This window comes from Neoarius graeffei, chromosome 10, assembly GCF_027579695.1.
Source record: "Neoarius graeffei isolate fNeoGra1 chromosome 10, fNeoGra1.pri, whole genome shotgun sequence".
Taxonomy (NCBI): Eukaryota; Metazoa; Chordata; class Actinopteri; order Siluriformes; family Ariidae; genus Neoarius; species Neoarius graeffei.
Window position 1 is genome coordinate 48,389,279 of NC_083578.1, and position 72,089 is coordinate 48,461,367.

The 72,089-nt window shown below is 43.6% G+C and overlaps 1 protein-coding gene across 1 annotated transcript; it reads left to right on the forward strand.

Annotated features, from left to right (window-relative positions):
• Window positions 1-797: 797 nt before the first annotated feature.
• avp (arginine vasopressin) lies at window positions 798-49,828 on the forward strand. The gene is made up of 3 exons (XM_060932718.1): window positions 798-917; window positions 43,503-43,707; window positions 49,695-49,828. The coding sequence occupies exons 1-3, from the start codon at window positions 798-800 to the stop codon at window positions 49,826-49,828; spliced, it is 459 nt and encodes a 152-aa protein (XP_060788701.1).
• Window positions 49,829-72,089: the final 22,261 nt, after the last annotated feature.

Here is a 72,089-nt window from a genome sequence, read left to right on the forward strand (position 1 = left end):
TCTCTTTATATGCTGTTTGTAATTTAGTTTCTCTCAGCCATAGTGACACAGTAGTTTTGTGTTTAATTTCTGTTTCTATGCCTCCACTTCTCTGCCTCTTAAAGGCAAAAAGACAAAATGAAAGCTGATGATGGCACAGGTGTTCTTATTTCATTTCCAGATTAATTCACAATTGCAACTGTATTATTCCTACAGTGTAGCGTCTTTTGTGTCCCCAGTATCGCTCACTGTATTTCTAATGAACAATGTTGGACAATATCAATTCCACCAAAAGTCTCCTTAAAACAATTAACATTTTGTGTTAAATATAATTCTGTAGCATGAAATATATTTGAGGACACTATCATTAAATTATTTTGACAAAGGCCATTCATACAACCAAACCTAAACAAGAAAGACTTTTGAATAGGCTACCTGAACATGTCATGTTTATGATAAAACAAGAAAGACTTGATTTTCTGTTATTTTTCTCTGACCAATTGCACCAAATACCAGGTGCAACTTTGACCTTAATGCATAACAAAAATCTAGGCATGTTTTTTTTTTTAATATATAAATATATGGTATTAGTTTGTGCTCTCACATGCAGTCACACTATTTAAATCTATGAGCTAATAATATGCCTGACATAACACAGCCTGCTGAGTGATAAACAGCATTTATAGAGACCGTGGGTGGGAATACATTGTGTTCTGATGTGTGGAGAATAAAAGCACTGGTCCTGATAAAAGAGTTGGTCATAAACACAACTTGGTGTGAAAATAGCACAGAGAGTCATCAGGTGATATCAGGCAGACATGCTCAGCTCTTCACTAGTGGTGCACATGCTGTGCCTGCTGTCGCTCTCCTACGCATGCTACATCCAGAACTGCCCACGCGGGGGAAAACGTGCCTCCACTGACCCAGCTATCAGACAGGCAAGTAGCACTGAGCACATTCATTAAGCCTGCGATGTTCACTCTGACGCCCATATGCAAATCCTATTGGAATAACATCACCCATTTTTGCAATCTCAGTATACTTGACTATACTTATCAGACATCTAGTATTGCCTAGTAATTTGTTTGCTTGTTTGTGTGATTACACTTTCCAAACAGGGGTACAAAAAGCAGAGCAAGAAGACAATGAATATAGCCTAGACTACATAACCTTAGGATGCAACGCATTGTGTGTGTAATGTATAAAACATGATGGGCCATGTGTGATAGGGAGCATCATACCACAGACAGTGCATCTATAATACTGGAGAAAAGTTGGATCAGCATTTGATGATCTGCGTGCCAGACATTCAGCAAAAAGTTTGACTGCACAGAAATTTCAAACAACTAAATAGCATCGGGCCAACTGTTATGCTGACGTATTTGATGATATGACATGATTGCCCTAAAAACAGCATTGAGCCAAGGGTTTAGGCTACGAGGGTGAAGGAACATTTGGGACTTAAAGCCCTCTCTTCAGTGGCAATCCAGAAGTCACCAATTTTCCCTAATAATGCAGCCACACTGAGTATTTAAAGGTGCTGACTGCAAAGTTGAATTCTGAGCAAAATGTTCTATGGCTATAGCTGTTGGAGTTTTGAGATATTGCAATGCTGCACACACCATGCATCCTATGTGTTACAGTTTCGCCAAGATAAAATGCGTCCTGCATTTTATGATTCTGAAAATTGCCGAAGCAAGCGATCAGCAATATCATGTGACCACTGTGGGGCATTTGACCTACTTTTAACTAAAACAAGTCTGCATGGGCAAACATGGTGGACTCCGTGCTCCCTTAAGCTAAACGCCAGCAGAAAAAAGGAAAGCCTGCCTAGTGAATGTAGCTGCAAGATAGAACAAGGTAATATGACATCATTTTTCTGGACAGTTACAGTGGTGCTTGAAAGTTTGTGAACCCTTTAGAATTTTCTATATTTCTGCATAAATATGACCTAAAACATCATCAGATTTTCACATAAGTCTTAAAAGTAGATGAAGAGAACCCAGTTAAACAAATGAGACAAAAATATTATACTTGGTCATTTATTTATTGAGGGAAATGATCCAATATTGCATATCTGTGAGTGGCAAAAGTATTTGAACCTCCAGGATTAGCAGTTAATTTGAAGGTGAAATTAGAGTCAAGTGTTTTCAATCAGGTGTGAGTGGGCACCCTGTTTTATTTAAAGAACAGGGATCTATCAAAGTCTGATCTTCACAACATGTGTTTGTGGAAGTGTATCATGGCATGAACAAAGGAGATTTCTGAGGACCTCAGAAAAAGCGTTGTTGATGCTCATCAGGCTGGAAAAGGTTACAAATCCATCTCTAAAGAGTTTGGACTCCAAAAATCCACAGTCAGACAGATTGTGCACAAATGGAGGAAATTCAAGACCACTGTTACCCTCTCCAGGAGTGGTTGACCAACAAAGATCACTCCAAGAGCAAGGCATGTAATAGTCAGCGAGGTCACAAAGGACCTCAGGGTAATTTCTAAGCAACTGAAGGCCTCTCTCACATTGGTTAATGTTAATGTTAATGAGTCCACCATCAACATGAGTACACCAAACAACAATGGTGTGCATGGCAGGGTTGCAAGAAGAAAGCCACTGCTCTCCAAAAAGAACATTGCTGCTCATCTGCAGTTTGCTAAAGATCATGTGGACAAGTCAGAAGGCTATTGGAAAAATGTTTTGTGGACGGATGAGACCAAAATAGAACTTTTTGGTTTCAGCATTATGTTTGGAGAAAGGAAAACACTGCATTCCAGCATAAGAACCTTATCCCGTCTGTGAAACATGGTGGTGGTAGTATGGGTCTGTTTTGCTGCATCTGGGCCAGGATGGCTTGCCATCATTGATGGAACAATGAATTCTGAATTATACCAGCGAATTCTAAAGGAAAATGTCAGGACATTTTCTGAACCGAATCTCAAGAGAAGGTGGGTCATGCAGCAAGACAACAACCCTAAGCACACAAGTCGTTCTACCAAAGAATGGTTAAAGAAGAATAAAGTTAATGTTTTGGAATGACCAAGTCAAAGTCCTGACCTTAATCCAGTCAAAATGTTGTGGAAGGACCTGAAGCGAGCAGCTCATGTGAGGAAACCCACCAACATCCCAGAGCTGAAGCTGTTCTTTATGGAGGAATGGGCTAAAATTCCTCCAAGCTGGTGTGCAGGACTGATCAACAGTTACCGGAAATGTTAAGTTACAGTTATTGCTGCACAAGGGGTTTACACCAGATACTGAAAGCAAAGGTTCACATACTTTTGCCACTCACAGATATGTAATATTGGATCATTTTCCTCAATAAATAAATGACCAAGTATTATATTTTTGTCTCCTTTGTTTAACTCATCTCATCTCATTATTTCTAGCCACTTTATCCTTCTACAGGGTCGCAGGCAAGCTGGAGCCTATCCCAGCTGACTACGGGCGAAAGGCGGGGTACACCCTTGTAGGTGTAATTAATGATTTTGTATATTTAAGATTGGATAAGTGATCAATTTTTAATAATTACATGAAATCAGTCTCATTAAATTTGAAGGTTAATAGTTAAAATGAATCAATCCTATTGAATCGTTTAATTTGACTCATTTGAATTGAATCATACCATAGAATCAGTCTCATTGAATTGGTTGAAGTGAATCATTCAAATGAATCATCCAGTGAGTCATTCGGTGAATCACTCAGTGAATCATTCAGTGAATCAAGTGAATCATTTAGTGAATCAAGTGAATCATTTAGTGAATCGTTTAAAGAATCAATTGAAGAATCGTTCGAAATTTGATAATTCAAATTTATCACTTACCAAACTGCATCTAATTATTCATACACCTTAAGAGTTCTTTTGCGATGTGGGTGACTTCAAAAGTATTTAGAACAGCAGATAGACACCACACAATTTCAATAATAATGGAGTTTATTATAAAAAGATAATAAAAATTTTAATAAAACGAAAAGGAAAAATTGAACAATTTAATAGCAGCAGAATTGAAATCTTCTGTAAACAGAGTGTGTGTGTGTGGGGGGGGGTGTATAAGCAGTTTTAGCTTGTGAGCTATGTGAGGCACAGGAATTTGTCATCTGCAATCTTGGTATGTGTGTGTGCATGTGTGTGTGCGTGTGTGTCCGTGCCAGGACGAGCCAGAGTGTCTTATCTGCAATCTTGGAGGAGGGGAATCCTCAGGATTTAGTGAGCACGCGTTTTCTCAGTAACAAAGAAATTCCACACTCATAACATTATCAAACCCCCTGAAATCTTAATAAGGTCAAAATGTGTGTTAAGGAGATTGAGGATATTAGTAAAAGAATAAGAGAGAGAGAGACATGCACAACTTATGGATTAACCAATTTTAAATCAATAAACCAAATAATAGAGAATCAACAATAATATAGTGTGAACACTTATTCCTGAATATAACTTCACACTTAGTGAATTAATTACTGACTAGACTAATATTATTTTGCCCAGTGCCAGCCTTACTGCAAAAGTCTCGTCTTCTGTCTGAAAGCAGAGTCTCTTCCGTGGAAATGGCAGGCACCGTCTCACTGGAGAAGTAGATCTTGGAGAGGAAGAGAGAGAGGTTGCTTTGAAGATCTTCGTGGATGATGACGAAAGTCTTTTCAGCAGTGCTGCGCGCGGATTTAAGAAGAGAAAAGGGGGGGCCAGCCACTTTTCTAAGCAAAAATAAAATTGCTTTCACTTGCCGTTGTGTACGCCTTTAAAAGAAAATAATACTTGCAAAAAACGGTTTAATAACTCGCTTGAGTTGATGATCGCGTGTTTCCGATATCTACTTTGATCAGGAGCAGATTAAAGAAGGAAACGCGCTGTTTAGACGTCTGATGATGAGTGTCTCTTGTTAGGTCCGTTCCGCTCGGGATCAGACAGAGACAAAGGAAAACGCGGTCTTCCAAGTCTCTTATGTGAAACCTGAGGAATGATGTACGTGATCCCGCCCAGGCGTGACGTAGTCAACGCGGAAGTTGGCTGGGAGTTGTAGTTCTTAGACACAAGATGGCGGCATGATACCTACACCCTGGACAAGTCGCCAGGTCATCACAGGGCTGACACATAGACACAGACAACCATTCACACTCACATTTACACCTACAGTCAATTTAGAGTCACCAGTTAACCTAACCTGCATGCCTTTGGACTGTGGGGGAAACCGGAGCACCTGGAGGAAACCCACGCGGACATGGGGAAAACATGCAAACTCCACACAGAAAGGCCTTCATCGGCCATGGGGCTCGAACCCAGACCTTCTTGCTGTGAGGCGACAGCGCTAACCACTACACCACCATGCCGCCCCCTTTGTTTAACTGGGCTCTCTTTATCTACTTTTAGGACTTGTGTGAAAATCTGATGATGTTTTAGGTCATATTTATGCAGAAGTATAGAAAATTCTAAAGGGTTCACAAACTTTCAAGCACCACTGTAACTAAATCATTTTAGCTAGTGCTTAACTATCTTAGCTTTAGAATGCATGGGCTCAACTCCATGGTTGGAGTATGGAGTTATGGGACCTTTCACGTGATGTCATCGTAACTGCGGATTTGTTTATCTGGCCAAGCTTTGTGTTTGACAACAACTGGCACAAGTGTATGTGAGTGATTGTAAGTCCAATTCAGTAAACATCTACAGACAAACTTGTAGTAGTAACATCTAAAAGAACAATGCCAGAGACCTGTAGTGCTTTTGTATATAATAACAGATATTGAGATAAGCCTGGTTTAACTTTTCACCACTTCATGGTGAACCCAGAAAGACAAGAAAAATGGTGAGCTACAGTTAAACAGGAAGACTAAATGCCAACAAAACATTTCTGTGTGTATGGAGAACATTTTATATCAGGTTAGCATGAAAGTTCTCATCTCATTATCTTTAGCCTCTTTATCCTGTTCTACAGGGTCGCAAGCAAGCTGGAGCCTATCCCAGCTGACTACGGGCGAAAGGCAGGGTACACCCTGGACAAGTCGCCAGGTCATCACAGAGCTGACACAGACAGAGACAACCATTCACACTCACATTCACACCTACGGTCAATTTAGAGTCACCAGTTAACCTAACCTGCATGTCTTTGGACTGTGGGGGAAACCAGAGCACCCAGAGGAAACCCACGTGGACACGGGGAGAACATCCAAACTCCGCACAGAAAGTTCCTCACCAGCCATGGGGCTCGAACCCGGACCTTCTTGCTGTGAGGCGACAGTGCTAACCACTACACCACCATGATGCCCGCATGAAAGTTCTGTGCAGCGTTAAAATGTATATCTGGATGTGGGCTAATATTTTATTAGACCTAATGCTTGGCTCGACTAGTAGCATGTTTGTTCCGTACTGATAATATAAATTTGGCTAAACGCCATAAAGTATGCTAAATCTATGCCCTGGCTTGTTTATTACTTTTAGATATCCATGTTTGAGCTTACCTTTATCATAATAAGTTAATTTTCTTTATTGGGAATTTCTCATAACATTCCAGCATGCACAAACCCTGCCTCAAAATATTGGTCGGCATCTGTACTTTTGTATGCCTTTACTAAATCGTTCAGGATGTCACAGTGTCCCAAATCCAGTAGCTGGTTTGCCATATACTTTTCAAGTGGAATAAATACATTTGTTGGTAAATTAAGAAGAAGAAGCCTTTATTTTTGTCACATGTACACTCAAACATAGTGAAATTCCTCCTCTGCATTTAAACCATCTGAAGCTTTGAACGCACACATGCACACAGACAGAGAGAGTGAGAGAGAGAGAAAGAGAGAGAGAGTGTGCAGTGAGCAGAACACATAAATACAATTTTTGGGTAAATTATATGGCTCTGTGATACCTGCATGTTTCAGAATTTGGATGTAATGCAATCTGCTGGTATAATCTAAATTTTTAATCGGTACAATGTTTTCCATATGTCGCCATCTGGGTGTGAGGCAGTTCCATAGTTATGCTAATTAGTTAAAGCTCCTTGGGTTCCCAAAAAAAAAAAAAAGCTTCTCACATTTGGCTATTTCCATAGGCCCATACTATTTACTTCAAGAGGTAGGAAAACAGTCCCAAAATGGAGAAAAGTGACTCTCAGCACATCAGAATGATCACATCTAATCCACATCATATTGTTCTTGTGAGACATAGAAAAATGCCATGCACAATAAAAAAAAAATTGAACATTTCAGATGACTTTGCAGTCAGCACCTTTAAGTTACATTAAACCAGTACCAGATGGGAAAAAAGATTGGGGCAACCATGGCCTAAAGGTTAGAAAAGCAAATGGGGGACCAAAAGGTCACTGGTTTGATTACCTGGACCAGCAGAAAAAATATGTGGGTGGAGGGAATGAACAGTGCTTTCCCCTGCCTCTACATCCATGGCTGAAGTTCCCTTGAGCAAGGCACAGCCCTGGGAGGTAGTCCAACTGCCTATGGCTCTGGGCAGTGCTCGTGTGTGTGTGTGTGTGCGTGTGTGTCCCTGTCCATCCACTGACCTAGATGGGTTAAAGCAGAACCTAATTTCCCCTTGGGGATTAATAAAAGATATAAAAAAGCCTGCCCGGTAGCCAAGGACAAACAATAGATATAGCCCCTTTTACATGCAAAACTCATATTTTCATTCCTACTCAGTCTTCTACAATGGAAAAGTAACGGATCTCATGTATTCCCCGACTATATTTAACGGAATGCTATGGAACATGAACCTCTGCAAGACATGGATGTGTTGTATAATTCATGAGGCAGTAAGTCCATTGTTGTGAAAAGCCAAACTGAGGCATGAGCTGATTAGCAACATGGCACCAGTTGAGCTGCATCATGTTTCTGTTGAGAGAGTTCTCTTCCTGTTTCTGAACATTATTTTGTTCAAGCAAAGGCTATTTGTAACATTTTTGCTTATATTGGCCAATATTTTCTTTACTTGCTGTTTTGAGGTTGTCACTGTTACTTGACATGAGTAGTTCCATTGCAATATCACCACATCACCATTTATGTCACTTGCAGCAACATCACAACCAGTCAGAACACATTATTCTGATAGTTCTGATTCTCACTGGAGCCATGAGAAAGACTACTGTAAAGGTTACTAGATCACCAGAGAATAGATTAATGTTCCAACTTTACTATTTTGCTCCCATTCCTACATAACACCATTATAGCATAATGGCAAAAATATATGGTTTTCAGTGTATGTGAATGGGATATATGTGCCCACTTCCCCAGCATTGAACATTTTAGAGAAGCAGTTTGTGCATCCCCTCAGCTGACTGCACAGCAATGACATTGCTAAGACAGCATGTTCAGCTGAAAGATTTAAACCCTGATTCAGAGACATTTCTGACTTAAGTGCCTAATCATAAAAGTCTCAAGTGTCTGATTGTAAAAGTGTCTAATTGTAAATATCACTCAATAATGCCTTTTTCTAGGCATGTAGACAACCTGGCATGAGGCATAGTTCCACTGAAAACACTGACCCTGGAAATGAAGTACTAAAAACTCTCCCATTCCTTATGTTAAAGCTAACAGATATTATCCATGCCATGCAGCCACAAGACTAGTTCTTGTCAGTAGATCTGCATGATGCAAATTTTCATGTGCCCATCAGCACAGATACCTTCTGGGATTCCGTCACCAAGGCAGCACGAGTTCTTATGGCACACTCTGCATTGCTTGAAAACTACTCAGGTGGGCCTGCCCATGCGAACAACCCATTTACAGGAGGGGGCAATGGTGAAACAGACATGCTGTCAAGATGTGTATATGGAGAATGGTGTTTGACTCAAAAGTGGTGTTCCATATCTGCGAAAACCTCAGTCAGCTGTGGTTCTCCCTGCCAGAGCTAGACAGTCCACTAGGTCACCTTGCACTGGCCTGTGACAGACATCACTGTCGACAATGTACATTATCACTGATTCTGCCCACGCTGCACAGAATTCAACAATCAGACCTGATTGTGGCTCAAAAGGCCTTGACTTCCACTGCTGCTCTCACTAGTGGATGGTTTGGCAGCTTCCTCCCTGAAGATTTTTTTCCAAATAGATGTAATGATTTGGCACTCTTAGCCAGCTTAAATTCACCTATGTGTTTGGCACTTGGAGTGAAGAACAGGTGGGGTGGACTCGAACATATGGATCCAATGTACTGCCCAGTTTCCAAAACAGCAGAAAGCCCCAATCTATATCAATGGATTACATGGCAGGCCTGAATGTTGTTAGGTGTTGGCCTTTGGGGCTTAAGCCCCAAGTGTTTTAATGGCAGCCCCAAATGATTTTTTCTATCTCAGGTTTATTAAATCAAGGTAGTTTCCTTTACTCCTATCATTACTAAAAGTTCACACCACAGTACCTGCAGTATCTGTCAGGCCCCTCCCCCAAGACTCCTCCATGCTAGGCATGAAGGCAGTGAAGAGAGAAACCATTGACCATGGACATATGTGCTTTCTTCAGAAAGCAGAGTAAAAAGGAGGCAGAGGATGTTGTCTCCACTTTGACATATTTCAGGTTAGTGAAGGGTAGGGGCAAGCCGGGACTGTTACAATTTTATGAAAAATTTTGTTAATTTGAAAATATTCAACTAAGTTATGCAGCTAGGTAGTTATTAATTTGATTATTATAATTCTTTAACATTACGTATGTCCTAGGTTAAGCTGATATATTCTGAGAGAGAGAGAGAGAGAGAGAGAGAGAAGAAAGTGAAATGGATAAGAGTGGAGAGAAAGGAGCGCAAAGACTTAAAGACAGATTAAGAAAGAAATGATTAGGATACAGATACAGCAACAAAAATAGGAGATGATGAGAAGAGCAACACAAAGGGGAGAGACATGGCAACACAGTTTATATAGGAGGCTAAAGAACAACAGGATCAAACAGAGGAGCAAGGTGAGGACAGAGAAGACAGTTAAAGTCAGACAAGTGAGCACAGAACACTATCCAAATGCATCACCAATAGAAGTAATTAACATGTTTTTTTAAATATGAAATACTGACTGAGGGGCGGCATGGTGGTGTAGTGGTTAGCACTGTCACCTCACAGCAAGAAGGTTCTGGGTTCGAGCCCAGTGGCCGGCGAGGGCCTTTCTGTGTGGAGTTTGCATGCTCTCCCCATGTCTGCGTGGGTTTCCTCTGGGTGCTCCGGTTTCCCCCAAAGTCCAAAGACATGCAGGTTAGGTTAATTGGTGGTTCTAAATTGACTGTAGGTGCGAATGTGAGTGTGAATGGTTGTTTGTCTGTGTGTGTCAGCCCTGCGATAACCTGGCAACTTGTCCAGGGTGTACCCCGCCTCTCGCCCATAGGCAGCTGGGATAGGCTCCAGCTTGCCTGCGACCCTGTAGAACAGGATAAGCAGCTACAGATAATGGATGGATGGAAATACTGACTGATACCATGTATTCATCCATGTGTGTGCATCCATGTGAGGTTTATTTGGTATGTATAAAATGTTATGTTACTTACTTTTTACACTTTTTACTCCCAGAGATGATAGAGATGTGGATCATAGAGATGAAGGTAGAGCACAAACATACACTGCCTGGCCAAAAAAAAAAATCGCCATTTGGATTTAAATAAGCAAATACATACACACCTTTGATTGGAAACTTACTGCAGTGATTAATGTGTCTCAGCTGGTAACAATTCTTTTAACCCTAACTGATGCAGTGAGTAGCTTCTCATTTCTTAAACAAACATATCGGAAGACGTATCCCATGCTCATGGAAAAGATCTTACTGTGTTTCAGAAGTGTCAAAATATTGACCTACATCAAGCAAAGAAAACAGTGAAGAAGATTGCTGAAATGACTGGAATTGGGTTAAGAACTGTCCAATGCATTATTAAAACCTGGAAGTATAGTGGTGAACCATCAACTTCACAGAAGAAATGTGATCAGGAAAAAAAAAATAAAATTAAGGCTCAGAGGGTGAAAGAGTGGTTCAGGAAGCATGAGGAATCATTTTCACACACAAATTGGCCACCGCAGAGTCTTGACCTGAACCCCATTGAGAATCTTTGGAATGTGCTGGAGAAGACTTTACACAGTGTTTCGACTCTCCCGTCATCAAGACAAGATCTTGGTGAAAAAGTAATACAACTCTGGACTGAAATAAATGCTGTGACATTGTATAAGTTTATCAAAACAATGCTATGGAAAATGCATGCTGTAATCAAAGCTGAAGGCGGTCCAAACAAATATTAGAGTACGCAATTTTTTTTTTTTTTTGTCACGGCAGTGTATTCATCTTTCATACCAAAGCCCAGGGTTGGACCTGGGGACTTTAACCAATGTTTAACCCTTCTTTTGTCAATTCAAACCAAGTCAGTCAACACGGGTTAACCCCTGGTCATGACAGATAGGATCTGGGTCAGAACCCAAGAGAGATGCAAAACAATTAACTCACATGAGGGAAATGGGTGAAGATCTCTCTCTCTCTCTCGCTCACACACACACACACACACACACTCCGTGTCCAGATCTCACGTGCTCTTTTCCTTTTGGCTACATCGTCTCTGTGCCTATCCTAAGTGGGGCTTTCTCTGCACTGGCTTTAGCTGGTACACCATATCTGGCACAGATTTAAGGGGGGCGCACACACACCAGTCCAAATATATATATATATTAGTTTTAGTATTTGCAGAAACCGAGCTCTGTCCGCCATTTTTTTATGTAATTAATAAGGTTTTTAAAAATAAACAAAATAAATCATTAAGTGGGATTGAGCTGAAGAGTTTATGGTATAAATTTATATTTAATAGTAAGTCCTATAGCTTAGGTTTTTTGGCTCATGGCACAAATGCAGTGAAAAGCAAGCCTGGCGAGTCCTGTTGGATTCTAACAGGGCGTGGGAACTTTGTGCATCGACATAATAACATACTGTATTTCTGGACTGCACTGTAGACTACATGTAAAGGGTATGCATCATCCTTTTAAGTTTATGGAATCATTAACATGCATGTTCGCAAGCCAAAATGATAAGATGCTGTAGCAGGCTCACTGCGTACACACACGTCGCCTGTCCGGATACTGCTTGTATTCATTAATAGGATATCCCTGTACTTACCATACCCTATGTATGTTCATGGCACATGTGCCATTTTGGGGGTGAGCCTCACTTTGATTTTTACGACAGTGGCTGGATAGGTCTGTAAGAGATGTTGATTTTTGCAGCAGCTCTGAAGAAAATCTGCTTGAAATCCCCTGAGTCTTGGGAACTAAAACTTATTATAGGACTTGTTCACATGCAACTCACACAGTCATTGTATAGTTATCTCAGTTTATTAAACTCAGATTGCACTTACTGATTTTGTATTATATACATGCAAATCTTGCAGTCTTTGTATTTGCAGGCTTTATAGTTATCTTGATATTAAGCTCTGGCTTAAATATAGACTGCTTTTCAGATTTTTGAAGTGTAGGTCATAAAAAGAATTTTCGCTGAAAACCCCATTATTTTTGTTTAGTGGACCGAAAGCCACTGAATTCGAATCACAGACTTCCAATTTTATGAGGTTTTTTTTTTTTAAAGAACAATTAATGAATTTAGGGTCACGTGGCCCTAAATTCTCTGTTATTTTTTTCCTGCTTCACCATGACCCAATTCAAGATACTATATCATGCATCATTTGGTGGGCTTTCCCCATTTGCGCAAGGCATTATGGAATACAAATTTGAAACAGGAGAGAAAAATGGAGGACGTGAATGAAACGTGAAAGACCAACTACAGTAGCGGAAAGTGAGAAGAAAAGATGTTATGTTGTGAAGGAAAGGAAACGCAGGACCAAACTAATAAATATTGGCAGTCAGTGAGCACCTCGGTGTGATCAGCTGTTCGTTTAGTGACAAGATGATGTAACTGTCAGTGCACGGTCAAGGTAAACCAGCGCATGCACACATGGACTTTCTCTGTCTGCTTCACTGTGTAAAACGAGCAATTTCATGCACATTATTTGTGAGGGAATCCCTCAAATTAAATAATTTCCCAGCCACAGAATGGCCTGATATTTTGTGAGTGTGGCAGCGGGGACGAGGAACAGAAGGGGAGAGAGAAAGAGAAAAGAGGGGAAAAGAGGAGACATGCTGTCTTGCCGTCGGAACAGCCGCCATATGGTCCTCCGCTAGCACAATGGCCTGATCCAGCAACGCCGGGCGATGGCACTGGACCCACTCCACTGTTCCTTCCTTGCTCTTTTTGAGCAGGCAGCAGAGGCATGGGGTTGGCCGGTGGAACAGCGCGCAGCGCGCCTCCTCCCCCTGCTAACGGGCGAGGCGCAGCTGGCCTCGCTACAGCTCCCCACTGACAGCCGGCTGGTCTACGTCGACCTCCGCAGGGCCGTCCTCCAACGTGTGGGGCGCACCCTGGAGCAGCAATGGCAGCACTTCCGCACGCTGCGCCTGGAGGAAGTCGGCCGGCCGGCCGTTCGCGTTTGGCCAGCAACTCCGGGACGCCTACCGGTGCTGGCTGAGAGCCGACAACCGTGACACCGAGGGAATCGTCGACCTGGTGGCTCTGGAACAATTCATCGCCCGACTTCCAGAAGGAACAGCGGAGTGGGTCCAGTGCCATCGCCCGGCATCACTGGATCAGGCCATCATGCTGGCGGAGGACCATATGGTGGCTGTTCCAATGGCAGGGCAGCATGTCTCCTCTTATCCCCTCTTTTCTCTCTCTCTCTCTCCCCTTCTGTTCCTCATCCCCGCTGCCACAGTGAGATATACGTATCCAGTATTTCTGTAATATCACAATGACCGAATTTCAGAGGGAAATAAATTTCACCGATTTTATGAAATCAAAAGGCCGTTTTGCTTTAAGTGGCCACATACATTACCTCAGTTTACCTGGGTATATTCACTGTCTTATATTTACATTGAATGTCCTGAACAGGAGCTCAGATTACAGTTACTAAAATAGTAATAATTTATTGATATCAGGTGTTTTGTGGTCAGTGTACTACACTGTAGTGTGTCATGTAGTAATGCATTATATGCCAATGTAACTTTCATAATTACCCTATGTAAGTTGTAATTATGTTCTACACTGTGGAAATGGTTTAAGGTGGGTGGAGCACAGAAGCACGGCAGGCCAGAACTGAGTTCTCACTAACTCTTATTTCGCTTTTCAGCTTTGCAACCATTCACTCTCCCAGCCACACGCATGCACACCAGTGTTCAGGTTGGGGAGAGCTCCCTTCCTCTGTTCTCCCTCTCCTCTTATAGGGCGCGGTCACTGGGGAAGACACACAAACACAGGTTAACTCACATCAGGTGCAGTGATTCTACCACTTACCTTCCCTGACTCCGCCCTCCATTCACAGACTGACGCTTTACCACACCCCCGCTGCCACATACCCCTACCACACGACTCAGGCCGGGGAGCCATTTGGCCTGCAGCTGACTCCCCCCCCCCTTGACGGGAGAGGAAATCTGCCATGACCATCTGCGCCCCCAGCCTGTGGACCACCTCGAACTTAAACGGCTGGAATGCCAGATACCAACGGGTGAGCCGCACATTGGCATCCTTCATGCGGTGGAGCCACTGCAGGGGCACGTGGTCCGAACAGAGGGTGAAAGGGCGCCCCATCAGGTAGTAGCAGAGGGCGAGGACTGCCCACTTGATGGCAAGGCATTCCTTTTCTATTGTGCTGTACCTGCCCTCGTGCACCGACAGCTTCCGGCTGATGTACAGCACTGGACGGTCCTCCCCCTCCCGGGACAGAACAGCCACCAGCCCTCTGTCCGACACATCCGTCTGCAAAACAAAGGGGAGAGAAAAGTCAGGGGAGTGCAACAGTGGCCCCCCACACAGTGCAGCCTTTACCTCAGAGAAAGCCCGCTGACATTGCTCCGTCCACTGGACCAGATCTGGTGCCCCCTTTTTAGTGAGATCAGTCAGCAGGCTGGTGACGTCCGAATAATTAGGTATAAACCTACAATAGTAGCCAGCCAGCCCCAGGAACTGTCTCACCCTATTTTTGGTCTTGGGCCTCGGGCAGGCCGCAATCGCTGCTGTCTTATTGATTTGGGGATGCACCTGCCTATTGCCCAAGTGGAAGCCCAGATACCGTACTTCCACCCGCCCAATCGCACACTTCTTCGAGTTGGCTGTGAGACCCGCTCGCCTCAGCGACCAAAGGACGGCCCCTTAGGTTTTCTAAGTGCCGCAGCCAGTCATTACTATAAATAATGATGTCATCCAAGTATGTGGCCGTGTAAGTGGCATGGGGGCAGAGGACTCTATCCATAAGCCGCTGGAACATAGCAGGCACCCCAAACAACCCAAAAGGAAGTGTGAGAAACTGGTGTAAGCCAAACGGTGTGGAAAAGGCCATTTTCTCTCAGGATAGCGGAGTCAAGGGGATCTGCCAATATCCCTTTTTCAAATCCAGTGTCGAATAAAAACAAGCCATGCCTAGTCGATCGTGCCTTGTCAATACAAAGCATTGGGTACGCATCGAATTTAGACACCACGTTGACTTTTCTATAGTCCACACAGAACCGGACCAACCCATAGGCCTTGGGAACCAAGACCACCGGGCTGCTCCAGTCATTGTGGGACTCCTCGACAATGCCCATTTCGAGCATGGCCTTGAGTTCTTCCCGAACCACTGTTTTTTTGGTGTTCGGGCAGTCTGTAAGGGCGGCTGCGCACTACTACCCCTGGGGGCGTCACAATGTGGTGTTCTATGAGGTGGGTGCGGCTGGGCAGGGGCGAGAAAATGTCAGAAAATTCTGTCTGCAACTGGGCAACCTCCGTGAGTTGGGTCGGGGAGAGGTGGTCTCCACAGGGGACCAGAGTGATGGGCAATGTCAATTTTCCTTTTTGAACCTCCGGCCCCAGCTCCGCCTTCTCTGGAACCACCAACACCAATGCCATGGGGACCTCCTCGTTCCAAAGTTTTAACGGATTGAGGTGGTAAATTTGTAATGCCCCACCCTTGTCCATTTGCTTCACCTCATAGTTGACATCCCCAACTCGCCGTGTGACCTCAAAGGGTCCTTGCTACCTGGCGATCAATTTGGAGCTCGACGTGGGCAACAACATACGTACTTTATCTCCCGGTGTGAATTCCCTAAGGCATACAGACGGACTTAACGTTCTTGAGCCTGCCGCAAATTCTCCTGGGTTAGGTGCATGAGTGTGTGGAGTTTGGCACGCAGATCAATAATGTATTGAATTTCATTTGTACTTGTTGAAGGTCCCTCCTCCCAATTTTCACGCAGCACATCTAGAATGCCACGCGGCTTACCCAAGTATAATAATTCAAACGGGGAGAACCCCGTGGAGGCTTGTGGGACCTCTCGCACTGCGAATAACAGGGGTTCAAGCCATTTATCCCAGTTGCGTGCGTCCTCGCTTACAAATTTCCAAATTATGTTCTTGAGGGTGTGGTTGAACCGTTCAACTAAACCATCTGTTTGTGGGTGATAAATGCTGGTGTGGATAGGCTTAATTCCCAGTAACCCATACAGTTTGCGCAGTGTGCATGACATAAACCTAGTGCCTTGATCAGTCAGAATCTCTTTGGGGATTCCGACTCGGGAGATGACGCGGAAGAGTGTTTCTGCAATACTATGTGCTGAGATATTACGAAGAGGCATTGCTTCCGGAGATCGCGTTGCATAGTCCACCAGAACTAAGATAAAGCGACATACTCATGTTGACCGATCTAATGGCCCAACGAGATCCATCCCAATTCTTTCGAACGGGGTCTTGATTAATGGCAGAGGGGGCAAAAGCGCTTTTGGAATGGCCGCAGGATTTACTAACTGGCATTAACTAACTGGCACGCTGTACACCACCTACGGACATCGCCGCGAATCCCTGGCCAATAGAACCAGGCCATTATTCGGGCTAGTGTCTTATCCTGCCCCAAGTGTCCGGCCATGGGATTAAAGTGAGCCATCTGGAATATAAATTCCTGGCGGCTCTTTGGGATTAAAAGTTGTGTTATCAGTTCCTTAGTCTGAGTGTCCTGCATCACTCAGTATAACCTATCCTTAATAATGGAGAAATGGGGAAGGACAGGGTGGTGTTCGGCTGGAGCGTTTGACCATCGATTACTTTCACTTGGTCAAATGCATGCCGCAGAGTCTCATCTCGTGACTGCTCCAACAGGAAATCCATGATGGATTCCCCGAGAGAGGGAGGAGGAGCCTGCTGCTCCTCACTCCGGCACAGTGATGACATAAATGGCTCTGTGACAGCTGCTCCCGCCAGTGCCACACCGGGACCTCCCCCCGCTAAATTATGGCAGGCCCGACTCTTCACTAAATGTGCCATTAGTTCCTTAAATCCCAGCCAATCAGTCCCCAAAATTATCGAGTGGGTAAGGCGAGGATTAACCGCCGCCTTTACTCTAAATTTCTGCCCTCAAAATAGAATGTGGACCAACAATAAAGGGTAGTTGTGAACATCCCCGTGCACACACAACACCTTCACCAATTGTGCTCTCCCCAATGCCTCATCTTGCACCAGGCTTTAGTGGATTGAGGTCTGATTACAGCCGGAGTCCACCAAAGCCTGATACTTATCTCCTTGGATACTCACCGGTATGCGATATGCTCCGGCCCAATCGAGGGCAGTCCCTGGCACGTCGGGGATCTGGACCACCGCGCCCACCTCCATTGCCGAGCACTGATGCTGGAGGTGCCCCAGCTCCCCGCAGTGCCAGCATGCCAGCCCAGGCTCTCTCCCTGCACCAGTGTTCCGGACATCACTTACCTGAGGGGGGGAAGACACAGACACAGAAGTAGGAAATGGTAGGGCACCGCGGGTGAAGCGGGCCGGCTGGTGGGGGAGTGGGGCGAGAACAGTCTCCGCAGTGGGGGAGTGGGGCAAGAACGAGGAACAGAAGGGGAGAGAGAGAGAGAAGAGAGGGGAGAAGAGGAGACACGCTGTCCTGCCATCAGAACAGCCGCCATATGGTCCTCCGCCAGCTCAATGACCTGATCCAGCCACACCAGGTGATGGCACTGGACCCACTCCGCTGTTCCTTCTCTCTCTCAGAACAGGTCAGAAGTCGGGCAATGAATTGTTCCAGTGCCACCAGATCAATGATTCCCTTGGCGTCGCAGTTGTCGGCCCTCAGCCACCGCCGGCAGGTGTCCTGGAGTTGCTGGCCAAACGCGAATGGCCGGCCGACCTCCTCCAGGCGCAGTGCGCGGAAGCGCTGCCATTGCTGCTCCAGGGTGCGCCCCACGTGTTGGAGGAGGTCGGTGTAGACCAGCCGGCTGTCGGCGGGGAGCTGTAGCGCGACCAGCTGCGCCTCGCCCGTTAGCAAGGGGAGGAGGTTCGCTGTGCGCTGTTCCACCGGCCAACCCCATGCCTCTGCTGCCTGCTCAAAAAAGAGTGAGGAAGGCTTCAGGGTCGTCATGCGGACCCATCTTTGTTAGGGTGAGGTGGGGAGGGTCTGCAGCGGTGGTGATGGTGGACCCCGCCGATGCGAGCAGGTGCCGGAATACCTGGCGATCTTCCTGCTGTGCCAGCACCAGGGCTTCGAACCATTGTTCCTGCTCCTTCCGGAGGGCAACCAGTGGCTGCTGCTGGCTCTGTTGGGCCATGGCGAGGGCATAGACCAGGTCCTTGAAGGAGGAGGACTCCATGAGGCTGTTCTCTTCTGTACTCCGTCCTGGGTTTCAGCACCACTGTGGAAATGGTTTAAGGTGGGTGGAGCACAGAAGCATGGCAGACCAGAACTGAGTTCTCACTAACTCTTTTATTTCGCTTTTCAGCTTTGCAACCATTCACTCTCCCAGCCACACGCATGCACACCAGTGTTCAGGTTGGGGAGTGCTCCTTTCCTCTGCTTTCCCTCTCCTCTTATAGGGCACGGTCACTGGGGAAGACACACAAACACAGGTTAATTCCCCTCAGGTGCAGTGATTCTGCCACTTACCTTCTCTGACTTCACCCTCCATTCACAGACCAACGCTTGACCACGCCCCCACTGCCACATACACATATACCTGAAACTCTGACAATATAATTTTCAATGACTCATAAAATGGTTTTGAAAGTTCCTGCTTTTAAAACATGTTTTTGTTATGGTAATTTTCTTTAAGAGATTTCATTTACAACATGTCTCTGACAGCTCAAAATGTCTCTCTGAGCATTTAAAAACTGCAGAGCTTCTGGGGGCCTCTGGCGGCCCCTAAAACCCCTGCCTGACTGGGTTGATACCCCCCTTCCCATTTTCCTGGATCTGCCCCTGCATATAATGAGAACATGAATAAAATTATTTTGATTAATTTGTGCATGCAAAAAAACAACAACAAACAAATAAACAAACCTGTGCTCAGTTTTAAAGAAATTAACCTCTAAATGTTTTAATCATGTGACATCACCCAGCACCCGATTAACATTAAAATTTAAGAAATAATGAAGCACATATGTTTACTTTGCATCCACAAATGATCTGCAAACTAATCCAAATAATTTTACTCATGTTCTCACCATATGGGGTGACAACAACTCAGAGATTCATTGCTCACACACGTGTGTTAGCATGTGAAATGGTATGAGCTGATGGTCATTTGCACTTTAATTTCATAAACAAGGCAAGCATGTGGAGAAATGGAGAGTAGTACCTACCAATAATAATGATCATGGAGATGTATGAGAACAGACATGTGCTTTATTTCACCTGCAGTGTTTTTGTTTTCACCCAGAACTCATGCACACGCTGAGTAACTAAGTGGAGAAAAAGTCATGCATGCAGCTTGTCTTGTTGAACATGATCAAAAATAAACTATGTATACAGTGTGTGTGTGTGTGCATGTGCCTGCAAGACAAAGCACTGTGTGCCACCATTTGCATGAGATTTGTTAATCCTGCCCTAGTTTCAGTGACTTGGGGGGGGATGCAGTTCACATTGAAATCGACCCTTGTCCGATTCACCCGAGAGGTGGGTTGCAAAGCCAAGTTGGACAATGCATCTTAACTGTAACAACTTTGGGAAACAGAGGAATGGGAAGCAGGCTTCAGAACAGGTGAGTTATTTTATTTTAGTACACTTTTCAGTGACAACCATGCACGCGACAGGGTGTAACAACTTTCTCTCTCTCATTCCTGACTGTCTGAAAGACACACAGAGACACAGGTTAATAGACAGCCAGTAATTTGACACAGGTGCACTTCATCACATGTTACCTGCTGGTTCAACCTGCCTCCTCGCCGTTCACAGCCAATGTTCAACCATGCCCCTGCTGCCACATACCCCCACTGCCCGACTCAGTCTAGGGAGCTGTCCAGCCTGCAGCTGACACCCCCCGGCAGGAGAGGTAATCTACCACCACCATCTGTGCCCCTGGTCTGTGGACCAACTCAAATTTAAAGGGCTGAAGGGCTAGATGATCTGTGCGTTGGCATCCTTCATGCAGTGGACCCATTGGAGTGGGGCATGGTCGGAACAGAGGCGGAATGGGCATTCTAGCAGGTAGTAGTGGAGAGTGAAGACCACCCACTTGATAGCCAGATACTCCTTTTCTATGGTGCTGTACTTCGACATTCGCATGGAAAGCTTGCAGCTGATGTACAGCACTGGACGCTCCTCCTCCTCCACCACCTGGGACAAAACGGCCTCCAGCCCCTGTCCAATGCATTGGTCTGTAAAACAAAAGGGAGAGAAAAGTCAGGAGAATGCAACAGCGGGCCCCCACACAAAACTGCCTTTAGCTAAGCAAAAACCCATTTGCACAGCTCTGTCCACTGGACCGGATCTGGCACCCCCTTTTTAGTGAGGTCAGTCAGCAGGCTGGTGACATCCGAAAAGTTAGGCACAAACCACTTATAATAGCCAGCCAGCCACAGTCACTGCCTCACCCACTTTTTGGTCTTAGGTCTCGGGCAGGCTGCAATCAATTTGGGGATGCACCTGCCTATGACCCAAGTGGAAGCCCAGATAGCGTACTTCCACCCATCCAATTTTACACTTTTTCAGGTTTGCTGTGAGCCCAGCGTGCCTCAGCAACCTCAGAGCTGCCCTCAGATGTTGTAGGGCTGCTCTTAATCATTACTATAAATGATTATATCATCTAAGTAGGCCACTGCATATGCATTGTGGGGATGGAAAATTCGGTCCATGAGACGCTGAAACGTCACCGGAGCCCCAAACAACCCAAAAGGAAGGGTGACAAATTGGTGTAAGCCAAACAGATTGGAAAAAGCCATTTTCTTGGTGGGATAATGGAGACAAGGGGATCTGCCAATATCCTTTTTTCAAATCCAGTGTTGAGTAAAAGCAAGCTGCGTCTAACCGATCAAGCAGTTCAACAATACAGGGCATCTGATATGCATCAAATTTAGACATCGCGTCGACTTTTCTATAGTCCACACAGAGCCAGACTGACCAAGACCACTGGGCTGTTCCAGTTACTGTGTGCCTCCTCAATTATTCCCATCTTAACCATAGCCTGAAGTTCATCCCAAAAACATTTTGCTTGTGTTTGGGGAGCTGATACAGGCAGCTGCGCACCACCACCCCTGGGGGAGTCTCAATGTGGTGTTCTCTGAGGTTAATGTGACCAGGGAGGGGTGAGAACACATTGGAGAATTCCTCCTGCACCCTAATTACCTGTGTTCTCTGGGATGGTGAGAGATGGTCTCCACAGGGGACTGGGGTGAATTGGGCCACGCTTTTTGGACTTACCTCTGGTCCCAGCTCCACCCTCTCTGGAACTACCATCACCAGAGCCACAGGAATCTCCTTTCTCCACAGTTTCAGGAGATGGACGTGGTAAATTTGACATGTGCCGACCTCATAGTCAACCTGCCCAATTTGTCATGTGACCTCAAAGGGCCCTTCCCACTTGGCGAGCAGTTTTGAGCTTGAGGTGGGCAGTAACATGAGGACTTTATCTCCCAGTGCAAATTCCCTTAGCCATGCCCCTCTGTTGTACAGGTGAGCTTGACGTTCTTGGGCCTGTAGCAAATTCTCCTGGGTTATGTGACTCAGTGCATGGAGTTTTGCTCTCAGGTCAAGGATGTACTGAAATTAATTTTTACTTTGAGAAGGCCTCTCCTCCCAATTTTCTTTAATGATGTCGAATACACCACGGGGCTTGGGCCTATACAGCAATTCAAACAGGGAAAACCTGGTGGAGGCTTGTGGGACTTCGCACACTGCAAACAACACTGGGTCGAGCCACCTGTCCCAATTTTTAGCATCCCCATGAACGAACTTACTAATCATGTTCTTAAGTGTTTGGTTAAATCGTTCAACCAGCCCATCTGTTTGCGGATGATAAACACTAGTATGAATCTATTTAATCCCCAATAATTCATATAATTTGCCCAGTGTGCGTGACATAAACATAGTGCCTTGATCAGTCAGGATTTCTTTCAGAATCCCAACTCAGGAGATAACGTGGAAGAGCACCTCCGCAACACTGCATACTGAGATATTGTGGGGCAGCACTGCTTCCGGGTATCACATTGCATAATCCACAATGACTAATACAAAGTGATACCCATGTGCAGATCGATCTAATGGCCCAATGAGATCCATGCCAATTCTTTCGAAGGGGATTTCGATCAGTGGCAATGGGTGCAATGGTGCTTTTGGTGTGGCCTCTGGATTTACCAGCTGGCATTTGCGACATGCCGCACACCACTTGCGGACATCAGTGCGAATTCCTGGCCAATAGAAACAGGCCATTAGTTGATTTAGTGTTTTATCCTGTCCCTAAAAAAAACAAAGAACTCCTCCTGCAACCTAATCACCTGTGCTGTCTGGGACAGTGAGAGGTGGACTCCACAGGGGACCAGGATGAATTGGGCCGCACTTTTTAGATTTACCTCTGGTCCCAGCTCCAACCTCTCTAGAACGATCATCACCAGACCCACAGGAACATCCTTTCTCCACAGTTTCCAGAGATTGAGGTGGTAAATTTGACATGCATCGCCCCATCTGCCCATTTGACCTCATAGTCGACTTTGCTGTGTGACCTCAAAGAGCCAAGCAATTTTGAACTTGAGGTGGGCAGTAAAATGAGGACTTCCAATTCGCTGCATGACCTCAAAGGGCCAAGCAATTTTGAACTTGAGGTGGGCAGTAAAAGGAGGACTTTGTCTCCCAGTGCAAATTCCCTTAGCCGTGCCCCTTTGTGACATAACAGGTGAGCTTGACGTTCTTGGGCCTGCATCAAATTCTCCGGGGTTATGTGACTCAGTGCTTGGAGTTTTGCTCTCAGGTCAGGAACGTATTGAATTTCATTTTTGCTTTGAGAAGGCCCCTCCTCCCAATTTTCTCTAATAATGTCTAAGACACCATGGGGCTTGCGCCCATACAGCAATTCAAATGGGGAAAACCTGGTGGAGGCTTGTGAGACTATGCACACTGCAAACAACAGAGGGTTGAGCCACCTGTCCCAATTTTTAGCATCCCCATAAATGAACTTATGAATCATGTTTTTAAGTGTTTGGTTAAATCGTTCAACCATCCTGTCTGTTTGCGGATGAAAAACACTAGCATGAATTGATTTAATCCTCAATAATTTACACAAGTTGTGCAGTGTGTGTGTTGTGTCAAAACAAGAATAAAATGAGACTCAAAAAAAAAGGGCGGAACCAAAATTGTGGAACTAAAGTTTCGCTAGTTCGTTTCTACTCAGACCGCTTATGACAACGCACCACGGCCGAGACGAAGTGATAAAAGTTTTGACAACCAAGCAGATCACTCTCTTGGCATGCTGGCAGATGGCAGAGGAAAGACCATCAGTGCGATCCACTCTGAAGATGCAACTGGTATGAATCGCGTATGGACGGACACTTAATTAACAATCTGGTTTTAATGAACATTTATATTCACATTTATATAATTCAAACAAAGTTTAATTTATGCATATATTCTGAATTCCATTCTGAAAAGTCTGTTTAATTGATTAAAAATTTCTAAGTTGAATGCATGTGAAATAATATTATGAAGTCTATATTGTGTTTAGGTTATCAACCTATTAAGCTGAAGTGATCAGTCATTTTGTTTCAAAATAAAGAAAGATAAACGAGAACTGGAGGCGAAGAGTTGTTCCTTTGCACCATCATGGGTGGATCAGGCCATTTTCAAGTTTGGGCAGGAGCTGATGGTTAAAACAAAACTCAGAAGAATTTGACAGTGCGTGACATAAAAGTAGTGCCCTGCTCAGTCAGGATTTCTTTCAGAATCCTAAATCGGGAGATAACACGGAAGAGTGCTTCCGCAACACTGCGTGCGGAAATATTGCGGAGCAGCACTGCTTCCAGATATCGTGTTGCATAATCTACAATGGCTAACACAAAGCAATACCCATGTGCAGATTGATCTAATGGCCCAATGAGATCCATGCCAATTCTTTCGAAGGGGATCTCCATCAATGGCAAAGGGCGCAATGGCGCTTTTGGTGTGGCCGCTGGATTCACCAGCTGGCAGTTGCGCCATGCCACACACCACCTGTAGACGCTGGCGCAAATCCCTGGCCAATAGAAATGGGCCATGAGACAATTTAGTGTCTTATCCTGCCCCAAATGCCCAGCCATAGGATTATGATGAGCCGCATGGAATAAAAGTTCCCTGTGGCTTCTCGGGACCAACAACTGTGTCATCTTTTCTTTTGTTTGAGTGTCCTGTGTCACTCGATGCAGCCTATCCTTAATAATACAAAAATACGGGAAGGAACGCGCAATGTTAGGCTGGAGGATTTGACCATCAATTACTTTCACTTGGTGAAAAGCATGTCTCAGAGTCTCGTCATGTGCCTGCTCCAATGGGAAGTCCCCTAAAGGATTCCCCAGAGAGGGAGGAGGGCTCTCCCCACTCTCTATGTCATCATGACATGGTGCTGATGTGGATGGCCCTGGGACCACCTCCCCAGCTAACATTGCAGCGGGATTCCCCCGTGACATGCTACTGCAGGACCCACCCACTTCTATCTGCTTAATTAATATTTTAAACCCTGGCCAATCAGTTCCTAGGATCAGTGGGTGAGTGAGCCTAGGATGAACCACCACCTCCATACTGTTTTCCTCCCTGGAAGTGGATAGTGACAGGCATCAGCGGATATTGGTGTATATCACTGTGCACACGCTTAACCTTCACCAAACATGTATTTCCCAGTGCCCTGCATTGAGTCAGGCTTTGATGTATGGAGGTCTGATTACAACCTGAATCCACCAAAGCCTGATGTGTACCCCCTTGAATACTCACAACTATCCTGTACTCCCCCGCTCAATCAGGGGAAGCCTGTGGGGCATTGGAGACATGAATCAGTAGCCCTGCCTCATTGCAGAAGTGCTGATTCTCTGCCTTCCTCTGTGCCTACCCACCTGCCTGGGCTCACACTTGGTTCTGGCGGTCATGGATGAGTTCATCTGTGGAGAGAGAGAGGGGGTTAATGGTGGCACAGATACAGAAGGAGAAGGGAGAGTACCAGCACAAGGACAGAAAAGATTGTGGGGAGCGGGTTTGGGGGGAATCAGCTCCCGTTTCCACGGGGCTGGGGTTCGGGAGGGGTGAGGAGAGGGAGGGGAGAAGATGAAAACGAAAGTGAGAGAGAGAGGAAAAGTTGTAACAGAGCCTCCTTCTGGAAATGCCATCAGATGGTCCTCTGCCAGCCAGACCGCCTGCTCCAGCGACATCATTCAGTGATACCGGACCCACGCTGACATCTCACTCTGCAGCTGGGCAATAAACTGCTCTAGTGTCACTCGCTTGATGATAGATTTGATGTCACACTCACTGGCCAGCAGCCACTGTTGGCAGATATCCCGGAGCTGTTGTGCAAACACGAACAGCTGGCCCACTTCACCATATGCCAGCGAGTGGAAGTGCTGGCGCTGCTCTTCTGGGCCATGGCCGACCTGCTGTAGGATGGCTTGCTTCAGGCTGGGGAACTCCAGCGTGTTGGTGGCCAAGAGTTATCGAGCCACCCACTGTGAGGTTGGCCATGAGCTCACCTCAGCAACATGCTCAAACACCTTGAGGAAGGCATTGGGGTCATCATCCAGCCCCACCTTTACCAGCTGGATGGGCACACTGGCCTCAGGAACGATGGCTTGGGCGCCTATGAACTGTATCTGTTAGGACTAGGACTGTTTTGGCCTCTAGAGGCCGCTGTTATTTCCTTTTCATGTCGTGTTCATTTTGGCCTCTAGAGGCCGCCACTGTTCCTGTGTTTTGAGTTTGTGTTAATTGCCTAATTATCTTCACCTGTGTCCTTAATTAGTTTGTCTATTTATACCCCTGAGTTCAGTCCTCTTGTCACGGAGTCTTTGTGCTGTTATGTTTATCTCCAGTTTCCTTTGTACTGTGTTTTTTGATCTTCTTAGCTTTTGTATTTTTGCACTTTGCTTTTCTTTTGGATTATACTCTTTGGTTTTTTTTTTTTGTCTTTTGTTTTGCCCTGTATATAGTGTATATAGTTTAAATAAACCTTTTGATTCTTTTTCTACTTCCGCCTCACGCCTCTGCATTTGAGTCATCCCCCTGGTGGCCTAGTGGGGGTTTGCTGGATTATCACACCAACGAACCAGGTTCGAATCCCAGCAAAACCCTAACAGAAAGACTCCGTCATGACCGACTCAGCAGAGGCTGCTTCAACTGTCTACCCGGCCAACCTTCAGGGAATTATGGCAGCTTTGACACGCTTTGGAGCAACCATGGACGCTCATGGACGTACGCTCACCAGCCAACGTGAGGCCCTCGCTCGCCACGAGGAACTGCTTCAGCAAATTGGGAAAACCCTGGCACAGCTGACATCTCTGCCTGCATCTCCTGCTCCTGATCCAGTTCCTGCTCCTGATCCAGCTCCCACTCCTGCTCCAGTGCCTCCTGCAATGCTGCCTTCTTCACCTCGCGAACCCAGCCTTCCTGCACCACAGAGGTATGACGGCAAGCACAGTGAGTGCCGAGAGTTCCTCACCCAGTGTCAACTCACCTTTGAGCTTCAGCCTACCACCTACACTACGGATCGCCGCAAGATTGCCTTTGTGATCACCTTATTAGCTGGTAAGGCGCGAGCCTGGGCTACTGCTATCTGGCAAAGACAGGGACCTGAGTGCTTTGATTTCCAGCTGTTTTCTGAAGAGATGCTTCGGGTCTTCGATCAGGCAGACATCAGTACCGACGCAGCCCGAAAGCTCATGTCCATCCGGCAAGGAGGAAGCGTCGCAGATTACGCCATCTCGTTCCGAACACTCGCAGCAGTAAGTGGATGGAACGAGACTGCCCTGGTGTCAGCCTTCCACCATGGTCTGTCTGACCCCATCAAGGACGGTCTGGCCTCTATTGGATGCCCAAGTGACCTCGAAACCCTCATCTCACATGCTATTCGTCTGGACAACAGGATGAGAGAACGCCACCAAGCCTTGAGCCCCCCCAGCCTCCCTACCTCTACCTGGAGACCGTCTACCTCCTTCAGTGACTGTCCAGAACCCATGCAAGTGGGTCGTACTCGCCTCTCCGCATCTGAGAGGGAGCGCAGAAGGAGGGACAAGTGCTGCATCTACTGTGGCAAGCCTGGTCACTTCCGAGCATCATGTCCCGAACTCTTGGGAAAAGGACCGCCCCGTCCAGCCGAGGGAGGGTTGTGACGGGGCCTACCCTCTCTCCCGGACTCCCTGGCCAAGGAATCTACATCCCGGTCTCCATCTCCTGGGGTGAGTCTGTCCACTCTTGTCAAGCTTTGATAGACTCAGGGGCGGCTGGGAACTTTATGGATATTCACTTCGCCCAAAGCATCAATATTCCGACTGCACCTCTTGAAGTCCCACTGTCTGTGTCTGCCCTCGATGGCCAAGCGTTAGGTGATGGAAGAGTCACCCAAGTTACTTCTCCAGTTTTCCTCCAGTCTCAAGGTCACAAGGAAGAAATATCCCTGCACCTGATTCCTTCACCTGAGTTCCCAGTTATTCTAGGCCTTCCTTGGCTTACTCGCCACAACCCTCGCATAGACTGGGTAACAAGCCAGGTTGTGGAATGGGGCCCTGCATGCCATGCCTCTTGTCTGCTCTCTAGCTCTCCTGTGTCTCCTGCCGAGCCCCCTGATCTCACCGAGTTATCTCAAGTTCCCACAGAGTACTGGGATCTCAAGGAGGTATTCAGCAAGAGCAGGGCCGCCGTTCTTCCTCCGCACCGGGCCTACGACTGTGCCATCGACTTGCTCCCTGGGACTACCCCTCCTCGTGGCAGACTGTTTTCACTCTCTCAGCCAGAACGCAAGGCCATGGAGGAATACCTCAAAGATGCCCTGGTCTCTGGGTTTATTCGACCCTCCACTTCACCTGCTGGAGCCGGCTTCTTCTTTGTCGGCAAGAAGGATGGGGGGCTCCGACCATGTATTGATTACAGGGGCCTGAATAAGATCACTGTGCGCAACCGATATCCCCTTCCGCTGATGTCCACAGCTTTCGACCTGCTCCAAGGCGCCACCGTCTTCACCAAGTTGGACCTACGGAACGCATACCACCTCATCCGTATCCGACAGGGAGATGAGTGGAAGACTGCCTTTAACACCCCGTCTGGGCACTACGAATACCAGGTGATGCCCTTCGGACTCACCAACGCACCAGCTGTTTTTCAGGCCCTAATCAACGACGTCTTAAGGGACATGATTAACCTATACGTTTTTGTCTACCTCGATGACATCCTTATCTTTTCCAAGACCGTGCAGGAGCACCGCCACCATGTCCGCCAGGTTCTCCAGAGGCTGCTACAGAACAATCTGTTCGCCAAGGCCCAGAAATGCGAATTTCATGTTCCCGAGGTCTCCTTTCTGGGATTTATTGTACGGACAGGCCAACTCCAAATGGACCCTGCCAAGACCCTGGCCGTCCGGGATTGGCCTACTCCCAAGTCCGTTAAGGAGGTTCAGCGGTTCTTAGGATTCGCTAACTTCTACCGCAAGTTCATCAGGAACTTCAGTTCTGTGGCAGCACCCATGTCAGACCTCACCAAAGGGACAGGTGGATCTTATGGCTGGTCTCCTCAGGCAGAAAAGGCGTTCAAAGACCTCAAGGACCGCTTCTGCACGGCACCCATTCTGGTTCTCCCGGACACCTCCCAACCATTCATCGTGGAGGTGGACGCCTCGGACAGTGGTGTCGGCGCGGTGCTCTCTCAACGTTCGGAAGGAAAGCTGCACCCCTGCGCTTACTTCTCCCACCGCCTGAGTACTGCTGAGTCCCGGTACGATGTGGGGGATCGAGAACTGCTAGCGGTCAAACTGGCCCTTGAGGAGTGGAGGCACTGGCTGGAGGGAGCACAACATCCATTCCTGGTTTGGACTGACCACAAGAACCTGGAGTACCTCCAGCAAGCCAAGAGACTGAACCCTCGACAGGCTAGGTGGGCCCTGTTTTTCAGTCGGTTTGACTTCACCCTCTCATACCGCCCCGGCTCCAAGAACACCAAACCTGACGCACTGTCCAGACTGTTCTCTGCCACTAACAGGGAGAATGAAGTCGGGCCTATTATCCCTGTGTCCCGGATTGTGGCCCCTGTCCGCTGGGGTATTGAGGAGGCTGTCCGACGAGCCCAACGCCAGGACCCCGGTCCTGGGACGGGGCCACCAGGCCTCTTGTACGTCCCACATCAAGCCCGGGCCAAGGTTCTCCAGTGGGGTCACTCTTCCCCTCTCACCGCCCACCCGGGAGCTCGGAGGACCCTGGACTTCCTGAAAAGACGCTTCTGGTGGCCTAACATGGAGAAGGAAGTAAGGTCATTTGTCCTGTCCTGTGAGGTTTGCACCAGAACCAAGAACCCACGACAGCGTCCCCAGGGTCTCCTGCATCCTCTGACCATTCCCCGGCGTCCCTGGTCCCACGTGGCAGTCGACTTTATCACGGGTCTCCCTGAGTCACAAGGTAACACGGTCATTTTGGTCTTAGTTGACAGATTCTCCAAGGCCTGCCGCTTCATACCACTGTGCAAACTCCCCTCTGCTCTTGAAACTGCGAAACTTTTGTTTAATCATGTCTTCCGAGTCTTTGGTCTTCCACAGGACATCGTCTCAGACCGAGGGCCCCAGTTCTCCTCCCGAGTGTGGCACGGGTTCTGCAAGGTCATCGGAGCCACTGCCAGCCTCTCCTCTGGGTTTCACCCACAGTCCAATGGTCAGACGGAGAGGCTCAACCAGGACCTGGAAACCACCCTGCGAGGCCTGGCTATGGATAACCCGACATCGTGGAGCACCTGGCTGCCATGGGCGGAGTACGCCCACAACACCCTGCAGTCATCGGCCACCAAGCTGTCGCCATTCCAGTGCCAATTCGGGTTCCAGCCACCTCTGTTCCCGGACCAGGAGGAGGACGCGGGGGTGCCCTCGGTCAACCAATATGTGAGACGGTGTCGCAAGACCTGGAGCAAGGTCAGGAAGACCCTCATACAGACCTCCAGAACCAACCAGACTCAGGCCAACCGCCATAGAAGACCTGCACACGCTTTCCGCCCTGGGCAGCGTGTTTGGCTGTCCACTAAGGACCTTCCACTGCGGGTGGAGAACCGCAAGCTTGCTCCTCGCTACATTGGCCCCTTCAAGGTGGTGCGCAGGGTGAACCCTGTCTCCTACCGGCTCCAGTTGCCCCGGACTCTGAGGATCAACCCCACTTTCCATGTTTCCCTGTTACGGCCCGTACTGACGTCTACGTATGCCCCTGCCCCTAGGAACCCCCCACCCCCCCGCATCTTCCAGGGGCAGACTGTGTTCACTGTGAATCGCCTGCTTGACTCCCGCCGGGTACGCGGCGGGTTGCAATATCTGGTGGACTGGGAGGGCTATGGTCCTGAGGAGCGCTGCTGGGTTCCTGCTCGGGATGTCCTTGATAAAGAACTATGTCGGGACTTCCATTCGGCCCATCCGGATCGCCCTGGGAACGTCAGGAGACGCTCCTAGAGGGGGGGGTCCTGTTAGGACTAGGACTGTTTTGGCCTCTAGAGGCCGCTGTTATTTCCTTTTCATGTCGTGTTCATTTTGGCCTCTAGAGGCCGCCACTGTTCCTGTGTTTTGAGTTTGTGTTAATTGCCTAATTATCTTCACCTGTGTCCTTAATTAGTTTGTCTATTTATACCCCTGAGTTCAGTCCTCTTGTCACGGAGTCTTTGTGCTGTTATGTTTATCTCCAGTTTCCTTTGTACTGTGTTTTTTGATCTTCTTAGCTTTTGTATTTTTGCACTTTGCTTTTCTTTTGGATTATACTCTTTGGTTTTTTTTTTTTGTCTTTTGTTTTGCCCTGTATATAGTGTATATAGTTTAAATAAACCTTTTGATTCTTTTTCTACTTCCGCCTCACGCCTCTGCATTTGAGTCATCCCCCTGGTGGCCTAGTGGGGGTTTGCTGGATTATCACACCAACGAACCAGGTTCGAATCCCAGCAAAACCCTAACAGTATCCAGCTCTGAACCACCTGCCAGTCCTCTGCCTGGGCTTAGAAGAAAGCCTGGACATCTACAAACAGCATGACGAGGGTGTGCTGCTGGCGCTGAAGGTCGTTGGCAAGCATTTGGAGGAGCTCTCTGACTGTTTTGGACTCCATGGCAGCGTTTGTTCCTTTGTCCTGGGTTTTGGCACCAGTGTAACACCTCTTTAACTTGGGGGAAACAGAGGAACGGGAAGCAGGCTTCAGAACAGATGAGTTCCCTTTTTATTGTGCACACTTTTCAGTGACTATTCACGTGACACAAACACTACACACACACGCAATGGGGTGTCACAGCTCTGTCTCTCGTCCCTGGCTGTCTGACAGAAACACAGAGACACAGGTTCATAGACAGCCAGTAATTTGGCACAGGTGCACTTCATCACGTTACCTGTCAGTTCAACCTGCCTCCTTGCCGTTTACAGCCAACCATGCCCCCACTGCCACACCCATATGTTAGTAAAAAAAAATAACAAAAACTATTAGGATTGTGGGAAAAAGTAGATATCTCCTCACTCAGAAAACCCTCACCACTATTTACAACAGTTTACTCTATCTGTACCTCATTTACTGCAATATTGTATGAGGGTGTGCTTGTCGCACTTAATTATATCCTATCTTTTCCCTTTCAAAAAAGTTTGTAAGGATAGCTACTGGTTCCAGATTTTATATTCACTCATCACCTTAATTTCTGCAGCTAAAAGTTTTAAATATTCTAGATATCAATAGATTACAACTTGCTCTCTTCACATTTAAATTCCTTAGAAACAATCTTCCTCAGATATTTGAAAACTTTCTAAACCTTAAGACACAGGTTTCCAACTACCATACCCACCAAAGGAGTCAATTTCAACTTCATATTCCCCTTGTCAGAACATCCTTATCCCAATGAAGTGTACTTCTGCATCAAAGTCTGGAACAATCTTACTCTCTCTGTCAGAATTTCTAGTTCTCTACTTGGGTTTAAAAGTGCCCTCAAAAATGACCTTCTATCTTATCCTAGTAACATTTGACCAGTTTAATCTTTTTAAAATGATTATCTCTGAAAGCCTCTACCTTTTTTTCCCCTGCAGTTCATGTGTACCAATACTGTACATTAACTATTTTTAATAAATTTTGTATCTTAGTTATTAGTTTCTTATATATGATATTTTATAGTATTCATAAGCATGTTTATTTATCCATTTTAATCATTATTAGTTTTGATTATTGTTACTTTTAGACTTATGGTATGTTAGATGGGGGAGGAGCTAATAGGGTTCCTTGCTCCCCAAGCACATAGTTTGTGATTACTGTCATTATTTTTGTATTTTTTTATGTGTGAAATAAAATAATAAAATGAATTTAATGATAAAATTAAATGTAGAACAGTGATTCACACTGTCCCAGATTCATTTGAAGGTTATATTTTGCTACTCAAAGGTCTTGGATCTTAATTTTTGTCTCAAATTGCCTGAATTCATTCATTCATTCATTCATTAAATGAGGGAAAAATCTACTCTCCACAAAAATCACCCACACAGACACACTCTCCCTTACAGAAGATGTCTGGGCTATGCCCCCAATGTGTTTCAATCCTAGCAATGCCACCAGTGGCTGACTTTGCAGCATGTCTTGCTGGGGGCTCATAAACCTTTCACTATGCTTCTGTGGAAGCGAGAAGCCCTTGCAAGATGAATAGGTCTCTCTAAAAACTGCCTTTTTGCTGGCTAGAACTTCAACAGAAAAGAATGGGAGAACTACAAGCCTTGCTGTTAAGCTTGCCTTACACGCATTGCCAGCTGGATGACTCTGAAGTGACCTTGTAGTTGAACTCAGGGTTTCTGGTCAGTCACACCACTCACTTTTGTTAACCGATGTTGGAGTATTCCTTTATGTACCCAGATCATTTTGGACTGGATGGCATTTATTTGATGATCAGATTAACTGTTATAGGGAAAAGCATAGGGAGCTCCCCTGTCTGAACAGATGGACATCAACAACAACAAAAATTTGAAACATGAAAGAAGCCCTGCATGAAGTAAATATTTTCATGTTGTGGTGATACATACATCATCTGATGTATGAACTTGGACACATCATCAGTGTTGTATCCTGGCTTCATCGGGTGTTTCAGGTCTTACAACAGACACCCTCAGCCAGATGACCCAACCAGATGATCAAGCCCCGGTCTGTGTCCAAGTGGCATACTACGACCCCCACTTGTCGCCCCTCTTCAGCCAGAGCCATCTGGATGCCTTTTCTGTTGCCTCCACATTATTGTTAATAGCCCTTCTCCTGCTTTGACCCATGGTCCCCAGGATTCCATAGGCCTTGCTGAGGGAATGGCCTGCAAACCCCTGACAGCCCACCTCCACTGGCATGCACCTGGTCCTCCACCCGTTCCTGCGGCAGTCCTCCACAAGCTCCTGATATTTTGCCCTCTTCCTCTCCTGTGCCTCCTCCATCCTCTCTTCCCAGGGCACAGTCAGCTCCAAGAGGATCAGCTGTCTCGTGGCATTTGACACCAAGATGATGTCTGGTCTCAGCGTGGTCTGGGTGATATGAGCTGGAATCTTCAGCTGCCTTTCTATGTCAACTGACATCACCCAGTCTCGTGCTGTGGAAAGCAGACCTCCTGGGCAGTTCTTGAGTCTGTTCTTGAGCTGCTCTCCTGCCTTCATGAACTGGATAGTTCTGGCTGTGGTGCTGGTACACCTGCCATCACTGATCCCCTTGCTGATTGCCTCGGTGATGGATTTGAGGACCTGGTTGTATCTCCAACGATAGCGACCTTCTCCCAGTGCCTTGGTGCAGCTGCTTAGGATGTGGCTTAGGATGTGGCTTAGGATGAGGCTTTTACTCCAGTTTTAGAGCAAAGTGGACAAGCTGGTGTTTCAACCTTGCCCCATTTGAACAGGTTGGAAGGGCTGGGGAAGACATCGTAAACCCTCTGGATCAGAAACTTGATCCTCTGGGTGTTCCACTTCCAGATGTTCTGCCAGATGACATTCCGCTCCATCGCATGTTCCCACCTCATCCAGGCACCCTGCTGTCTCATTGCCATGACACTAGTCATTCTTTCTTCCTCCACTGCAGAGCGCACCTCTTCCTGAACCAACATTCACCTCTCTTTCTTGCTGGCAGTGTTAAATCGGGTCAATGGAAAACATCCAAGCCCAGCTCTGCCACAAACCACACTCCCAAAAAGGACCTTCTGCTGTAGGCAAGCTTCTGCCTGCTGCACTCCCTCACCTGACTTCCACTTCTTCCCTGTCTTTACAACAATCCCTGCATCGGTTACTTTGCTGTCTCCTGATCTGGTGTACTGCAGATGTTCTCTCGCTTGAGCCACAATGAACTCCTCCCTGATTGAGCTGAGAGGGAGCCTAACCTTATTGGTGTTCCCATACAGAGCAATGCTGCACAGGCTGCATGGCAAACCTAGCCACCTGTGGAGATAGCTGCTCACCTTGCACTCAAATCTCTCTACTGCAGTCACTGGTACCTCGTAGATGAGCAAGGGCCAGAGGATTCTTGGGAGGATTCCGTGCTGGTAGACCCATGCCTTGAATTGCCCAGGGAGACCAGACCTGTCTACCACTTTCAACCATCCCTCCAGGTCGGCGTTAGTTGCCTTGATGGAATCTGTATCCTTCAGGCTACAGTTGAAGACTTTTCACTGTTTTTTCCATAACCGATGGAATCTGGTCTTCTCCCAGCCTGAAGCGGAATCTATCCATGACCTTCCCTTTTTTCAGGACCAAAGAATGGGATTTAGTGGGTTTGAAGCTCATGCAGGCCCAGGACATGAGCTTCACCAACCCCTGAAGGATCCACCTGGCTCTGGGCACAGCTGTTGTTGTTACCATGATGTCATCCATGAAGGCTGTTATGGGTGGCTGTCTCATGCTTGACTTGCTGAGAGGGCCTCAACACTCTGGTTCTGCTGACTTGACCAGCATGTTCATTGCTAAGGCGAACAGGTGCAGCCAGTGATTATCCCCACTTCAAGCTGGTGCCAGTCAGATATTGTAAGACCAACAGATACCCTCAGGTTGAACTTTCTGTAGTAGTCCAAGGTGAGAATGTTGCACCTTCTGTGGAACGTGGTGTTTGTTGAGTGCCACTCCTATCAGCTCATGTGGTGTTGAACCATAGGCATTGGTGAGATCCAGCCACAGTACTGCCAGGTCCCCTCTGCCCTCTGTTGTAAAGCCCCTACTTAAAAAGAATAATCTGGATGCTTCAGTATTAAACAACTACAGGCCAATATCAAATCTACCATTCATCGGGAAAATCCTTGAAAAAATTGTCTTCAATCAATTAACTGCCTTCTTGATATCAAACAGCTGTTTTGATAACTTTCAGTCAGGATTTTGTGCCAATCATAGCACTGAAACAGCGCTGATTAAAGTTATAAATGACATACGTCTTAATACTGATGCAGGCAAAACATCGGTCCTGGTGTTACTGGACCTCAGTGCAGCTTTTGATACTGTTGATCACAACATACTGCTATATCGATTTGAACACTTGGTTGGGTTGACTGGTAAAGTTATCAATTGGTTAAAATCATACTTAAAAGATAGAAGCTTCTTTGTTACCATGGGAAATTGTACCTCAACATCAATGTCCTTGACCTGTGGTGTCCCCCAGGGGTCGATCCTTGGACCATTACTATTCAACCTATATATGCTCCCACTTGGACAAATTATCAAGAACAACTCAATTTTGTATCACTGCTATGCAGATGACACCCAAATTTATTTTGTTCTATCACCTAATGATTATGCCCCTCTTGAATGTGAAACCAGTGTATCGACCAAATCAACAACTGGATGTCACAAACTTTTCTTCAGCTGAACACAGATAAAACAGAAGTAATTCTATTTGGGAAAAAAGATGAAAGACTCAGGATTACCATTATTCTTGACACAAAGGGGATTAAAACAAAAGATATGGTTAAAAATCTTGGTGTTTTCATTGACAGCGAGCTAAACTTTGACAGTCACATGAAAGCAATCACTAAATCGGCATTTTATCACCTAAAAAACATTTCCAAACTAAGAGGACTTATGTCAAAAAATGATCTGGAAAAACTTATACATGCCTTCATCTCTAGCAGAATTGATTACTGCAATGGCCTTTTCACAGGCCTGCCAAAAAAGACTATCAAACGACTTCAGGTGATTCAAAATGCAGCGGCTAGGGTTCTCACATGAACAAAAAGAACAGAGCACATTACTCCAATTCTAAGGTCCCTTCACTGGCTTCCAGTAAGCTACAGATTGACTTTGAAGCATTGCTGCTGGTGTACAAATCTCTAAATGGTACAGGGCCCAATTACCTCTCCGATATGTTGCAGCAGCCTAACCCAATCAGATCTACCAGATTGCAGCAGCAAAATTTACTGGTAAAAGCTGTTGTTAAAACAAAGTGTGGTGAAGCAGCTTTTAGCTACTATGCAGTATAGCTATGGAACCAACTCCCAGAGGACATCAAAAATGCTCCTGCTGTTGGCAGCTTCAAATCTAGACTAAAGACCAAGCTGTTCTCAGATGCTTTCTACTAACTGATAAATATTGTCATCTTTACGTTTTAAACTTTACTTAACTTTTACAGTCTCTGCATGTTTTAAACTTTACTTAACTTTTATTCTATTTTATTCTGCTGTTTTTTATTGAACTTTTACTTCATTTTATTATTTTATTTCTACTATTGTTTAATTCTTATTATTTTTTCTCTCTTCTTCCCCCTTTATTTTATGTAATTTTATTTTCTATTGTTTACTGTTTTGCTTTTACCTCTGTAAAGCACATTGAACTGCCACTGTGTATGAAATGTGCTATATAAATAAACTTGCCTTGCCTTGCCTTGCCTCTGTCGCCTCCCTGATGAACTGAGTCACCACACCTGTGTGCTCTAGGCAGCCCACAACACCTGGTATGCCTTCCTTCTGTACTGAGGTGTAAATGTAATTATTGTTCAGCAGGAAGTTGGTGAGTCTCTTGGCCAGCACGCTGAAGAAGATCTTACTCTCTACACTGAGCAGAGAGATGATCCGAAACTGATCAACCTTCTCAGATGTCTCCTTTCGGAATAAACACCCCTTCTGCATATCTCCATGACTGGGCGATCTTCCCTCTTCTCCAGATCACCTTCAAGGCCCTCCAAAGCCGGTGCAGTAGCTTTGGGCAGTTCTTGTAGACTTTGTAAGGCACTCCGCTTGGGCCTGGTGCAGAACTGGCTCTTGCTTTCCTCACCACTTCCTCCACTTCCTTTAGGCTGGGCTCCTTTAGATTGAAGTCTGCTATTGGCTCTGGTGGAGTTACAAGAGCCTCACACGTTCCCAGGGGTTGGTCTCTCTTGCTATTACTGTAGGTGCTATTAAGGTGGCCATTAATGGCTTCTCTCGAGCAGGTAAGACGGCCAGTCCTCTTCTGACATAGAAGTTTCTTGGTCAGCTTGAAGGGGTTGGCCAAGAATGCAGCTCTCCTCCTTGCCCTCTCCCTACGCCTCCTCCTGTGGTTTTCTGCCCTCCACAAGGTCAGTAGCTCCTTCCTCAGGATTGCCCACAGATCTGTCAGACCTTCCCTCTCCACAGCACCTGCCTTCTTATACTGCCTCTTGAGAGCCTTGAGCTCTTCCCTGAGTCGCTGGATTCTCCTTGCTCCGTGGTTTGGAGCATAGGCTTGCAGTGCGGGCTTGGTCTCCTTCATCCCAAATTGCTTTGCTGTGATGTTAACTATGATTGTGGCTATAGTAGCCAGCCAGTGGTCTACATCCCCCTTAGCCATCCCCTCCTGGTCAACGTCCCCATCAAACTTATGCCACTCGGTTGTCTTTGAGGACTGGGGCCACTGGATCCTTGAGTAGGCTGTTGGAGTGTCATCGTGGACAGCTGGTGCAGGTGCTGCTTGGTGGCTCTGATGGTTCTGTTCATCTCTGGCAGCTGATGGTAGGTAGCTGGTGGCTCTGGGTACTACTTGCCATTGGGTCAGCCAGTAGAGTGCTGGCAGTAGGCGTGACCAACACTGGGAGGCTCTGGGCACTGTGGTTTGCCTCCGGGCATAGCTCCGCCGTCGTCTCACCAGAAGATGCTTCTGTATACTGTGTCGCCACTACCCCTGTTGTGCACCCCTTCCTGGCCTGATGTATCTTCAAGCCCCTGATGTTCTTACAGGCCTTGCCGCAGGTGCATAGTACGTGCAATGTCATTTGTCCGTTGTCCTGTGTCGTTAACCTTGGATTGTAGCTTTAGAACCAAATATATACTTATATTCTGTAAAATATTTAAATAATATTGGCTGGTGTTGAGTGGTATATCAGATATATTCCATTCAGCTAGCATGATATTGAACGAGTTGAAGACGAGTTCAATATCATGCTAGCTGAATGGAATGTATCTGATATACCATGAAAAAAGCCAGCTATTATTATTATTATTATTATTATTATTATTATTATTATTATACATAAACATTTGATGGAACAGTGATAGATTTTACAAAGAGTTTGTTTACAAATTGTCACAGTTGCTCACTAGCACGGAAGTTTTACATGTAATTACGTATCTTCTGGCATTTTCAATTCACTGCGACAGTTTACTGTGGGTACCTTCGGCGAACAAAGAAATGCTTCTGTGCATGCACAGCAGAAAACTTTCTCACTGAATATTTGCATCAGCTCTGACATGTGATGTCATGTTATCTTGGTAACCATGCAATATCTTAAGCCATATTCAACGCTCATTCTCCATTGGGTAGAGTGACATAAGACACATAGGATAAGAGATATCCTTACAATATTGCTTGCTATCAAACCAAATGAATGAAACCAACTAGAAGGGAATAGAATACATGTTTTTATTCCATTGAAAAAGTGTCCTGAATGTATAATAATATAAAATTTTGAATACTGTAAATGTTTTCCAATAAAAAAACAAATAACTTTGTTTAATTGCCAGTTTTAACTGTTCAATGTCAAATGATGGTGAACCAAGAGTAGGTGTGCAAATGTTGCTATTGTACCCCCTGTGAAATTGCCTGTGTGCTTTATTGTATGTTGTTTACTTGTTGACTGTAATTAACTCACTCAGACTTAGCAAGCTGAAGAATCTCCAGATGGGGTGCTACGTAACTATGTGACATTTTACTGAATATTGAGAGCTTAATTTCCAATCTATATAGTTTAAATAATTAGATAACACACACACACACACACACACACACACACACACACATATAATTCAGCCACTGGGGGTGCATAAGCATACTCTTGATGCCGGTCCCAAGCCAGGATAAATTGGACAGGGTTGTGTTAGGAAGGGCATCCGGCGTAAAACCGTGCCAAATCTAACATGCGAATTGAAAAGAGAAACACCATACCGGATAGGTCGGGGCCCAGGATAACAACAACCACCTCCAGTACTGTTGGTCAACAGGGTGCCGGTGGAAAGTATGCTACTGTTGCGTCAAAACAGAGAAGGAGAAAGAGAGGGGGGAGACATGTTAGGAGAGAGCATGAAAGATGGAAGGGAAGGAGCTTAGAATTGAGGGTAGGAACATTGAATATGGGAATACTGACTGGCAGAGTGAGAGTTAGCAGGTATGATGGAAAGAAGGAAGTTAGACATTTTGTGTGTGCAGGAGATGGGGTGGAAGGGAAGCAAGGCCAAGAACATTGGAGGTGGATACAAGTTGTTTTATTATGGAGTCAATGGAAAGAGAAATGGTGTTGGTATTGTTTTGAGGGGAGAGTTGGTCAACAGTGTGATTGATGTGAAGAGGGTGTCAGATAGAGTGATAGGCATGAAGTTGGAGATTCAAGGAGTGGTAATCAATGTTGTGTGTGCGATGGCCTTGGCCTTGCTTCCCTTCCACCCCACAGGTTGGATGTGAGAATGAAGAGAGAGAGTTTTTTCTGGGAAAAGATGGATGCAGTGGTAGAAAGTATACCGAGGGAGGAGCGTGTGCTGATAGGAGCAGATTTCAACAGACATGTTGGCGAGGGAAACAGAGGAGATGAGGGCGTGATGGGCAGATATGATATAAGAGAGAGAAATGTGGAAGGGCAAATGGTGGTTGATTTTTCAAAGAGGATGAATTTGGCAATAGTCAATACATACTTCAAGAAGAAAGAGCAGCACAGGGTGATGTTTAAGAGTGGAGGAAGATCTACACAGGTGGACTACATACTCTGCAGAAGGGGTAACCTGAAGGAGATTGGAGACTGTAAAGTGATGGAAGGGGAGAGTGTAGCTAGACAACATCAAGTGGTCATGTGCAGGATGAGCTTGAAAGTGAAAAAGAGGAAGTGTGAAATAGTGGAGCCAAAGATTAAGTGGTGGAAACTAAAAGAGATTGATCATCAGAAGGAGTTTAGGGAAGAAATGAGACGAGCATTGAGTGGTCATGGAAGTCTGCCAGAAGATTGGGATACTACTGCTATACGAGTAAGGCAGGCAGCAAGGAAGGTGCGAGGGTGGTCATCAGGAAGGAGGAAGGAAGACAAGGAGACATGGTGGTGGAACAAAGAAGTGCAGGAAATGATAAAAGAGAAGAGGCTAGCAAAAAAGAATTGGGACGATCAGAGAGATGAGGAAAGCAGGCGGTTATACAGAGAGACGAGACAAAAGGTAAAAAGAGCAGTAGCGAAGGCGAAAGCAGATGCATACCAGGAGTTGTACAAAAGACTGGAGACCAATGAAGGAGAGAAAGACCTGTACAGACTAGCTAGGCAGAGAAACAGGGAAGCAAGGGATGTACAGCAGGTAAGAGTGATGAAAGATGGAAATGGAAATGTGCTAACAAACAAAGAGAGTGTATTAAGAAGGTGGAAAGGGTATTTTGAGGATTTATTAAATGAGGAGAATCCAAAGGAGAGAAAAGGTCAGATTTGTTGGAGACAGCAAATCAGGAAGCAGAGTTGGTTAATAAGGATGAGGTGAGGGCAGCCATGACTGGGAAAGCAGTCGGACCAGATGGTATCCCGATTGAGGCTTGGAGATGTTTGGGTGAGACGGCTATGGAGTTCCTAATGAGATTCTTTAATAAGATCCTAGAGAATGAGAAAATGCCAAATGAATAGAGAAAGAGAGTGCTAGTCCCAATATACAAGAATAAGGGAGATGTACAGGGCTACAGTAATTACAGAGGGATAAAATTGATAAGCCACACCATGAAGCTATGGGAAAGGGTATTGGAGGCGAGATTGAGGAGAGAGGTAGCAATCTGTGAACAGCAGTATGGGTTTATGCCAAGGAAGAACACGTCGGATGCAATTTTTGCTTTAATAATGTTAATGGAGAAGTACAGGGAAGGCCAGAGAAAGCTACATTGTGTGTTTGTAGACCTGGAGAAGGCATACGATAGAGTGCCGAGAGATGAGTTATGGTATTGTATGAGAAACTGTGGAGTGAATGAGAAGTATATCAGAGTGGTGCAAGACATGTATGAGAACAGTGAAACAGCAGTGAGGTGTGCAGTTGGAACGACTGAATGGTTCAAGGTGAAGGTGGGACTTCATCAAGGATCTGCTTTGAGTCCCTTTCTTGTTTGCCATAGTGATGGATAGCTTGACGGACAAAGTGAGGCAAGAGTCACCATGGAATATGATGTTTGCGGATGATATTGTGATATGTGGTGAAAGTGGAAAGGAGGTTGAGCTGGGTTTGGAGAGATGGAGGTATGCATTGGAATGAAGAGGAATGAAGGTGAGCAAGTAGCAAAACAGTGTGCATCAATGTGAATGGGGATGAGAGTGTAGTGAAGATGCAAGGAGTAGACGTAAAGAAAGTTGGTGAATTCAAGTACCTGGGGTCAACTGTGCACGAAAATGGGGGCTGCAATAGTCAGGTGAGAAAGCAAGTGCAGGCAGGGTGAAGCAGTTGGAGAAGGATTTCGGGAGTCATTTGGGATCGAAAAGTCCTAGCAAAAGTGAAAGGCAAGATGTATAAGACAGTAGTGAGACCAGCTATGATGTATGGATTGGAGACAGTACTCTTAACAAAGAGACAGGAGGCAAAGTTGGAGGTGGTGTAGTTGAGGATGTTAAGGTTTTCGATGGGAGTGACAAGGTTGGACAGGATAAGGAACCAGCACATCATAGGGACAGCACATGTGGAGAGCTTGGGAATTAAGCTAAGAGAGATGAGACTGAGATGGTACCATATGGGCACATCCTGAGAAGAGATGCAGAGCATGTTGGAAGGAGAATGTTGAGGATGGAACTGCCAGGCACACGAAAATGAGGAAGGCCAAAGAGGAGACATGAATGTGGTGAGAGAGGACATGAAAGTGGCAGGTGTGGTAGAGAAGGATGTGGAAGACAGGGAGCAATGGAGATGAAAGATTTGCTGTGGCGACCCACTGCTGTCAAGCAGCCAGAAGAAGAAGATATATATTAGCATCTTGTTGAATGCTGATGACAGTAATTTAATATATGCTACATAGTGGTTTCTTAGCTTAAAAAACATATGTAATGTTGCATATTAAATGCATTTATTTTACAATGTAAAATTGTAATTGTTTTCTCTTTTTATCTGTAATGATGCTGCTGGAATCTTAATTTCCCTAAGGGAACCCTCCCAAAGAGATCACTAAAGTTTTATCTAATCTAATCTAATCTAATCTAATCTAATCTAATCTAATCTAATCTAATCTAATCTAATCACTATACCTATGGGGAAAATAATTAGTTATGCACCAATATTAAAATCTTGGCCAAAACTTAACTGAAAGCCTGAAAACTGAAAACAAAGTATCATGTCAAGAAATAGCATACTCAACTAGTAAACTAATATATTATTTAAATCCTAGCAACAATATATCATCTTGTAGCTGAGATATTTATTGTTTATTTATTTATTTATTTATTTATTAGCATTTCTTCTTTTTCTTCTTCATTTCCTCCTCTTCCTGTTTTGGCTGTTCCCATTAGGGGTTGCCACAGTGGATAATGTCCCTCCATCTCTTCCTTTCCTCCCTATCTTTTTCTGTAGCACCAACTGAACTCATGTCCTCCTTCACCACATCCGTAAATTTCATTTTGGTCTTCCTCTTTTCCTTCTACCTGGCAACTCCATCTCCAGCATTCTTTTTTTATGAGCATTTTTTTATGTTCATTCTAAAAGAAATATTTGAACACATATACTATCTTTTTTTTTCTTCCTATAGTGTATGGCATGTGGTCCCAGGGACAGGGGTCACTGCTTTGGCCCCAGTATTTGCTGTGCAGCAGGTTTAGGCTGCTCTGTGGGCTCTCCTGAAGCAGCAAGATGCATGGAGGAGACCTACATTCCCACTCCATGTGAGACTGGAGGGAGAGCATGTGGATCTGAGGGGGGACGCTGTGCTGCTTCAGGTGTCTGCTGTAACTCAGGTCAGTGATGGAACACAAGTAAAAAAAAAAAATTAAGTTTCCCAAAATTTAGGGTCTAGTAATATAATCTCAAAGATTGTTTTGTCACTTATTGGAGGGTTTCATGAATTTAAAGTACAGCATTGACACACTAATTCACATTTAGGGGCAATTTACTCTGTCAGTACGTACCTACAGCATCATCAATAGCTACCATTTGTGTGCACATTTATTAGTTTGCCTTGCATGTGATTTTAACTGTACCATGATCACTTAGATATCAAATATTCCATATTGACATGAATTAAAGACAAATGCAAGATCAGGCTTGTTTTATGTAAACCAAAATACTAGCAAAATGGGATTGATGGGCAGTGCTGGGCTCATGCTTTGTTCTTCTTTTGCTCCCAGTCCCTGTTTTGTGATTCTTGCCCTCACTTTATTTGTTTTGCTTGTTTGCCATACGACAAGCAAGAGGAACAACAGTCTAACAAAACAACACTTGCAAAGCAGCTCTAGGGAGAAAATACAGTGTAAAAATACAGTGTCGTGTAATAAGGTGCAAAAATCAAAGTTGTAGAAGGACAGTATAAACATAACAATAACAAAATAGGTGTAAAACTACAACAAGGTGTGGAATAACAGCAGACATTCATTCATTCATTCACAATAATCAAGTAGTGGTGATCCATGTATGTGTGTGTATATGAATAAATTCTCTCCAGTTGTTCATTCATTCTGAGAAGCTAGGGATGTGTCCCACTGGGAGGAGATGTGGAGCCTGATGACACCTGGTAGAAATGATACCAATAATGCTCCCTTGAACACTGTGGTGGTATGACCCAAGCTCTAAAGGTGCTCCTGGTAAGACCTCCATGGAGAAAATGGGCAGAACTGTTTATGATGAGCTCCACTTTTTCCATCATCCTTTCCTTTGTGATTGTTTCTAATGAATCTAATGTCAGTCCTGTGATGGAGTTGGCCTTTTTGACCAGGTTATTGAGGTGTTTTGCATCTCCTGCAGAGATGCTTCTCTTCCGGCAGGCTACACCGTAGAAAAGAATGTTGGCCACAATTGACTAGAACAGTCCCAGTAGCCTGCTGCACACATTGAAGGACCTGAGCTTTGTTCAGAAGAGGAGCCTACTCTGGCCTTTCTTGTATCGTGCTTTGGTCTGCAGTTCAGGGAGACCCTCAGGTTTAGGACTGCACCATGTCCACCACCACCACCTGACATTAGGCTCTGTCCAGATTGTCAATCCAAATCTGACCATATCCAATTCAAATCTGATTATATGTAGCAAGTCTGAACAGCCTAAAATCATGAAATCCAATTTTTGCAAATTCCTTTAAAACCACATTCATATTCAGTTTGAAATATGATTCAAATCACATTTTTCAAATCACTTTCTGTCTGACTGCCCTGATTGGATTTCAGGTGGGGTTTTTTTTTATGTCTGTTACTTTTGATGCCATGTAAAGTTAATATTTACATCACACACAGGAAACATTCTAGTTTGGTTGTGCACAAAATAAAGCCTCTTCTGTCTCTGATGCTGTCTTTTTATTTATTTATTTTTAATCAAACCTGTGCTATGGCTCCACATTGCCATGAGGTAAATAAGCAAGCCCATTTCATTACCCTACATTTTGATTTGTTTATGACAACTACTTCTACTTTTGGGCGCAATGTCATTTCTATTTCTGGGGGCAATGTCATTACTATAGCAACCAGTGTGAATAAGACTGAAAATGAGGACTACCACATGGACACACAGATCTGAACACTTGCAAAATATAACGTGGACAGTCAATGAGGAAGGTCAGATTCAGATTGGATATTTTTTTTTAAAAAAAAAGCAGATTTAAACACATGCTGCAAGTCCGCCATCAGTTCCTTTTTCTTCCTGATGTTAGCTGCAGGTTTGTTTTTCCCTGCACCACAAGACAAACTCCTCCACCAATCTTCTGTATACCTCAATCCTCAAGGATTGTACCAATAATAAGATCTACATGTGGGAGGGTGGAGCACTGTTGTCTCACAGCAAGGAGGTTCTGTGTTCAATCCTTGCGGCAGATTGGGGCTGTCCTGTGTGGAGTTTGCATGTTCACCCCATGCCTGCATGGGTTTCCTCTGGGTGCTCCACAGTGCAAAGTGGGTGGATTACATCAACTGGGCACTCAAAATTGCTCATTGGTGTAAATGTGAGTGTGAATGGTTGTTTTTCTTTGTGTTAGCCTTGTGATAGATTGGTGACCCACCCAGGGTGTTCCCTACCTTTTGCACAAAGTCAGCTGGGATTGGCTCCAGTTTCTCTCCTAACTCTGATGGATTAGGGAAATAGATAATGGATCAATGGATGTGAAAGGGTGCCCTCTGGTGGTGAATTGCCCATGGTGTACGTTATATGCATAACACCATGGGCAATTCACCACCAGAGGGCACCCTTTCACATCCATTGATCCATTATCTATTTCGCTAATCCATCGATGTCAATGAAATGTCTGGCTATTTTGTTGTTTTAAGTTTTTACTGTTTTAAGCTTTATTTAGTTAGAATCCCTTCATTTCCATTGGAGATACATTAAAACTATACAGAAGTAACTCCTTCAAATGATGCAAACCCTCTGGTCTTCTTCTTTTGGCTGCTCCCGATTAGGGGTCGCCACAGCGGATCTTTCGTCTCCATTGCTTCCTGTCTTCCGCATCCTTCTCTACCACACCTGCCACTTTCATGTCCTCTCTCACCACATCCATGCATCTCCTCTTTGACCATCCTCATTTTCGTGTGCCTGGCAGTTCCATCCTCAACATTCTCCTTCCAACATGCTCTGCATCTCTTCTCAGGATGTGCCCATACCATCTCAGTCTCATCTCTCTTAGCTTAATTCCCAAGCTCTCCACACGTGCTATCCCTATGATGTGCTCGTTCCTTATCCTGTCCAACCTTGTCACTCCCATCGCAAACCATAACATCCTCAACTCCACCACCTTCAACTTTGCCTCCTGTCTCTTCTTTAAGGGTACTGTCTCCAATCCATACATCATAGCTGGTCTCACTACTGTCTTATACATCTTGCCTTTCACTTTTGCTGGGATGTTCCTATCACAAATGACTCCTGAAATCCTTCTCCAACTGCTCCACCCTGCCTGCACTCATTTTCTCACCTGACTATCGCAGCCCCCATTTTCCTGCGCAGTTGACCCCAGGTACTTGAATTCACCAACTTTCTTTATGTCTACTCCTTGCATCTTCACTACACTCTCATCTCCATTCTTATTGATGCACATGTATTCTGTTTTGCTACTGCTCACCTTCATTCCTCTTCATTCCACTGCATACCTCCATCTCTCCAAACCCAGCTCAACCTCCTTTCCACTTTCACCACATATCACAATATCATCCGCAAACATCATGTTCCATGGTGACTCTTGACTCACTTTGTCCATCAAGCTATCCATCACGATGGCAAACAAGAAAGGACTCAAAGCAGATCCTTGATGAAATCCCACCTTCACCTTGAACCATTCAGTCGGTCCAACTGCATACCTCACTGGTGTTTCACTGTTCTCATACATGTCTTGCACCACTCTGATATACTTCTCATTCACTCCACAGTTTCTCATACAATACCATAACTCATCTCTCGGCACTCTATCGTATGCCTTCTCCAGGTCTACAAACACACAATGTAGCTTTCTCTGGCCTTCCCTGTACTTCTCCATTAACATTCTTAAAGAAAAAATTGCATCTGACGTGCTCTTCCTTGGCATAAACCCGTACTGCTGTTCACAGATTGCTACCTCTCTTCTCAATCTCGCCTCCAATGCCCTTTCCCATAACTTCATGGTGTGGCTCATCAATTTTATCCCTCTGTAGTTACTGCAGCCCTGTACATCTCCCTTATTCTTATATATTGGGACTAGCACAATCTTTCTCCATTCATTTGGCATTTTCTCCTTCTCTAGGATCTTATTAAACAATCTCATCAGGAACTCCACAGCTGTCTCACCCAAACATCTCCAAGCCTCAACTGGGATACCATCTGGTCTGACTGCTTTCCCAGTCTTCATTCTTTTCATGGCTGCCCTCACCTCATCTTTACTAACCAACTCTACTTCCTGATTTGCTGTCTCCAATGAATCTGACCTTTTCTCTCTTGGATTCTCCTCATTTAATAAATCCTCAAAGTGCTCTTTCCACATTCTTAATACACTCTCTTTGTCAGCACATTTCCATCTTTCATCACTCTTACCTGCTGTACATCCCTCACCTCCCTGTTTCTATGCCTAGCTAGTCTATACAGGTCTTTCTCTCCTTCTTTGGTCTCCAGTCTTTTGTACAACTCCTGGTATGCATCTGCTTTCACCTTCACTACTGCTCCTTTTGCCTTCTGTCTTGTCTCTCTGTATAACCGCCTGCTTTCCTCATCTCTCTGATCATCCCAATTCTTCTTTGCTAGCCTTTTCTCTTTTATCATTTCCGGCACTTCTTTGTTCCACCACCATAGGTCTTCCTTCCTGAAGGCCACCCTAGCACCTTTCTTGCTGCCTCTCTTACTAGTACAGTAGTAGTATTCCAAATTTCTGGCAGACTTCCATGACCACTCAATGCTTGTCTCATTTCTTCCCTAAACTCCTTCTGATGTTCAACCTCTTTTAGTTTCCACTACTTCATCTTCGGCTCCACTATTTCACGCTTCCTCTTTTCCACTTTCAAGCTCATCCTGCACACAACCACTCGATGTTGTCTAGCTATACTCTCCCCTTCCATCACTTTACAGTCTCCAATTTCCTTCAGCTTACCCCTTCTGCAGAGTATCTAGTCCACCTGTGTAGATTTTCCTCCACTCTTAAATGTCACCCTGTGCTGCTCTTTCTTCTTGAAGTATGTATTGACTATTGCCAAATTCATCCTCTTTGAAAAATCAACCACCATTTGCCCTTCCACATTTCTCTTACATTGCCCTTCCACATTTCTTCCACATTTATCTGCCCATTACGCCTTCATCTCCTCTGTTTCCCTCGCCAACATGTCTGTTGAAATCTGCTCCTATCAGCATGCGCTCCTCCCTCGGTATACTTTCTACCACTTCATCCATCTTTTCCCAGAAAGACTCTTTCTCTTCATTCTCACATCCAACCTGTGGGGCATACGCACACACAACATTGATTACCACTCCTTGAATCTCCAACTTCATGCCTATCACTCTATCTGACACCCTCTTCACATCAATCACACTGTTGACCAACTCTCCCCTCAAAACAATACCAACACCATTTCTCTTTCCATTGACTCCATAATAAAACAACTTGCATCCACCTCCAATGTTCTTGGCCTTGCTTCCCTTCCACCTCATCTCCTGCACACACAAAATGTCCAACTTCCTTCTTTCCATTGTACCTGCTAACTCTCTCGCTCTGCCAGTCAATGTTCCCACATTCAATGTTCCTACCCTCAATTCTAACCTCCTTCCCTTCCATCTTTCATGCTCTCTCCTAACATGCCTCCCCCTCTCTTTCCCCTTCTCCATTTTGACGCAACAGTAGCATACTTTCCACCGGCACCCTGTTGACCAACAGTACTGGAGGTAGTCGTTGTTAACCCGTGCCCCAACCTATCCAGTATGGTATTTCTCTTTTCAATTTGCATGTTAGATTTGGCACGGTTTTACACCAGATGTCCTTCCTGACACAACCCTGCCCAATTTATCTGGGCTTGGGACCGACACCAAGAGTACGCTTATGCACCCCCAGTGGCTGGATTTGCAAACCCTCTGGTAACAGCTAATAATCATCTGTGACTTAGGTGGCTAACAAGCTACAGCCTATTAATTTTAGTTTATACAATGTTTGTTTTTACCAGCAAACAGAATATCATTGGTAGGTCACACAAATCATCTTGCCAAGTGACTGTTCCTGATTTATGAAAGTGAAACAAATTTTACATATTTTGCCTCTACATGTGATAATTTTGTATAAGGTTTTGGTATTGCCCTTTTTTTCAGAGAGTTGTGTTCTGGATTCTGGCTGCTCAGAAGACAGCAGGAATTACCGTCCTGCAGAAGGAAGCACTGTATTGAGCAGTATTTCAACAGGAGAGATGCTTCTGCATCTCCTCAGCCTGGAGGCTGTGAAGTAGAGAGATGTTCAACAGTTCAGAAATGCTTGATTATTTGTATTAACATACAAAAACTTAACACAAAACCACCTCCTACATATTTTAGTGTGTATTACATTAACATTTATTGTGATGAACTGCACTCTTCCTCGACTTAAGTGTGTAAATATGTAGTTAATAAATATTTCTTGCACTGTGATATGCTAATAAGTGTGTTTACTCTTGTATTCTTTTTTTCGAGTACACTCCTTTCTCCTACTTCATTTGGGTTCAGGTAAGTTCTTATTCATTGCAACTTTATTGTTCTGGAAACAAGACTAACCACTTTCATTCATCAGTGACTCACTGTCACGCCAAACTGCTTCCCAGGATTTAAGATGGTTGTCAACATTAATATTATCCAGGTTTACTGATGTGACTGATGCATTATCCCCAATATTCTTTATCTCTGACAGATCTAAGACAGGAGTAAACATCCTGTGACTAACAGACATTTCACACAAATATGTATGGAATCGATTTAAAAGAACTGTAGGGGAAAAGCTTGTATTTAATCTGAGCATTATAACTATTCTCAAAGGAGTTTTTATTTGTACTCATGCATGCAATTGCCTCAGGCATGCCTGGAATGTGATCCTCTTCTTTCTTCAATCACAGCATTAACCTTTAATTTCTGTCGTGAATAGTGTCCAATTTTATTAATTTCACGTTATATGATTGTTTAGTTGTTTATTTAACCTTAACCGTTCAGAGATACTAGATATTTGTAAATATTCAGGGTGTCCCAAAAGTTTCCATACATAGTGGAATTTCACACTTTCTAGGAAAATATATCTTCCAAAATTGTTCATATACAGTGCTTAATTTGTGAAGTGGGAGGTCCCGGAACGTGGGTGGGTCCGGTGACTCAAAAAAAAAAAAAAAGGCAGGGGGTGGTTTACTATAACTTTACGCACACACGCGCCTATTGTGTGTGTAAAAATAATAATAATAATAATAATAATAATAATAATAATATCAGACATTATGAACTTAGAAAACGCTTTAGTGACGAATAGTTACAGACAGTAATATGTCGTGATATTATGTTATAAAATATGATTTTTATTAGGCTATATATTAAATTAGATATTAAATTTATCTTCTAAAATAACAGACTATACTCATATCACAACCGGTTTATTTCACCATTGGAGATCAGATCACACATGAGTTAAATGACTCGTTTTAAGGATTTAAGTAAGGTTTTTAAAAGCACTGCCAGTAGGACTTTGTGGCTCAGGTGGATAAGGTGCCATGCCATAAATCCGGGGACCCGGGTTCGATTCCAAGCTGTGGTCGCTTTCCGAGCCCTCCCTGTTTTTCTCCTGCTCATTTCCTGTCTCTACACTGTCCTATCCAATAAAGGTGGAAAAAGCCCAAAAAAGAGAATAATTTAAAAGCAGTGCCAGCAAACATAAGTACAATCAATTCAAGTAATAGTTAAGAAATAAAGGGTTTACAAAACAAGTTGGAGAATCCATTTTAAAAATTTTAGTAAGCTTTCTTGTTTTTTTGCCATTTTTTCCACAGCGCAAGCTAACGGCTACAAAAAACCCGGTGTTCTATTGAACGGAAGTATACACCCCATGTCCCCCCCCCCCCCCCCCTCCGCATAGATTTTGTGGATGTCATAGGAGAGAAATCAACAACAGATATCAAAATCAAAACCGAACACTACACAAATTTTTATTTACTTATTTATTTAATTTATTGTTTGATTTTTTTCCCCTTTGTGATGGTCATGGAGGTGATCTGATCCATTTAAATAGCTGCCGGAACACCGAATGAAATGAAAATAGCTGCCGGATCCGACGACGGAGGTTTCGGATCTTGTTCCGTCATGTTCCGGCACAATATGGGTGGCACAGTGGTGTAGTGGTTAGCACTGTCACCTCACAGCAAGGAGGTTTTGGGTTTGCGGCCAGCAAGGGCCTTTCTGTGTGGAGTTTGCATGTTCTCCCTGTGTCTGCGTGGGTTTCCTTTGGGTGCTCCAGTTTCCCCCACAGTCCAAAGACATGCAGGTTAGGTTAATTGGTGGCTCTAAATTGACCGTAGGTGTGAATGGTTGTTTGTCTCTGTGTCAGCCCTGCAATGACCTGGTGACTTGTCCAGCGTGTACCCCGCCTCTCACCCATAGTCAGCTGGGATAGACTCCAGCTTGCCTGTGACCCTGTAGAACAGGATAAGCAGCTACAGATAATGGATATATATATATTGACCATATACATATATTAAAAAATTATATATATATATATATATATATATATATATTAGAGCTGTGCAATATATCGTATTTTTATCGCGATATCGATATTGGTGTCAAACGATATCAAAATTCATAATATCGATATGAAACGATTTTTTGTCATTTGTCGAAAGGGACGTGCACAATATTTCTACAATGGCAATAAAACAACAATAACATTGACGTGACAGTAAGGTAAAACGAACCCTTCTGTCCCCTAAGGCACACCGTAGCCTTGCATACGTCATCCATTCTACTCCCGCGATATCTCCGCAACAGTAAAAAATCAGTTCTTCTGTTTTCATACGTGTCGGGTGATTTGATATATTGATTTGTTAATATGTTGTTTGATTTGCTTGCTAATAGTTATAATAATACAATTAACATATATTTACGTCATATTTTTGGATGTGGGACTGGGTAATGTAAAAATGGCATCTACGGAAGAAAACAAGCACAACAATATTAGCACATATCCAGCTTGCTAGCTGTGTTAGATGTGTTAAACCGTGTGGATTTAAGTGGAATAATTGCGAGTCGTCCTGTGGTCAAGGCAGCGTTTTAAGGTAAGGCAATTTGGTTATTAATGTTGCCCGCCGCGGCATGTTTACTTGGGTTCATTTGATTTTGACTTGTGCATCTGCAGCTAGCATCATGCTTTGAAGTAGGTTCTGCTAAGGACGGGTTTATTGCGCGATGTAGACGGACTCAGATGTAATTACATTGTTTTTAAAATTCCATGCGCTTAAAACGGTGTCCCCCTGCTAATCATGTAGCCCTAATCATGTGTTGCTTTTACTTTTCGAGTGAAATATCTCTGCAAATGGTATTTCAATGCTGACATGCCAAAAAGATAGCGGAGTCCACATTTGGAAGATGAAGGAAGAGAAGCCTGATGCTTGAAAATAGATCGCTTAATCCACAACGCATATCTGTATTTGAGACATAACCTGCAACTAGTGGGGATGTTTTGGAATGACTGTGCATAGGGTGTTTTTGGCCACAGAACACTAACCCACAGTAGTAGGAGGACTACTGGGTTCGTGGATTTTGTCTGTTGACTGAGCGACGCATGGTGTTTGCCTTGTGCCATTTCACGTAGCATCTAGCCGCAGTGCCACCTACACTTTCAGGGAATGTTTACATGCCGCTGAGCTATTTTCATGTATGTTAATTCTTAAGGACTTGTCTCTATATTGTGCGTGTTCACACGGACTGGCCATCGGGAGTAGCGGGAGTTTTCCCGGTGGTTCAGTGTGGGCCGGCGGAGAAAAAAACAAAACAGTTGCGCGCTGGCCTTTAATATGATAAGCAATGTTAACAGTTTCTTTAAGAAACTGTTAACATTGTTTATTACAGTTGCGCGCTGGCCTTTAATATGATAAGCAATGTTAACAGTTTCTTAAAGAAACTGTTAACATTGCTTATCATATTAAAGGCCAGCGCGCAACTTTTTTTTTTTTTTTTTTCTCCGCCGGCCCACAAACTCCCGCTACTCCCAATGGCCAGTCCGTGTGTGTGCGTGTTTTAATGTTGGTGTCTTAACAACACACAAGCTTACGTTGTAGTGTGTGTGTGTGTGAGAGAGAGATTTTATCCTTGGCTGGCTATGAGCCAGTGTGGATGTTACGCAGTAATCACTGGTAATACCAGCGCTGGCTCCATCCTCTGTGATCGGAAATGTTGAGTGAGGAGAACGTGAGCCCTGTGCAGGCGATAGGACCTATGCAAAGTACGCGCTTGCACAGTAAATAGTTTAAGTAAAAGGCGTTTCAGGGTACAACGGGAAGGGTTGACAGGTAGCCTATGAGGCCTGTACTATAAAAATGTGGCCCGGTGCCTCAGGTGTTGATGATCAGGGCTTTAAAAAAAGGTGTATAAATATCGTTTTAAAAATCGCGATATCGATATTTACTGAAAAAATCGTGATATTGATTTTTTCCAATATCGAGCAGCCCTAATATATATATATATATATATATGGTCCAGTCTTTAAGAATGACTTTGCTACAGCACAAGATCATTTAAAAGAATGTATACGAAGCGCAGTTACATGCATAACACCAGATGTGTTAGCACAAGTTCATCATGAATGAGAGTGATGACTCCGTGTGTGATTAGAAAGAACTAGCAATTATGTAGAGGATGTTTTGTAATTATAGTTACATTTTGCTAAAAAGTGTTGATGAGACTTTTGGGACACCATATATTGCTTTGACAATCATTATGATGAACTGAATAGTTCTGTATAAGATCCAGTGTTTACAGTAATCTACACACTCCACTGGAAAATTATACTGCCTGGCCAAAAAAGACACACACTCACTGCCAGCTGAAATATATTAATCACTGCAGTAATGATCCAATCAAAAACATTTGCTTATTTAAATCAAAATGGTCAATTTTGTTTGGCCAGGCAGTGTAATACAAAGAAATGTCAGCCAAGAAACTTCTTGTACATTTAAACTCTAAAGTAGTTTTGTTACTGAACATTATTCGTAAAAAGTATCACAAAAAAAGGCAAAACCAACAGAAAATTTTCCCTGATAAAATGACTGACACAAAAGCAAAATTATTCTTGTGATTTTCAAATACATTAACCTTAGAAATAGATTCATTGTGATGGCACAGTGGTTGGCACTGTCACCTCACAGCAAGAAGGTTCTGGGTTTGAGCCAAGTGGCCGACGGGGGCCTTTCTGTCTAGTGTTTACATGTTCTCTCTGTGTCTGCATAAGTTTCCACTGGGTGCTCTGGTTTCCCCCATAGTCCAAAGACATGCAGGTTAGGTTAACTGGTGGCTCTAAATTGACCATAGGTGTGAATTTTTGTTTGTATCTGTCAGCCCTATGTTGATCTGGCGACTTGTCCAGGGTGTACCCCGCCTCAGCTTGCCTGCAACCCTGCACAGGATAAGCGGTTACAGATAATGGATGGATAGATTGTCAAGTAAACATTTGAAAGAACCATTTTTATTTATTTATTTTTAAACTTCTGACTGTAACCCTTGTTTACACCTGCCGCATACTCAATGAGTTTTCCTTGCATTCTTTGTGTCTGTTAAATAATCATCTAATGCTTAGATACTGTGTGCATGGAATGTGCTTAGACAAGTCGGAGGATGAACATAGGTGTTACTAGGAATGCAAATTATAAGACTCTGTACCTCCACAGTGAAAATGAAAGTACGCAATAAACGAAAAAGTTAATCTGCACATGTTCATTCTCACCATGGAGTTCTGATCTACAGCCGTATTGCTTCTCCTCCTGTGTTCCATCATCTTCATCACCACTGAAGGTAAGGGATCTTTTTGAAAGAGAAGAAAAAATATTTGAGTCATTTTTGTATCTGCAGTCAATCTTGATCTAATGTTAATTTGGAAATTAAAAATTGTTTCATGATTGTTAAAAATTTGGGAGGATAACCGTTCAGTTTCTGTGTTATTTTATGGACTCCTCAACAGAGATATCATGGGAATATAAACAAGTTGTTTCTATTTTAATGACCTAATTTGACTAACAAAAGTATTTTGAGTGTGTTGTCAGGTTTGACATCAAGTTCTGTGACAATACAATATAACAATACAATTCTCTAACAATTTTTCAGATGATCCAATGAAAGAAATTAATACAATGAAGACGTATTGCTTTACTGATCAAACCTATATACAAAACATTACAGTTACAGTGGGGCAAAAAAGTATTTAGTCAGCCACCAATTGTGCAAGTTCTCCCACTTAAAAAGATGAGAGAGGCCTGTAATTTTCATCATAGGTACACTTCAACTATGAGAGACAGAATGGGGGGAAAGAATCCAGGAAATCACATTGTAGGATTTTTAATGAATTAACTGGTAAATTCCTTGGTAAAATAAGTATTTGGTCACCTACAAACAAGCAAGATTTCTGGCTTTCACAGACCTGTAACTTCTTCTTTAAGAGGCTCCTCTGTCCTCCACTCGTTACCTGTTTGAACTCATTATCAGTATAAAAGACACCTGTCCACAACCTCAAACAGTCACACTCCAAACTCCACTATGGCCAAGACCAAAGAGCTGTCAAAGGACACCAGAAACAAAATTGTAGACCTGCACCAGGCTGGGAAGACTGAATCTGCAATAGGTAAGCAGCTTGGTGTGAAGAAATCAACTGTGGGAGCAATTATTAGAAAATGGAAGATATACAAAACCACTGATAATCTCCCTCGATCTGGGGCTCCACGCAAGATCGCACCCCGTGGGGTCAAAATGATCACAAGAACGGTGAGCAAAAATCCCAGAACCACATGGGGGGACCTAGTGAATGACCTGCAGAGAGCTGGGACCAAAGTAACAAAGGCTACCATCAGTAACACACTACGCCGCCAGGGACTCAAATCCTGCAGTGCCAGACGTGTCCCCCTGCTTAAGCCAGTACATGTCCAGGCCAGTCTGAAGTTTGCTAGAGAGCATTTGGATGATCCAGAAGAGGATTGGGAGAATGTCATATGGTCAGATGAAACCAAAATAGAACTTTTTGGTAAAACCTCAACTTGTCGTGTTTGGAGGAGAAAGAATGCTGAGTTGCATCCAAAGAACACCATACCTACTGTGAAGAATGGGGGTGGAAACATCATACTTTGGGGCTGTTTTTCTGCAAACCAGGACGACTGATCCGTGTAAAGGAAAGAATGAATGGGGCCATGTATCGTGAGATTTTGAGCGAAAACCTCCTTCCATCAGCAAGGGCATTGAAGATGAAACATGGCTGGGTCTTTCAGCATGATAATGATCCCAAACACACCGCCCGGGCAATAAAGGAGTGGCTTCGTAAGAAGCATTTCAAGGTCCTGGAGTGGCCTAGCCAGTCTCCAGATCTCAACCCCAGAGAAAACCTTTGGAGGGAGTTGAAAGTCCGTGTTGCCCAGCGACAGCCCCAAAACATCACTGCTCTAGAGGAGATCTGCATGGAGGAATGGGCCAAAATACCAGCAACAGTGTGTGAAAACCTTGTGAAGACTTAGAGAAAACGTTTGACCTCTGTCATTGTCAACAAAGTATTGAGATGAACTTTTGTTATTGAACAAATACTTATTTTCCACCATAATTTGCAAATAAATTCTTTAAAAATCAGACAATGTGATTTTTTGGATGTTTTTTTTTTTTCATTTTGTCTCTCATAGTTGAGGTATACCGATGATGAAAATTACAGGCCTCTCTCATCTTTTAAAGTGGGAGAACTTGCACAATTGGTGACTGACTAAATACTTTTTTGCCCCACTGTATTTTTTCTATATCCATATTATATTACCATTTATCATTCAACCCCTGTTTGTGATTTATAACCAAACTGACTGATTCAGTGGTGTTTATCTCTGTTCCTGAAGGGACAGAATTCAGAGCAGGCTTTAATTCAGGTGGGATTTATAAAGTTTAGTTGAGCAGGACCATAGGTAGACTCATCTCAGATAGGTGAAAAATAAATCTTAAATAGTGCTTAGTAAAAACAAGCTGCAGCCTGTAAAATTCAGTTCATATCATCTTTGTGTGTTCCAATGCACATTGAATCCTGTGCACGCTATTCATGTGGGCATTCCATGTTTCAAACCCAAATTCAAATCCAATCTCATCTCATCATCTCTAGCCGCTTTACCCTGTTCTACAGGGTCGCAGACAAGGTGGAGCCCATCGCAGCTGACTACGGGCAAAAGGCGGGGTACACCCTGGACAAGTCGCCAGGTCATCACAGGGTCAAATCCAATCATTGTTGGAAATCCATTTGCATTTGTAACATTTATGCCACTTATATCTTGCACAGATATATACTTCAGTGTATTTCACTTAATATTGTGCAATTTGTCTCTGATGGACAATTGTCTTGACATGCTTTGCTCCCAGGTGTGTCATGTATGAACACAACTTATAAATAAAACACATTATAAAGGAATGTGTCTAACAGACTTATACCATAATCATGATTTTATGTACATGCAATATGGTTACTGTGTGTTACCACCAGATGTTTGCCCCATAAAATGCATCTACGTTATGTTTTTTAGTTTTATTATTGTTATTGTACAGCCCTTTATCTGTAATACAAAAGGGGGAAAATGTATATGCTAAAATAACCATTAAGATATACTGTCTTCTTACCAATATTACTGTATTACAGTGGTGCTTGAAAGTTTATGAACCCTTTAGAATTTTCTATATTTCTGCATAAATATGACCTAAAACAACAGATTTTCACACAAGTCCTAAAAGTAGATAAAGAGAGCCCAGTTAAACAAAGAAGACAAAAATATTATACTTGGTCATTTATTTATTGAGGAAAATGATCCAATATTACATATCTGTGAGTGGCAAAAGTATGTGAACCTCCAGGATTAGCAGTTAATTTGAAGGTGAAATTAGAGTCAGGTGTTTTCAACCAATGGGATGACAGTCAGGTGTGAGTGGGCACACTGATTTATTTAAAGAACAGGGATCTATCATAGTCTGATCTTCACGACACGTTTGTGGAAGTGTATCATGGCACAAACAAAGGAGATTTCTGAGGACCTCAGAAAAAGCATTGTTGATGCTCATCAGGCTGGACAAGGTTAGAAAACCATCTCTAAAGAGTTTGGACTCCACCAGTCCACAGTCAGATAGATTGTGTACAAATGGAAGAAATTCAAGACCATTGTTACCCTCCCCAGGAGTGGCTGACCAACAAAGATCACTCGAAGAACAAGGCGTGTAATAGTCAGCAAGGTCACAAAGGACCTCAGGGTAATTTCTAAGCAACTGAAGGTCTCGCTCACATTGGCTAATGTTAATGTTCATGAGTCCACCATCAGGAGAACACTGAACAACAATGGTATGCATGGCAGGGTTACAAGGAGAAAGCCACTGCTTTCCAAAAAGAACACTGCTGCTCGTCTGCAGTTTGCTAAAGATCATGTGGACAAGCCAGAAGGCTATTGGAAAAATGTTTTGTGGACAGATGAGACCAAAATAGAACTTTTTGGTTTAAATGAGAAGCGTTATGTTTGGAGAAAGGAAAACACTACATTCCAGCATAAGAACCTTATCCCATTTGTGAAACATGGCGGCGGTAGTATCATGGTTTGGGCCTGTTTTGCTGCATCTGGGCCAGGACGGCTTGCCATCATTGATGAAACAATGAATTCTGAATTATACCAGTGAATTCTAAAGGAAAATGTCAGGACATCTGTCCATGAACTGAATCTCAAGAGAAGGTGGGTCATGCAGCAAGACAATGACCCTAAGCATACAATTCGTTCTCCTAAAAAATGGTTAAAGAAGAATAAAGTTAATGTTTTGGAATGGCCACGTCAAAGTCCTGACCTTAATCCAATCAAAATGTTGTGGAAGGACTTGAAGCGAGCAGTTCATGTGAGGAAACCCACCAACATCCCAGAGTTGAAGCTGTTCCATACGGAGGAATGGGCTAAAATTCCTTCAAGCCTTTGTGCAGGACTGATCAACAGTTACCGGAAATGTTTAGTTGCAGTTATTGCTGCACAGGGGGATCACACCAGATACTGAAAGCAAAAGTTCACATACTTTTGCCACTCACAGATATGTAATATTGGATCATTTTCCTCAATAAATAAATTACCAAGTATGATATTTTTGTCTCATTTGTTTAACTGGGTTCTCGTTATCTACTTTTAGGACTTGTATGAAAATCTGATGATGTGTTTTGTCATATTTATGCAGAAATATACAACCCCGATTCCAAAAAAGTTGGGACAAAGTACAAATTGTAAATAAAAACGGAATGCAATAATTTACAAATCTCAAAAACTGATATTGTATTCACAATAGAACATAGACAACATATCAAATGTCGAAAGTGAGACATTTTGAAATTTCATGCCAAATATTGGCTCATTTGAAATTTTATAACAGCAACACATCTCAAAAAAGTTGGGACAGGGGCAATAAGAGGCTGGAAAAATTAAAGGTACAAAAAAGGAACAGCTGGAGAACCAAATTGCAACTCATTAGGTCAATTGGCAATAGGTCATTAACATGACTGGGTATAAAAAGAGCATCTTGGAGTGGCAGCGGCTCTCAGAAGGAAAGATGGGAAGAGGATCACCAATCCCCCGAATTCTGCACCGACAAATAGTGGAGCAATATCAGAAAGGAGTTCGACAGTGTAAAATTGCAAAGAGTTTGAACATATCATCATCTACAGTGCAATCTGGAAGAATCTCTGTGCGTAAGGGTCAAGGCCAGAAAACCATACTAGGTGCCCGCGATGTTCGGGCCCTTAGATGGCACTGTATCACATACAGGCATGCTTCTGTATTGGAAATCACAAAATGGGCTCAGGAATATTTCCAGAGAACATTATCTGTGAACACAATTCACCGTGCCATCCATTGTTGCCAGCTAAAACTCTATCGTTCAAAGAAGAAGCCGTATCTAAACATGATCCAGAAGTGCAGACGTCTTCTCTGGGCCAAGGCTCATTTAAAATGGACTGTGGCAAAGTGGAAAACTGTTCTGTGGTCAGACGAATCAAAATTTGAAGTTCTTTATGGAAATCAGGGATGCCGTGTCATTCGGACTAAAGAGGAGAAGGACGACCCAAGTTGTTATCAGCGCTCAGTTCAGAAGCCTGCATCTCTGATGGTATGGGGTTGCATTCGTGCGTGTGGCATGGGCAGCTTACGCATCTGGAAAGACACCATCAATGCTGAAAGGTATATCCAGGTTCTAGAGCAACATATGCTCCCATCCAGACGACGTCTCTTTCAGGGAAGACCTTGCATTTTCCAACATGACAATGCCAAACCACATACTGCATCAATTACAGCATCATGGCTGCGTAGAAGAAGGGTCCGGGTACTGAACTGGCCAGCCTGCAGTCCAGATCTTTCACCCATAGAAAACATGTGGCGCATCATAAAACGGAAGATACGACAAAAAAGACCTAAGACAGTTGAGCAACTAGAATCCTACATTAGACAAGAATGGGTTAACATTCCTATCCCTAAACTTGAGCAACTTGTCTCCTCAGTCCCCAGACGTTTACAGACTGTTATAAAGAGAAAAGGGGATGTCTCACAGTGGTAAACATGGCCTTGTCCCAACTTTTTTGAGATGTGTTGTTGTCATGAAATTTAAAATCACCTAATTTTTCTCTTTAAATGATACATTTTCTCAGTTTAAACATTTGATATGTCATCTATGTTCTATTCTGAATAAAATATGGAATTTTGAAACTTCCACATCATTGCATTTCGTTTTTATTTACAATTTGTACTTTGTCCCAACTTTTTTGGAATCGGGGTTGTAGAAAATTCTAAAGGGTTCACAAACTTTCAAGCACCACTGTATGCTAATTACTGGTTTAAAAAGAAACTGTAGTCAATCATATATGGTACTGGAATATAAAATATCTAACATTGTTTTCCAACATGACACATCCCAAATTGGTGCTGAGACACTTCAGATAAGATTAACTGGCTCGTGTTAAAAAAAAAAGCTCAGAAATATCACATTCAGTCAGATGCTGGACCGTGTGAACATAAAGCACTGGTGTAAGTGGACAAGCATGTCTGATTTGGAAAGAAATTCGAAACATTTTCAAACATCTCTTTTAGTATTTTTTAAAAATTTAATTTTAATTCCTTTTATTTTCAGCTTGCATGTGAGAGAGAAGAGATACTGCTTCATCCTAAGACAGAGAAAAAGGTGAAACGGTGGAAGAAGAAGAAGAAGCAAAGGCGTGCCCCCAAACAGAAAAAGCAATGATGACATTTTCCAGGGAGTCTTTTTCTTCTCCCAAGATTTCTTTAAACATTATGCTGGGTGAATATCATGCTTTGTGTTTCAATGCAGAAATCATGTCAGCTAATTAAAAAGTTTTGGTTTTGAATCAACAATCAAATAATGCACCAAGTTTCAAAATCTGCACCACTAGTCTCTAACTTCCCATATTTTATTTTTCAAACATATTTTCTGAACATTTTTGGCAGGCATTTCTATGAGATGTTCCAGTACAACAGTCCAGAACAAGAGAAAAGTCAGACAAATGAAAAATCCAATGTGCATGTGGGATTCTGTGTAAAACGTCCTTCTCACAGCTGAAGCAGAGTTACATATTATAGATGGGGTGGTTGACTGCAAATAAAGACCCAGTAAGCTCAGAATACATATTCAAATTCATCTTGCTGGAGAATCAGCACATTAAGAAGACAATCAAATGGCAAAATGGAGAATCTTTTCTTTCCATCAGAATTTTTCTGTCTTTCTAGCATGTTGGACAAAGTCAGTGAAATACAATTATGTTAATACAAATGCAGAGCTTAGAACGTAAATAATAATTTGATCATTAATTTGACACTATATATGTATAATCACTTTAAAACAAATGATCATACGCAATTTGAACCATATTTTATTTTTTCAAGTGTCTGTGTAAATACTAGCATACCAAATGGCAAATGAAAATGTCATTATTGAATGTGAAAAGTAAAAATTGTGTACGTGTTCACTGCTTCAATGATTGGCATACATACATACATACATACATACATACATACATACAGTGGTGCTTAAAAGTTTGTGAACCCTTTAGAATTGTCTATATTTCTGCATAAATATGAACAAAAACATCATCCGATTTTCACACAAGTCCTAAAAGTAAAGGGAACCCAGTTAAATAAATGACACAAAAATATTATACTTGGTCATTTATTTATTGAGGAAAATTATCCAATATTACATATCTGTGAGTGGCAAAAGTATGTGAACCTCTAGGTTTAGCAGTTAATTTGAAGGTGAAATTAGAGTCAGGTGTTTTCAACCAATGGGATGACAATCAGGTGTGAGTGAGCACCCTGTTTTATTTAAAGAACAGGGATCTATCAAAGTCTGATCTTCACAACACATGTTTGTGGAAGTGTATCATGGCACAAACAAAGGAGATTTCTGAGGACCTCAGAAAAAGCATTGTTGATGCTCATCAGGCTGGAAAAGGTTACAAAACCATCTCGAAAGAATTTGTACTCCAAAAATCCACAGTCAGACAGATTGTGTACAAATGGAGGAGATTAAAGACCACTGTTACCCTCCCCATGAGTGGTTGACCAAGAAAGATCACTCCAAGAGCAAGGCATATAATAGTCGGCGAGGTCACAAAGGACCCCAGAGTAAATTCTAAGCAACTGAATGCTCACATTGGCTAAAGTTAATGTTCATGAGTCCACCATCAGGAGAACACTGAACAACAATGGTATGCATGGCAGGGTTGCAAGGAGAAAGCCACTGCTCTCCAAAAAGAACATTGCTGCTCATCTGCAGTTTGCTAAAGATCATGTGGACAAGCCAGAAGGCTATTCGAAAAATGTTTTGTGGATGGATGAGACCAAAATAGAACTTTTTGGTTTAAAAGAGAAGCGTTATGTTTGGAGAAAGGAAAACACTACATTCCAGCATAAGAACCTTATTCCATCTGTGAAACATGGTGGTGGTAGTATCATGGTTTGGGCCTGTTTTGCTGCATCTGGGCTAGGACGGCTTGCCATCATTGATGGAACAATGAATTCTGAATTATACCAGTGAATTCTAAAGGAAAATGTCAGGACATCTGTCCATGAACTGAATCTCAAGAGAAGGTGGATCATGCAGCAAGACAATGACCCTAAGCCCACAAGTTGTTCTACCAAAGAATGGTTAAAGAAGAATAAAGTTAATGTTTTGGAACGGCCAAGTCAAAGTGCTGATCTTAATCCAATCGAAATGTTGTGGAAGGAACTGAAGCGAGCAGTTCATGTGAGGAAACCCACCAACATCCCAGAGTTGAAACCGTTCCCTATGGAGGAATGGGCTAAAATTCCTCCAAGCCGGTGTGCAAGACTGATCAACAGTTACCGGAAATGTTTAGTTGCAGTTATTGCTGCACAAGGGGGTCACACCAGATACTGAAAGCAAAGGTTCACATACTTTTGCCACTCACAGATATGTAATATTGGATCATTTTCCTCAATAAATACCAAGTATAATATTTTTGTGTCATTTGTTTAACTGAGTTCTCTTTATCTACTTTTAGAATTTGTGTGAAAATCTGATGATGTTTTAGGTCATATTTATGCAGAAATATAGAAAATTCTAAAGGGTTCACAAACTTTCAAGCACCACTGTATATGCCAATGTTTGTTTATATATATATATATATATATATATATATATATATATATATATATATATATATATATATACACACACACACACACACACACACACACACACACACACACTATATATACACAGTTGTGGTCAGAAGTTTACATACAGTGACATGAATGTCATCTTGGATATGAATGTCATGGCAATATTTGGGCTTTCAGTAATTTCTTTGAATTGTTCTTTTTCTGTGGCAGAATGTATAGCATACATCTTTTAAAAAAAACACTAGAATTTGGTGCACAAGTTTTAATTTTCTTTGCATATTCTTAAATCAACACAGGGTCAAAATTATACACATTGGGTCAAAATTATACATTCACACCTAATATTTGGGTAAAATGTCTCGTCACAAGATTCACCTTGACCAAACAATTTTGTTTCACATGAACAAGTTTCTGGCAGAATTCTTGTTTGATATTTCATGATTCTTCATGGTAGAATTGATAGAGTTCAATTAAATTTGTTTTTTTTTTCTTGGCATGGACTTGATTTATAAGCACAGTCCATATATTTTCAACAGGGTTGAAGTCAGGACTTGTTTTGAGCTTAATGTTAGCCTGCTTTATACTTCACAACCAGTTCTGATGCATGTTTGGGATCATTGTCCTGTTGTAACTCACAAGTCATGTTCAAGATGGTTTATGCTGAAAAATTCTGAAGTAGTCCTCCTTCATTATTCCACCCACTTTGTGCAATGAACCAGTTCCACTGGCAGCAAAACAGCCCCAGAGCATGATGATCCTACCACCACCACCAGCTGGTACAGTGTCCATCTGTACATGGTGGTCATTGTGGCCAAACAACTCAATCTTTGTCTCATCTGACTGTACAGCTATCCTCCAGAAGGCTTTTTCTTTGTCCGTGTGGTCAGCTTCAAACTTTAGTTAAGCTTGAAGGTGTCAATTTTGGAGCAGGGGGTTATTTCTTGGATAGCAGCCTCTTAGTCCATGGTGATCTGAATTGTAGACAGTATATCCATCAGCTTCCAGTTCACGGCAGGGCTCTGCCATGGTGGTTCCCAGGTTGTTCCTGACCATCCAAACCAATTTCCTTTCAGCTGAGGGTGACAGTTTTGGTTTTCTTGAAGCAAAGTGGCTTGGCAAAGTGACTACACTTCACAATAACTTGGATACAATTGTTTGAACTGATCTTGGAATTTGCAGTTGTTTAGAAATGACTCCAAGAGACATTCCAGAGTTGTATATATCTGCGATCCTCTTTCTCAGATTTGCACTGAGCTCCTTGGACTTTCCCATTTTACTGTGTGTCGGTCAATCAAATGAGTGCTGTAAACAAACCCTTTTTATGAAGGCACAGAGAAGCTACCAGCTGTAGGCAATCATGATCACTAACAGGAATTTAAGAGACCTCGGCCGTGGCAAGATAAGAGACATTTTGGAAGTTTCAGCACCTCTGAATTAATAATCTAAGTGAGCGTATGTAAATTTTTGACCAAATATGTATAATTTTGACCCAGTGTTGATTTCAGAAAACCCAAAGAAAATAACTTGTGCACCAAATTCTAGTGTTTTTTATTATAGATGTATACTGTACATTCTGGGGCGGCACAGTAGTGTAGTGGTTAGCACTGTCGCCTCACAGCAAGAAGGTCCGGGTTCGAGCCCCATGGCCGGCGAGGGCCTTTCTGTGCGGAGTTTGCATGTTCTCCCTGTGTCCGTGTGGGTTTCCTCCAGGTGCTCTGGTTTCCCCCACAGTCCAAAGACATGCAGGTTAGGTTAACTGGTGACTCTAAATTGACTGTAGATGTGAATGTGAGTGTGAATGGTTGTCTGTGTCTATGTGTCAGCCCTGTGATGACCTGGCGACTTGTCCAGGGTGTATCCTGCCTTTCGTCTGTAGTCAGCTGGGATAGGCTCCAGCTTGCCTGCGACCCTGTAGAACAGGATAAAGCAGCTAGAGATAATGAGATGAGATGAGACTGTACATTCTGCCACAGAAAAAGAACAGTTCAAATAATTTTTTTTTTTTGTACGGTATGTGTGTGTGTTTTGAGCATGGTTAGCACTGTTGCCTTACAGCAAGAAGGTTCTGGGTTCAATCCCAGTGGCCAACGGGGGCCTTTCTTTGTGGAGTTTACATGTTCTCCCTGTGTCTGTGTGGGTTTCCCCTACAGTCCAAAGACATGCAGGTTAGGTTAACTGGTGGCTCTAAGTTGACTATTGGTGTGAGTGTGAATTGTTGTTTTTCTCTGTGTGTCAGCCCTGCAATGATCTGGCGACTTGTCCAGGGTGTACCCCATAGACATATAAACATAGATGCCGCATTCTGCGTAGAATTATACGTCATCCTCGCCGCCATATTGGATGTGGCAAAAGTGGAGATTCTTCAACCGTCTCTGGTATAGTGTCTAGACAATAGCCGAGAATGAAGATGCCTCATTCATGTGCTGCGTTTAACTGTACCAACAGGTTTACCATCCAAACGAGATCACATGGGATTACCTTTCACAGGTGAGACTGGAAAAATACTTTTCAATACTGTTCCTTCAGTCTCCCAGCTCATCTCCACCGGGTAGGTGTATAGTTATAAGCAGTGAGAATTAGATAATACAGTGCCACACTATGATGAACGTTTTTGAACGTATAATGAATGTTTTTAACCTTTCTGAATGTGAAGGAATCAGTGATGTATTTTGTTTTGGTATGACGTTAGAACCTGACCGAACTCAGTTTGGCGGTCATTCAGCTCACTTTATTCAACGAGAGTAGGTCTGTGTGGTGACTCAATAAATAAAACAGTAAATTTTTATTTTCATTCACTATTTGCAGTTTTTCCACTATTTCCATCATTTATCATATTCAGTCTTGTAGGTTGGTTATTGTGGCCTCAGGTTTTTGTAGCTTGCTATTAGAGCTGTGCAATATATCGTATTTTTATCGCGATATCGATATTGGTGTCAAACGATATCAAAATTCATAATATCGATATGAAACGATTTTTTGTCATTTGTCGAAAGGGACGTGCACAATATTTCTACAATGGCAATAAAACAACAATAACATTGACGTGACAGTAAGGTAAAACGAACCCTTCTGTCCCCTAAGGCACACCGTAGCCTTGCATACGTCATCCATTCTACTCCCGCGATATCTCCGCAACAGTAAAAAATCAGTTCTTCTGTTTTCATACGTGTCGGGTGATTTGATATATTGATTTGTTAATATGTTGTTTGATTTGCTTGCTAATAGTTATAATAATACAATTAACATATATTTACGTCATATTTTTGGATGTGGGACTGGGTAATGTAAAAATGGCATCTACGGAAGAAAACAAGCACAACAATATTAGCACATATCCAGCTTGCTAGCTGTGTTAGATGTGTTAAACCGTGTGGATTTAAGTGGAATAATTGCGAGTCGTCCTGTGGTCAAGGCAGCGTTTTAAGGTAAGGCAATTTGGTTATTAATGTTGCCCGCCGCGGCATGTTTACTTGGGTTCATTTGATTTTGACTTGTGCATCTGCAGCTAGCATCATGCTTTGAAGTAGGTTCTGCTAAGGACGGGTTTATTGCGCGATGTAGACGGACTCAGATGTAATTACATTGTTTTTAAAATTCCGTGCGCTTAAAACGGTGTCCCCCTGCTAATCATGTAGCCCTAATCATGTGTTGCTTTTACTTTTCGAGTGAAATATCTCTGCAAATGGTATTTCAATGCTGACATGCCAAAAAGATAGCGGAGTCCACATTTGGAAGATGAAGGAAGAGAAGCCTGATGCTTGAAAATAGATCGCTTAATCCACAACGCATATCTGTATTTGAGACATAACCTGCAACTAGTGGGGATGTTTTGGAATGACTGTGCATAGGGTGTTTTTGGCCACAGAACACTAACCCACAGTAGTAGGAGGACTACTGGGTTCGTGGATTTTGTCTGTTGACTGAGCGACGCATGGTGTTTGCCTTGTGCCATTTCACGTAGCATCTAGCCGCAGTGCCACCTACACTTTCAGGGAATGTTTACATGCCGCTGAGCTATTTTCATGTATGTTAATTCTTAAGGACTTGTCTCTATATTGTGCGTGTTCACACGGACTGGCCATCGGGAGTAGCGGGAGTTTTCCCGGTGGTTCAGTGTGGGCCGGCGGAGAAAAAAACAAAACAGTTGCGCGCTGGCCTTTAATATGATAAGCAATGTTAACAGTTTCTTTAAGAAACTGTTAACATTGTTTATTACAGTTGCGCGCTGGCCTTTAATATGATAAGCAATGTTAACAGTTTCTTAAAGAAACTGTTAACATTGCTTATCATATTAAAGGCCAGCGCGCAACTTTTTTTTTTTTTTTTTTCTCCGCCGGCCCACAAACTCCCGCTACTCCCAATGGCCAGTCCGTGTGTGTGCGTGTTTTAATGTTGGTGTCTTAACAACACACAAGCTTACGTTGTAGTGTGTGTGTGTGTGAGAGAGAGATTTTATCCTTGGCTGGCTATGAGCCAGTGTGGACGTTACGCAGTAATCACTGGTAATACCAGCGCTGGCTCCATCCTCTGTGATCGGAAATGTTGAGTGAGGAGAACGTGAGCCCTGTGCAGGCGATAGGACCTATGCAAAGTACGCGCTTGCACAGTAAATAGTTTAAGTAAAAGGCGTTTCAGGGTACAACGGGAAGGGTTGACAGGTAGCCTATGAGGCCTGTACTATAAAAATGTGGCCCGGTGCCTCAGGTGTTGATGATCAGGGCTTTAAAAAAAGGTGTATAAATATCGTTTTAAAAATCGCGATATCGATATTTACTGAAAAAATCGTGATATTGATTTTTTCCAATATCGAGCAGCCCTAGAGCCTATCCCAGCTGACTACGGGTGAAAGGCGGGGTACACCCTGGACAAGTCGCCAGGTCATCACAGGGCTGACACATAGACACAGACAACCATTCACACTCACATTCACACCTATGGTCAATTTAGAGTCACCAGAGTAACCTGCATGTCTTTGGACTGTGGGGGAAACCGGAGCACCCGGAGGAAACCCATGCGGACACGGGGAGAACATGCAAACTCCGCACAGAAAGGCCCTCATCAGCCACGGGGCTTGAACCCGGACCTTCTTGCTGTGAGGCGACAGCGCTAACCACTACACCACCGTGCCGCCCGCTTCATATATATATTTTTTATTTTCAACTCGCCAGCCGGGCTGGCTAGTGACAGGAATTACTCGCCAAATGACAAATTAAGTCGCCTCGGGCGACCGGACCACCGCGAATTTCGAGCCCTGTACAGTACATCCATCCATTATCTGTAACCACTTATCCTGTGCAGGGTTGCAGGCAAGCTGAAGCCTATCTCAGCTTATTATGGACGAGAGGCGGGGTACACCCATAGACATATAAACATAGATGCCGCATTGAGCTGGTGGCCCCATTGCTGGGATATGTCAGAGTGTCCGCCATATTTGATGTGGCAAATCTTCCCCGTAAACCAATGCAAGTAAATGGACTGAACTTCATAAAGCCCCTTTCTACAATAATATTGAACTCGATGCCTTTTATTCACCCATTAAGACACACGTATATATTTGGGAAACAAACAGGCATCAAAACAACACATAATTTTTAATGTGATGGTTATAAATAGTGTGCAAAATACCCTGTACACTGCAAACTAGCGACAGATACGCGATAGATAGCTCAGGTAAGCTAATCAGTCAGCATACCATAGCAAGTAGGGCTGCTCGATATTGGAAAAAATCAATATCACGATTTTTTCAGTAAATATCGATATCGCGATTTTTAAAACGATATTTATACACCTTTTTTTAAAGCCCTGATCATCAACACCTGAGGCACCGGGCCACATTTTTATAGTACAGGCCTCATAGGCTACCTGTCAACCCTTCCCGTTGTACCCTGAAACGCCTTTTACTTAAACTATTTACTGTGCAAGCGCGTACTTTGCATAGGTCCTATCGCCTGCACAGGGCTCACGTTCTCCTCACTCAACATTTCCGATCACAGAGGATGGAGCCAGCGCTGGTATTACCAGTGATTACTGCGTAACGTCCACACTGGCTCATAGCCAGCCAAGGATAAAATCTCTCTCTCACACACACACACACTACAACGTAAGCTTGTGTGTTGTTAAGACACCAACATTAAAACACGCACACACACGGACTGGCCATTGGGAGTAGCGGGAGTTTGTGGGCCGGCGGAGAAAAAAAAAAAAAAAAAAAGTTGCGCGCTGGCCTTTAATATGATAAGCAATGTTAACAGTTTCTTTAAGAAACTGTTAACATTGCTTATCATATTAAAGGCCAGCGCGCAACTGTAATAAACAATGTTAACAGTTTCTTAAAGAAACTGTTAACATTGCTTATCATATTAAAGGCCAGCGCGCAACTGTTTTGTTTTTTTCTCCGCCGGCCCACACTGAACCACCGGGAAAACTCCCGCTACTCCCGATGGCCAGTCCGTGTGAACACGCACAATATAGAGACAAGTCCTTAAGAATTAACATACATGAAAATAGCTCAGCGGCATGTAAACATTCCCTGAAAGTGTAGGTGGCACTGCGGCTAGATGCTACGTGAAATGGCACAAGGCAAACACCATGCGTCGCTCAGTCAACAGACAAAATCCACGAACCCAGTAGTCCTCCTACTACTGTGGGTTAGTGTTCTGTGGCCAAAAACACCCTATGCACAGTCATTCCAAAACATCCCCACTAGTTGCAGGTTATGTCTCAAATACAGATATGCGTTGTGGATTAAGCGATCTATTTTCAAGCATCAGGCTTCTCTTCCTTCATCTTCCAAATGTGGACTCCGCTATCTTTTTGGCATGTCAGCATTGAAATACCATTTGCAGAGATATTTCACTCGAAAAGTAAAAGCAACACATGATTAGGGCTACATGATTAGCAGGGGGACACCGTTTTAAGCGCACGGAATTTTAAAAACAATGTAATTACATCTGAGTCCGTCTACATCGCGCAATAAACCCGTCCTTAGCAGAACCTACTTCAAAGCATGATGCTAGCTGCAGATGCACAAGTCAAAATCAAATGAACCCAAGTAAACATGCCGCGGCGGGCAACATTAATAACCAAATTGCCTTACCTTAAAACGCTGCCTTGACCACAGGACGACTCGCAATTATTCCACTTAAATCCACACGGTTTAACACATCTAACACAGCTAGCAAGCTGGATATGTGCTAATATTGTTGTGCTTGTTTTCTTCCGTAGATGCCATTTTTACATTACCCAGTCCCACATCCAAAAATATGACGTAAATATATGTTAATTGTATTATTATAACTATTAGCAAGCAAATCAAACAACATATTAACAAATCAATATATCAAATCACCCGACACGTATGAAAACAGAAGAACTGATTTTTTACTGTTGCGGAGATATCGCGGGAGTAGAATGGATGACGTATGCAAGGCTACGGTGTGCCTTAGGGGACAGAAGGGTTCGTTTTACCTTACTGTCACGTCAATGTTATTGTTGTTTTATTGCCATTGTAGAAATATTGTGCACGTCCCTTTCGACAAATGACAAAAAATCGTTTCATATCGATATTATGAATTTTGATATCGTTTGACACCAATATCGATATCGCGATAAAAATACGATATATTGCACAGCTCTAATAGCAAGCTACAAAAACCTGAGGCCACAATAACCAACCTACAAGACTGAATATGATAAATGATGGAAATAGTGGAAAAACTGCAAATAGTGAATGAAAATAAAAATTTACTGTTTTATTTATTGAGTCACCACACAGACCTACTCTCGTTGAATAAAGTGAGCTGAATGACCGCCAAACTGAGTT

Bases quoted from the DNA above. Each gene is read 5' to 3' on its own strand.
- avp (XM_060932718.1), top strand. From the start codon at position 798: ATGCTCAGCTCTTCACTAGTGGTGCACATGCTGTGCCTGCTGTCGCTC. The intron at 918-43,502 runs GCAAGTAGCACT...TTCTTCCTATAG, and splicing joins CTGACCCAGCTATCAGACAG to TGTATGGCATGTGGTCCCAG. The intron at 43,708-49,694 runs GTCAGTGATGGA...CCTTTTTTTCAG, and splicing joins AGGTGTCTGCTGTAACTCAG to AGAGTTGTGTTCTGGATTCT.